At 44.4% G+C, this 61,238-nt stretch overlaps 1 protein-coding gene across 2 annotated transcripts; it reads left to right on the forward strand.

Annotated features, from left to right (window-relative positions):
• The first annotated feature begins 5,714 nt into the window (after nucleotides 1-5,714).
• ECHDC1 (ethylmalonyl-CoA decarboxylase 1) lies at nucleotides 5,715-49,489 on the forward strand. 2 transcript variants are annotated; one of them, XM_034765718.1, is made up of 6 exons: nucleotides 5,715-5,834; nucleotides 26,236-26,457; nucleotides 33,815-33,957; nucleotides 37,602-37,654; nucleotides 41,924-42,004; nucleotides 48,352-49,489. In XM_034765718.1, the coding sequence occupies exons 2-6, from the start codon at nucleotides 26,238-26,240 to the stop codon at nucleotides 48,755-48,757; spliced, it is 903 nt and encodes a 300-aa protein (XP_034621609.1). In that variant the 5' UTR covers nucleotides 5,715-5,834; nucleotides 26,236-26,237; the 3' UTR covers nucleotides 48,758-49,489. The 2 variants fall into 2 exon arrangements, with proteins under 2 accessions (XP_034621609.1, XP_034621610.1); XM_034765719.1 differs by lacking the exon at nucleotides 5,715-5,834 and adding an exon at nucleotides 6,042-6,119.
• The last annotated feature ends 11,749 nt before the right edge of the window (nucleotides 49,490-61,238 follow it).

Here is a 61,238-nt window from a genome sequence, read left to right on the forward strand (position 1 = left end):
AACAGTATGAACCAGGAAATTTGGAGATTATGCAAGCGTCCCAGCAGCCAGCCTCAAAATGCTGCAGAGGAGATCTGTATGTGTAAGTATTATGCGCTGGATTATATTACTACTGCATAGGGGACATTAAACTACTTTTCTGGGTATAAGCTGTCCTCTCCATGTTGGGCAGAGCCAAGGGTCTCTCTCCACCTTTTTCAGCATTTAACAAACCCCCAGTGTGCTCAAAATGGAATCTGTTTTATTTCCCTGTTGTATCAAATCCCACAGTGTGATGGAATACACCCCTGTATTCACACCCTACACACTATTGTAGTAACCTTTGTACAAAATAGGCCTTGAGGTATCATTTGAAAACTAATAACTTGCTGGTCAATAATATCATGGTGAAATGTATGTAAAGTTATGAACATAAGCTGAAATGGTGACTGAAGTGTGTTTATCAGAAAAGTCTGGGAAGTGGGTAAACCTGTTTCTCAAAGACAAAGGACAAGTTGATGCCTCTAGCCAGGTGGCCTATCAACTTTGATGACATCACCTATCAAGTGGCCATTCTTTGGCATGGAAGGGGGGTAAGGCAAGTGACAAGGGAAGTCAGCATTTCTGAATGCACAGGTGAAAAGAAATAGCATGGAACTTCCTCTACCAGATTCCCTGTTTCTTTGCTCTCAGCTGGAGAGAACTTTATCTAGGGGTCACTCTCAGGAAAATGCATTTTAAAGGGGAGCCGGACCATAAAAGTGAGGGGCAAAAACACCCCAAGTTCTCTATCCATCTCTCTTTTTCACATAAGAGGCCAAAAGATGCAGCCACTGGACCTTGGGAACACATCCTGGCCTGAGAGTTTGGTCAGCAATGTCACTTGAACATGTGGCAAGAGACTTCACCTTGAACCAAGTCTAATTGGTTAAGTTTAGAAAGTGTTTTATCTTTATTTTTCCTGTAACTATTTATGATGTTAATGCCTTATACTTGTACTCACTTAAAACCTATCCCTTTACAGTTAAATAAACTTGTTTTATTCTTTAATCAAAACTAATCCAGTGTTGGACTATGTGGGGAACTCCATCTGTGGTGGCAAACTGTTGTACCTTAATCCCCTTAGAGGGGCAATGGACCTAGAAGAGGGCTGGACAGTGCAGAACATATGTATTTTTTGTGTGGGAAAATTGGGACTGGGAGTGTGATGTGGTCACCCTGCATGTGGTAACCAAGTCTGCTGGAAGTCAGAGAGTGACTGGAGTGTTTGCTAACAGGTTGCTGGCGTCAGAATTGCTGGATCAGGGCTGTGGCTATACAGACACTCTTAGGCTTGGTCTACACTGGGGGGGGGAGGGAAATCGATCTAAGATACGCAACTTCAGCTACGAGAATAGCGTAGCTGAAGTCGACGTATCTTAGATCGACTTAGAATCACTTACTTCGCATCCTCACGGTGCGGGATCGATGGCTGCCGCTCCCCCGTCGACTTTGCTTCTGCCTCTCGCTGAGCTGGAGTTCAGCAGTCGACGGGAGAGCGATCGGGGATCGATTTATCGCGTCTACACTACACGTGATAAATGGATCCCCGATAGATAGATAGATCGCTACCTGCCGATCCAGCGGGTAGTGTAGACGTACCCTTAGTGTGACCTGCATGCCGTTTGGTTGTTTGTGAAGGGCCCAGGTTGGGGGCCATAGCAGCAGAGAATTGCGAGGCACCTCAGGTTGCAGGGCAGGTGGTGACAGAGCCCTTCACTGGTCTGGATTGCACCCTGGAATGTCATATACAGTCATTGGATATACTTGCCACCTCCATTCTTCCCGAGCCCAAATTGCTGCCTGCTCACTCTCCCATCCTCAACCCCCTCTTCCTTGGCCTTCCCCCCCTCACTCCAGATGTCAGCACCATGGGGATTAAAAAATCAAATGTGCTGCATGGCAAATGTGTAGCAGCAGATACAGAAAGAGAAAAAGCAATAGGAAACAGAAAAGTTACCTTGTCTAATGGTTTCATTAATGCACTCAGTTTTTAGTACAGTTGAAATTTCATTAGGTAAATGGCCCAAATGAGGCTACAGAGATTTCAAGTGGCATAGAGATCTTAAGCTATTTGAGTTTAGAACAGTTACTGCAGAATTGTATTAATTTTGCAGTGAACTTTACGCTGATCTACAGCATAAAAGAGAACTTAAAGCAAAGATAGTGGTGTCTTTTTGGCACATGCACTAGAAGGCAAAGTGTCTTGGGACTGCCCACATAGCTAGTGATTCCTTTTCACTCCTGCACCAGCTAGGTGGACACCATTCTGGTGAATAGCAGCACTGCATATCTTGCTGGCTTGCCCATTGCCTTTTTAAACAAGACCCTCTGTCTCCTGGGGACTTGCTTTTGCGTAACAACATCCAATGAAAAGGCAGATTGCAGAGGGGCACATGCAATTACTAACCTGCAGACCGCTGCCTCCCACCCACCTAAAACCAAAGACAGCCACCCAAATGTCCATCCACTCAGCCTTCACCCATCTGAAACCAACATAGCTACCCAAACACGCATCCTTTGCTGCAGGGACCCTATGCAAGGGGGAACTAATTTGGAAAACATCTTACCATTGCAAAGGGAGTCCCAGCATGTCACGAGAATATGGGAATGGTACTCCAAAACAGTGGGAAAAGAAGCATTATATCATTGTTGGCATGGAAACTGGTTTTGGGACAATAAGAACTTGTGCTTTTTCTGATTTCCCTTAGCAATTGTAATGCCACACCCCATGAGCAAAGAAGAGTCTGAAAGCTCTCCGATTAAACAATCAAAAGGCAAGTGAGGATATGTTCCAGGAGCTAGTGAACTCAACCCAAAAGACAGTCATTAAGGCAGACTTGTGGAGGGATGGTTTCCTGGAGCAGTCTCAAAGGACTGAAATGGAGTGCCTGGCTCTGGAAAGGAACATGACACAGACGACTCAGAAGGAAACAGTTGTGATAGAGCATGTTGTGTTACATTCTGATGTCCTGCAAATTGTAGAGAATACACCACACTGACTACCGATTCAGTAAGTCTAATGACAAGCCCTTCCCACAACAATCAGCCCTCCAGAAAATGAAGGAGAACCCTTTCAACTGTATCACCTGCAGGAGCTTGTGAGCTCTCCTTAAGATGGGTATACCGTAGTTTCATTGGTTTTATGTTTGCTCCACGTTCTTGTTTAATTGTTTTTGTTTTTATCCAAGAAAAAATGTGTTACCTGAGTTTTTTGTTAACTCAGTACATTCATTTCGGTACAACTCTATGGAAATATGTCATCCAGGGTATGTCTACACTGCAAATAAAAACCTGCGGCTGGCCCATGCCAGCTGACTCGAGTCCGGCTGTGGGGCTGTTTCACTGCAGTGTAGATGTCTGGGCCCAAGCTGCAGCCTGAGCTCTGGGACTCTCCCACCTTGCAGGGTACTAGACCCCAGTATTTGCAGGGTACTCCAGCCAAACCCAGTCCAGTTTTGAATCACTACACTGTCACACCAGTCACTTCTAGTTGATTGAACCCAGAAGCAGTGTTCCACTGAGTAAAGATGTTCCAGATAAATACCCTGCCGAACTAACTGCTCAATTTCCTCCTCCTCTATTAGCCATATCCATAGCATCAACATCCCTACGAAACCACTGAGCCACATCCATCCATCAGTCTGACTGCAAACGCGTGTGCATCATCCTGTTTGTATTAACGACTATCATGATCATAGTGCTCAGCACTGGATCCTCCATGCTGCCTGACAGCAGTTTGAAAATGGTAATGTTAAAATTAACAGCTGCCAGGAGAGGAATCATGGAAGTTTTAGTCTGTTCCCCAGTTGCAGAATTTCTGTAATTCCCAGTAGGCATCCTGAAAATCCACTGCATGAAAAATCACAGAGCATAGAGCGAAGTGACACTGTGAATTCAACCAGTGACCAGGAGAGATAAATGCATAAACTGCTAAAGCTTGAACTAAAGAGTCAAACCTCTATAACAATGCACATTCTTGGCAGATTGGCATAGAGGAGGCCCTGTAACACACAGTCACAAGTGGGTTACGATTGCACCAAGGGATATCTGTCCAGGATGCTGAGTGGTTAATTTTAAAAAGCAGAGCTGTGTAGATGCAATGATTAACAAGAAAAGTGCCTTAAACTGGTATAATACCAGCATAGCCTAGTGGATAGAGTTCTGCAGGGGTTCTATCCTTGGTCTGTCACTGGCATGTTAGAGTGGGTCGACACAGCAATTAAACACTCATGACTGGCCCATGTCAGCTGGCTCCGGCTGTTTAATTGTGGCATAGACATTTGGGCTTTTGCTGAAGCCCAGGCTCTCGGGCCCTCCAGCCTTGCAAGCTCGAGTCAGCTGCCACGTATTTAATTGCTGTGTAGACATACCTTGAGATGGCCTTGGGGAAATCACTTCTCCCGTCTACCTCATGTTCTCTATCTGTAAAATGGGGTTAATTATAGTGATCTCCTTTGTAAAGCACTTTGAGATCTACTGAGGAAAAGTGCTATCAAAGAGCTAGGTATTATTCAGCTTTATAAAGTTAAATTGCACTTTAGAGCTAATCCAATGTAATCTCCTTATGTAGACATGGCCTCTGTGTAAACAAGGACAGTCATGTTTAACATTCTATTCCCACCTTGAACCACAACCATTTGATATAATGGTGAGCACAGGAGTTCCTCTCTATCCTGAGTGATAAATCACGTTTAACATCATGTTAGTTGCTATGACTCCTCAGGGTACTGTCTCACACTGCGAGAAATAATTAAGCAAGGAGATATAAAAATAAAATGATGTGTGAGACTGTAAGTGTCCACTTAAATCACACACAGAAAAATTTCCTTTTTTCCCAGCAAGAAACTGGGAATATAGCAAAATGCCCCTCCTTGCCCCCAAACCTCAATATTAAGCAGGGATGTGAATACATATAGCAAAATCCTGGTGGGGAGAGGGAAAGATGGTAACACAAAGAAAACTGACATCCTTGTCACATATGTGCACAACAAACATGCAAACATATTTAAGCAAAACTACTTACAGACATCTGAAGAAGTGAGGTTCTTACCCACGAAAGCTTATGCTCCCAATACTTCTGTTAGTCTTAAAGGTGCCACAGGACCCTCTGTTGCTTTTTACTTACAGACAGTTATATATTTGAAGGACTAAATAACAGAATGAATGAATAACCAAAATAAGGAGGGAATCATTTCTATTAAGCTATACGTTACCATACATTTTCATACTTTGACAAACTTACCTTTGGTCCTGACAAAATACTGCAAGCATATTGAGTACCCCGCACACAATTCACTAGGCGAGGGTGACATCACTGATGAAGAGTGGGTGTCCCTTATGTCCTAGGCATATTCTCACTAAGCAATTAGGGCTTTGAAAATATGTCTCATTTGGGGCAATCTGGTCTATCCCAAAGGGAAAATTATTGCTCTCCAGAAGTAATGGGATGAGCCCCACAGATAAGCTCTCTCTGGCAGGGATGGTTTAGCAGCATGCAGGATGAGCAAGCGGAGGCAGGGTGATCAGCCCAAGGCTCCCTGTAGCTGGTGGCAGCATTTTAACACCTCTCCACTCCAGATCATGAGTGGGTCACAGTCTCCCGCCCTGCGGCACTGACTCCCTGCCTTCCCCTTAGCCCCAGCCCTTGTCACTGTGCCACACACAACGTCAGCAGAGTCCCAGCTCCTCTCTGCTGACCTGACTGGGCCCTTTTACACACGGTGCTGGTTTCCGGGGGGGCCTCTTTCCCCGCAGCACGTTGTGCTGCTTGTCCTGGAGCTGGAGCAGCAACTTGCTGCAGGGAGTAGAACCAGGTCAGTGACTCGCTGGGTTGGAGCTAATGCACCCTCTGTTAACCCAAGGGTAGGGAATCTCAGCGCCCCTCACCCCTTCCTGTGGGGTGGCTCCTCTCCTTACTTCCCCCAATCTCTCTCCTCTGCCCTATTATTATTATTAATTAACCCTGGGATTGTAGGTTCTCATCTGTCCCACCCTATCCCTGATATTAATCTCTTCCAGGCTGGCGTCTTTTTTCCTTACCCAGTGTGAACCCCGGGAATTTGGGTTCTCCTCTCTGTCTCGCTCCCCCTTGCTCCAAGGTAAAATTAGTACCTGTTTGGTTCTCATCTCCTCCTCCCCAACCCCCCTCGTATCATATTGTCCCCCCAAATTGTAAGTCCTTGATGTTGCTATTTAACTCCCACCCAGATAATACTGGTCAGTTTGCTTTCTCTTTCCCCTCTTTGGCCATATTCATATATATATTTCCCCGTGGAGTTTTAGAAGCTACTTTAGTTTGTTTTTCCTGCCTTTGATAATTAAAAAGGCAATTGTAAACGGTGATACAAAATGTGGGGGTGGGTTGATTGGTTGGTTTGGTGGTGGGTTTTTGTTTGTTTTGCTAAGCTGTTTGAAAGACTGTTGTAAAAGTGTATAGAAATCTGACACGTGATTTGATAGTGAAATGGGAATGTGCAATATTCACAGAAAATTAGGCACTTACAGGCACCATTTAAAAAAAATCAAACCTATTATTTTGCTTCAAATAAATGTGTGATTATTCTAAGTCTTGCCACAAATCTCTTTGTTTGTTTCTCTTCTCCCATCTTTACAAACTGCAGGTTAAAATGGAGCTAGGGTAGTAAATATCTCTTCATTACTTAAGAGAGAAAAATCCTTAAGGAGCAGCTCTAGTTTTCACAGAAAGTGAATATTACCTGAATAAATTCAAAGCTAAGGTTCCACTTCTAATCAAACACTAGAAATATATGCAAATGCAGAGTCAGGGTCACCTGGACAATCTTAAACCTTCCTAGTGTTAGGATGGGGTTTTAATCTTAGTTGCTGGAGTGGATCAAATGATGTGAATTTTGAAATGCTAGTGACCTTTCCTTGGTTCTCCCTGCCCCAGGAGATTCTCTGTTATGAAGCTGTCTGTAGCCTCATGAGGCTGCTTGTTTTCTGTCTGCATGTTACTTAATAGTGTTCAGACCCTGTTCCTTTTTAATGCTAAGCTCTGCTGATTATTAACACCATGTTTAGGAGCTCTTGCCATTGTGGCAAGAGCTGAATTGCTACTTCACATACACATTAAATGCAAAATAGCAATCTTTTGAAGAAGGAGGGTTTGATAAGGATTTTAAGGTGTTTGCAGACTGTAGACATTTCAAATCCACTTAGAAGGTGAGGAGCTGTGGGGTACGATGAAGTGAGTTTTAGCCCATGAAAGCTTATGCTCAAATTTGTCTCTAAGGTGTCACAAATACTCCTGGTTCTTTTTGCTGATACAGACTAACACGGCTACCACTCTGAAACCTGGTATAATACAAGTGTATCTAGGATACCTACGTGTAATCTCACCTCACTGTGCATCTGGCATGTGAGCTATTAAATTTTTGTTAGAGACTTGTAGTTCTAGATATAACAGCCACATGTCTATACTAAGTGTCATAACACTTGAAGAAGAGCTCTGTGTAGCTCAAAAGATTGTCTTTTTCATCAACAGAATTTGGTCCAATGAAATATATGACCTCACCCACCTTGTCTCTCTAATATTCTGGGAACAACACTGCAAATAACAACGCTTTTACATTTGATACTATGTGGGGGAATTGTCCTGAATTATTGTCTGGAATCCAGTAACTTTCGGTGAAGAGTTGTAAAACCTGTCACTTTTTCAGAAATGTGTGTTGTGTTAAAGACAGGAACAGTTTGGTGTGTCTTAAATAGGCAAGTGCATTTAGGATTATAGGGACACTGTTGTCTGGAAAATTACACTTCTGTCTGAAAAGCTGTACCTACTATTGTTACAGAACCTCTGAGATTAGTTGGGGATTGGTCCTGCTTGAGCAGGGGGTTGGACTAGATGACCTCCTGAGGTCCCTTCCAACCCTGAGAACAGAGCATAGAGGAAATACTTATTTTTCTCTGGTTTTTAAATTTGTATGCTTTCTGCAATTTGGTAGCATCATTTTTGCAGATGATCAGTTGCATCACTGTCATGCACTGCCTGACAGCGGCTCAGTGTATACTCTGCAGGAGGATAGCAAAATAGAAATTGAAGAGGCAGTAGACAGGCATGTGAACAGACAGACATGTGGGAAGGAAGGATGGTCCAGTGGTTAGGGCACTAGCCTAGTACTTGGATTCAGTTCTCTGTTGTGCCACAAACTTCCGGTGTGACCTTGAGAACTGCAGCACAGAGAGACTATGTGACTTGCCCATCTGTAAAATAGAGATAATAGTTCTTCCTTACCTCACAAGGAAGGATAAATCCCTTGTGAAGATAAAATGTGAGGCACTCAGGTAACTTGGTGATATAAGTATCTAAGATAGAAAGGGAAGGTGGGATACACATGACTGAATTTGGTGTTACTTTTGAGCCCGCCCCAAAGACTCCTGTAAACATGCCTAAAGATTAAACAGAATGCTCTAACTTTTTTTTTAATTAAATGGTGTTCTGTCACAAGACTGAATCTTTTAAAAAAAATTAGTCAGTTTAAAAAAATCATGTTGACTAAGTCCTTTAAATATAAAATAGTACCCAAGCAGTTCGTCAACAAGACATAAGCTCACTTCTTAATTTTCAGAGTCACTGGTGTGGTTCTGAACATTGTGAAAGCAACCCATCAAATTTTTCCCCAAGATCAGCTAATACTATGTGCTGGGATGGTAAAATATTTTGGATTTTAAGCTTTTGATAATATTATATCTATTTTAAACAGTCAGAAAGAAAGTCTTTCTTTCTCTGTGTCAATATGCCTTGTTTTAACTGTTTCCTTTAGGCCCTGATCCTATATGCTGTTCTATGCAGATGTACTCCTGCATCCATGAGAGTTTGCAAGATCAGCCTTATCTGCTAAAATCAGGGACTTTCTTTATACTTCACTTTGTATAGCATCTTGCTGGACCTTAAGGAATAATAATAATAAACATATGATTCTCTTGCATTCTGTATTTCCATAGCTTCTACTGTTATATTTTACTCTGAATTTTGAAATACCAGGCTAACATTTGTGGATTTGGTGAAACTACAATGTTCTCTTGAGATTTTAAGTTTAATATTTATAACTTTAGCTGCATCAATGATGAAGCCTTTTGTCTAGAAAATTCCTTACATTTTTGAATAATGTCTATGACATTTGACATTGATTTTTGGTTTCTAAAAGATATATTTATTGGTCTGGACATCTCAGCATTATTAACATGAGGCTCATAGAATAAGTTCGTCAATTATCAGTGAAGAGTCATGGACTAAAATGGAGGTATGTTCTATTGAAGCTTTGTTGTCTATGGGTGCAGACAGCCTAAGGTGCAATGTGATGGTAGATCTGACCCAGCTTTACCAGAGTCCATATGAATATTATAATGCCTGCATGGGCTCATGCAAGTATCTTAAGATATTCCATCTCTTTAGTAAGTAGGGGACTGATCCAGTTCCTATTGAAGTCAGTGGGATTTGGATCAGGTCCCAATAACTATTGTCCCTTCCCTCTTCCGCAGCCTCATGCTACTGAAAGATACTCTTCCTTGATTAAGCTACCTCAGCATAACAAATAGAAACAAAACAAATATTTTTTTACTAAAAATATTAAAAGTGACTAGTGATTTTGGGTGACTTGATATTTGGGTATCTGTCTTTGAGACATCTGAAAGAAACTTGGTTTTCAGAAAGTACTCAGTACCCAGCTTCTAAGAATCAGGCCCCTTTAATGTATCTCACACTCAGGCAACCAAAAATTGAGGCATCTTAAATCACAGGTCACTTCTGAAAATCTTGGATCTTGGTACACCTCTACCCCGATATAATGCTGTCCTCGGGAGCCAAAAAATCTTACCGCGTTATAAGTGAACTTGCTTTGATCCACCGGAGTGCGCAGCCCCTCCCCCCCCCCACCCCCGGAGCACTGCTTTACTGCGTTATATCCGAATTCATGTTATATGGGGTTACGTTATATCGGGGTAGAGGTGTATTTCTAAGATCTAACTGTTTCAGAAGAGGGAATGGAAAGTGAGGACCATTAGGAAATTCTTCTAACTTTTGGCAAAGCTTTTTGGGGAATCCTGCTTTCTTGAGAATGTTTTGCCTGATTTTCTCCAAACTCTTCATTCTCATAAGTAAGCTGGAGAAATGCGGGGTCAGTAGAACTACCACTAAGTGGATACATAATTGATTAAACAACTGCAAACAAAGAGTAACTATTAATGGAGTGGTGTCAAATTGGAGAGAGGTCTCAAGTGGGGTTCCACAGGGATCAGTTCTGGATCTGGTGGATGTGGGAATGGAGAGCATACTGATCAAATTTGCAGATGAGACAGAGCTGAGGGAGGGGGTTGCAAACACTTTGGAGGATAGAACTAAAATTCAAAGGGATCTTGATAAATTGGAGAACTGGGCTAGAGATGACAAAATGTAATTCAACAAAGAAGAAAAAGCAAATGCACAAATACAGAATGGGGGATAACTGGCTTGACAGCAACACTGCTGAGAAGGATCTGGGAGTTGTGGTGGATCACAATCTCAACGTGAGTCAACAATGTGATGCTGTTGGGGGAAAAAAGGCAATTGCAATTTTGGATTGCATTAACAGAGGCATAGCAAGTCATGGGGAGGTTATAGTACCGCTCTATTCGGTGCTGGTTAGGCCTCAGATGGAGTATTATGTCCAGTTTTGTATAGAAAATATGTAGAGAAACTGGAAAGGATCCAGAGGTGAGCGACAAAGATGATCAAAGGGACGGAATGCCAGCCATATGAGCAAAGGTCGAAGGAACTGGCTATTTTTAGTTTGGAAATGAGGAGACTAAGGAGACGACATGATAGCAGTCTTCAAATATTTGAAAGGCTACCATAAAAAAGATGGAGAAAAATTGTTCTCTCTTGCTACAGAGAGCAGAACAAGAAGCAGTGGGTTCAAACTACAGCATAGCACAGCAGATTTGCATTAAATCTCAGGAAAAACTTCCTAACTGTAAGAACAGTAGGACAATCAAACGAACTGCCTCAGGCAGTTGTGGAATTTCCTTCACTGGAGGCTTTCAAAAGGAGACTGGACAGCCATGTCTTGGATGGTTTAGACACAACAAATCCTGAATCTTGGCAGGGGATTAGACTAGATGACCCTTGTGGTCCCTTCAGGTAAGGGACCTTGAACGCCTGTCTTCATGAAGGCTGGGTAGATTATTGTAAAGTTGCAAGAGTAGGGAGCAAAATGAGAAGTGCTTTTATGAAAAAAACGCTTACTAGACTGAAAACATATTGAAGACACATCCGCAAAAAATAAGACACCAGTCACTGGTGCAAATAAATTGCGAATCCTCTGCAACTAAACTGATTATCCTGCTGCTCTTACTAGTATAAGATTTATAGGTTTGAAGGCCAGAAAGGACCATTATGATCATCTAACCCAGTGGTTCCCAAACTTTAACAACTTGTGAACCCTTTTCACTAAAATGTCAAGTCTCGCGAACCCCCTCCTAAAAATGAATATTCCCAGGGATTTTCTCCTTTACCTGAGTATAAATTATAAAAGCAGTGATCTTGGAAATATAAAATTTGTTTTTATGACATGTTTATTGCACACTATTTATTATTAATTACTATTTATCATTACAGTATTTTTATTACATTATGAAAATGGCAACACTCTTCCAAGATCTCACTTTCGTAGCTTATATCACTTGAATAAGCCTGTTATAAGACAAGGCTCTTATGTTTCATCAAGGAGTATCAGATGTGAAACAGCATGAAGGTATTTAAGAAGCCAACTCAAAGAGTTCCTCCTACACAAGCATCCAGGTCTTGAGTTGTCCAGGAAAGCACCACACGTTACAACAAAGCTTAAACTTGTTCTTCATAATAATTTTTAAAACAATACTAGCTGCCTATTTAATTTTAAAAACAGCAAAAAATATCCACCTCCCTCTCCATTTCTTATAAGGAGTCTTGAAGTTTAAATCTCCTCAGTGTGGTAGATAGGCTTGCTTTGATCTGCTTAGCTCTTGGAAGTCCAGGGGCTCCAGGCTGCTGGCCCCATGCTGCCCGGGGGCCCTAGCAACAGCTCTGTCTGCCATTAGGGAATTTTTTCCCGACAACCCCCTGTTTGGTTCCCCAGTTTGGGAACCACTGATCTAACCTGACCTCCTCTATAACACAGGCCTAGAACTTCTCCAAAATCATTCCTAGAGCAGATCTTTTAGAAAAATATCTAATCTTGATTTTAAAATGGTCAGTGATGGAGAATCCACCACAACCTTTGGTGAATTGTTTCAATGGTTAATTACTGTCACCATTAAAAATGTACATCTTATTTCCAGTCTGAATTTAAACAGCTTCAACTTCCAGCCGTTGGCTTGTGTTACACCTTTCTCTGCTAGATTGAAGAGCCCCCTATTAAATATTTGTTCCCCATGTAGATACTTATAAACTGTAATCAAGTCATCCCTTAACCTTCTCTTTGTTAAGCTAAATAGATTGAGCTCCTTAAATCCATCACTATAAGGCTGTTTTCTAATCTTTTAATCAATCTCATGGCTCTTCTCTGAACTCGCCAATTTATTAACATCCTTCTTGAATTGTGGGCACCAGAGCTGGACACAGTATTCCAGCAGAGGTTGCACCAATGCCAAATACAAAGGTAAAACAACTTCTTTACTACTACCCAAGATTTTGCGTTTATGTATCCCAGGATTACATTAGCTCTTTTGGCTACAGCGTTACACTGGGAGCTCATGATTATCCACCACAATCCTCAAATGTGTTTGACTTATTGCTTCCCAGGATAGAGTCCCCCCATCATGTAAGTATGGCCTACTTTGTTCCTAGATGTATACATTTACATTTACCCATATTAAAACTCACATTATTTGCTTGTGCCCAGTTTACCAAATGAGCCAGATAGCTCTGAATCAGTGACTGGTCCTTTTCATTATTTAACACTCCACCAATTTTTGTGTCATCTGCAAACTTTATCAGGGATAATTTTATGTTTTCTTCCAGGGCTTTAATAAAAATGTTAAATAGTGTAGAGCTACCCACTGGAAACAAACCCGCTCAATGAATAGTCCCCTCTTACAGTTACATTTTGAGACCTACGATATGATGATAAGAATGTTGCATTTATTCCTCCCTCAGAGCCAGTTTACTTGCAGAGTTGGGGAATTACATTCTCAGATTTAAAAAAAAAAAAAAAAAAAACCCACCTTGGGTGGAGAAAATTACAGGTTCAATTATAGAGGCTACATCTGGCCCATGATATTTATGAATCATACTGTACCAGCTCAGGAACATTAAACCAGGCTTGGGTTGTCTGTCTGTCTCTTTTCCTGAGGACTGGGAATTACAACCATCTCCATAGATAAGCTATATTTGTGGGTGACATTTTAGAGGAATGCTTTTGAAAACTTGGCTTGCTGACTGTAAAGTTACTAAAACTTTGTGGGGCAAATACATCCTTGATGTAACTCTATTATTTCAATGAATCTAGATACCTTTAATAATCTAGGATTTTGTAGAAGGTGGGGAGTTGTAATTTCTAGTACTGTATAGCTATAGTTGGAAGGAGCTCATCTATCTTTTTTTTTTTATTAATGGAGATATCCCATCTCCTAGACCTGGAAGGGACCTTGAAAGGCCATTGAGTCCAGCCCCCTGCCTTCACTAGCAGGACCAAGTACTGATTTTGCCTCAGATTCCTAAGTGGCTCCCTCAAGGATTGAACTCACAAGCCTGGGTTTAGCAGGTCAATGCTCAAACCACTGAGCTATCCCTCCCCTCATTATATATAGATGTCTAAAAAGCACCCATCAGACACTACTTGCTGACCATGTCATTTTTTTTTCACAAGACTTTTCACTTAATAAAGCAAATATATACTTATTACTACCTCCTTAGGCAAATGCTTGAATCTGATGAAGAAATAGCATATCTTCTCCCATCTTGATTTAATGACTTCAGTGTAATGGGCTATCGTGATTATCACTACAAAAGTTTTTTTTCTCCTGCTGATAATAGCCCACCTTAATTGATTACTCTTGTTATAGTTGGTATGGCAACACCCATTTTTTCATGTCTTCTGTGTGTGTATATATATCTTCCTACTGTATTTTCCACTGCATGCATCTGATGAACTGGGTTTTAGCCCACGAAAGCTTATGCTCAATAAATTTGTTAGTCTCTAAGATGCCACAAGTACTTCTTGTTCTTTTTGCTGATACAGCCTAACACGGCTATCACTCTGAAAAGTGTAAAGATAATCCACTAGGTCTCTAGTTAAATTGTTCCAGTGTTTAATTACCTTCATGGTTCTTTTCAGAAATTTGTCCAAGTAAGACATTGTCCCACCAATGACAAAAAAAATAGGGGATACAGTTGGAAAGTAGGGACAGATTTTAAAAGCAAGGGTCATGCTCCAGTTTGGCCCTGTCCTGTAACATCTGTTACTTCCTGATGCCTGAACTGGCATTTCTAAAGGCAAAACTTTTGGTCTTGAGTAACAAGGAGCACAGTCTCTGGTTCAGGATACTGCCCCCCCCCCTTTCTTTCTTCCCTCCATCTCTTGGTTGTCACCCTCCTTTCCTGCCCCTTACCAATGCTGCTCAAAGCTCTCCCTTCCGAGAGTTCCATGTTACTCTTCTTCCAAGTACCACCAGTGCTGGTAGGTTGAACTTCTAATATTTAAAGCTATTTACTAGCATCAGATATCATAAACATAGGTGCAAGTCCACATAAAAAAGGAGGGGTCTGTAAAGAGCCCCATGCCCAGGCCCACCGATGGCGGGGGGCAAAGGGGACAATTGCCCAGGGGCCCAGGTGATTTTAAAGGGCCTGGTGGCCTGCAGCTGCTGCCGTGGTAGTGACGGCGGGGCCGGGAGCCCTGTGCTCTTTTAAATCACCCAGGCGGGCCGCTGGGCTCCTAAGCACGCGCCGGATGGTGACCGCTCCAGGCCCCATGCTTTGGGGGGACCTGCGGGCTGGCGTGATTGGCCGGCGCGGTTGGTCCCGGAACTGACGGATTTGTCACTTCCGCCCCAGGTTCTGCACCCCCCTAGGGACGGCCCTGGGGCCCAGAATTGCTGTTGCCAGGCCTGCCCATGCCACTCACAGCTTAGCATTCCCCTCCAACAATAGTGTGGCTCTCCACCCACCCACCTTCACGTACCAGCTGCGGGTATTCAGTCATAGGCTCCAGGAGTTAGCAGTTTTTTTTTATCAGTCCTCCTGAGGAACAGGAAAGGCTGAAGGGCATTTGTGTTATTGTCCCCCCCGTCCCCCCACCGGTGCCTGTGAAGGTATCGGGAATTATTTTCTCCCTTCCCCACATGCCAGGAACGGAGACCTGAGATGAGGATATGCCCAGGAGGAGGCCATTGGAGATTTTCCTCCCCTCTCCACCTGCAACAAGAGGGAAGCTGGACCAGTGGTCACTGGCAGGCCCATCACCCTTTTGGCAGCATCTAGTAATATTGATAACAGTTCCCAAATAATACAGTGTGCCAGGCTGTTGCAGCTGGGAGAAAGAAATTGGATTAACAGAATGGGATTGCATGCCCAGGACAAATATGGCAGTTATGAATCATAGCTCACAGCCTCCCACCTGGTCTTGGAGCATGGAATTGCCTGGTTTAGAGAAGGAATGCACAGCCCTCCTCTGGCATTGAACTTAAGTGTCAATACTGGGTATGAGGTCAGATGAATCCATGATTTGAAAGTCCAAGGGCAAAACCCTAAATCCCTGACTTCCAGAGACCTCCATGACATTCTCTGCTTCAGCCCAGGGGCTGCAGGACTCTGGAGCTAACAGCCAGTGGGGCCCTGGTAGGGTTCAAGCGACAGGGGGCCCCCTGAAAGATTTCAGCCACGATGACAGACTCCTGAGGGGGCCCTCCTCAGGGTTCCAGCAATGGGCGACAGCCTCGCGTGGGGGAGGGGGATGCCTCGAGCGAGCAGCTGGGGTGTCCCATTTTCTCTTTGGGAAATATGGTCACTCTGCAGCTCCCAGCTGCTGTGGGCTGAGTGGGGAACCCTAAGCTTCCAGCCACCAAGGTGGTGGGGGAAACCATGGAGTCACAGCAGCAAAAGTCTCAGATAGATCACAGCTTCTGTGAATTTTTGTTTATTGCCTGTGACCTGTGACTTTTACTAAAAATAACCATGACAAAATATTAGCCTTATTTATAACCATCACCAGCCATTGGTATAGATATATATTAGTGATCACTTGCAATATGCCAGAGCTCTGGCAAGTTTAAAAACATGCTAAAAATACTAACAGGCCACAATGCTAATTACTCCCGTGTTGACCACCTGTGATTTCTACAGGAAAGTTTGTCATTGAAAAAGTTATTCTATAAACTGATTATGGTACAGATAATAGTGGAGTGTAGCAGACCCTGTAGCATACCCTATACTTCCACTAACCGTCCTAGTAAATCTCATGTACTTATGTGGCCCCCACCATTCTGAGCACCTCACAATCTTTAATGTGGTTTCCCCCATTTTACATATGGGGTGGCTGAGGCACAGCAAGTCTTAGTGACTTTGTTTACAGTCAGTGGAATTGAACCTGGGTCTCTCAAGTCCTATTGGGCCATTTTATCTTCTTGGCCAGTTTGTTCTGTATAGTCATGTTATAATCCGAGAATTTAGCAATTTTACTTGATTGGTTTAACAGAGAATATTTATAATTAAAGAATCCAAACAGCATTTGTTATATTTACTCCACTCTGTTGTACTCTTACCATAAACAACCTGCAAAAATCAATTCCAGCCATTCCATGGGCTACAAGTGCTCCACGCTGACTGAAATTTTGCTTTTTGTTTGTTAGAGATCAACAAAAATCCCTTTGGTATGAAAGAACTAAATGCTTAAATTCCGAGCTTGTCCTACCTGGTCTCTCAAGTCCTATTGTCCTAAGTGGTTATCTTTCTCAGATTGAGCTGTTAAAAAATCTCTTTTTTCATTGAATTAAAGTAATGTTGTACAGTGACCAGTATTATGGAGGATGGTGAAAAATAATTCCATGATAATACCTTGTCTTGTATGAGTCATTAATCATGACTCATGATCAGCAGGCAATGATGTCCAATTTGTTTTCTAATCCTTCACTTGCTGATGCTCTTTATTGCCATAGCAATAATAGTAAAAAAGGCCTGTTAATGCATACACCCACACAGAATTTAAATGGTCAGATTTTTTTCCGGAATAAAATTTCCATAGCTTGAGTCTATTTTGCTCTAAACTTATTATTTTTAACAGGCAAAATTTAAGAAATATCAAACGTGATCATACAGGTATAATTTGGCAGTGAGTTAAACTAATAAAAGGAGGTTTGTGTCTTTTGTGTATGCTTTGGAGCAGTCACTGACTGCACTGACAGTTAAATGTAGTGTATTGTTTTTTGTGGTGACTGCGGAAATTTTGAGTCTGTGAAAGTGGGGGACTAATAGCACTGCAGTAAGTCGAGCATAATAAAGGAAAACACAGCGCAAGCTATCCCACACAGCTCTGCTAACACACCTGGATCATCCCTGCTTCTCTAGTCTGTCCTCTCTTGAGCCGAGACTAGCAACTGTGCAGTAGCTTTTGTTATGTGGTAGCATGTCCAGTATAGACTATAAAGGGTCAGAAGACTGAGATTATCAACCTGTTTTCATCTGTGAACTCAGATTGCCATAATGAAAAACTAGTGAATTAGTCCACTTTGTCATTTGTTATGTATTCTTCTGCTTCTTCTTCTTCTTTGTCTTATGGTAATCCTGAAAGGCCTATTATGCTAGGTGCTGTGAAAACAGAAGATCTATCAAAAAGACCAGACAGAGAAGCAACTTAATTAAAAAAGAAAAACAAAAAAAACAGCTTTGGAAATCTGTTAAGTCTATACTTGGAGCAGAAAAACAACTTAAACAATTCTAAAAGGTGATTGTTGAAATGTCATGGGCAGAAGGAGGTGTGTGATTAAATAGTTTGGAGTTATAAACAGTATAAAAGGTTGATCTCAGAAGAACAAGTACAAATTAATTCATCACCAACTTGGTAGCTTTTTTTAAAAACAATCTCTCTCTCGTATTCTAATGTAAGATGGAAATAGTCTGTCATGGATGAAGATAACACCTTTATACTTAGCAAGTAGTTCTGTCTTTGGAGGTATTTTAGGAGAAGCTTTCCATAGCTATCCCTGTAAAAATGAACCCTTTCCCTGCTGCTGTGAGTGTCATTACAGAATATATATACGTGTGCCCGTGCACACACACAAACCTTTTTTTATTTATTTGGGGTAGAAGGTGCAAACACAAGGGTTATGGCCTCAATAATGGTTAGTAGTCTTACAGCTATTTACAATATACCATGAAAAGTCAGAAATCGACCGAGAGCTCACAGGTGAACAGGTGTTGGCCATTCAGTAAAGGGTGACATTGCTGTCTGCAAAACATAAAATCTTCATTGACATAGTTTGCAGATGACACAAAAAAAAAAAGTGGTAAATAATGAAGAGGACAGCTCGCTAATACAGGGCAATCTGGATTGCTTAGTAAACTGGTCACAAGCAAACAATATGCATTTTAAAATAGTTAAACGTAGATGTACATATCTAGGAACAAAGAATGCAGGCCATATTTACAGGATTGGGGGGCTATATCCTGGGAAGCAGTGACTCTGAAAAAGTTTTGGGAGTCAGGTAGATCATCAGCTGAACATAAGATCGCAATATGACCTTGTCGCTAAAAGAGCTAATGCGATCCTGGGATGCATAAACAGGATATTCTCGAGTAGGTGTAGAGAGGTTATTTTACCTATGCATTTGACGTTGGTGTGACATCTGTAGGAGCAGGATTTTATATTTGTACTATAAGAATTAATGTATGATTTGATCATCCAGCCATCCTCCCTTTTTGAATAACAGAAAGGAATGACCCTCTGGAACATTGGTAGACATGCATCTGACAGACTGCCAGTGTCTATACTGATGTTAAGGCAGGGACAGACCAGAACAATCCTTATGACTGATTATGGTCACTCTTTTGTTTTAGGATAAATTATAATGTCTACTATGGTTTCCTATATATATTATAAATTAGGCACACTAGTTAAATATACATTTCTTTGTTTTAAGGTTTAGTAAGTAAGAGACAAGATCTTGTATTGTGTCTATGTTGAGGAGATTAGAGGAATGTTGAAGGCATGGGCCACAATGTGAACTGTTTTGATTACAAGATTTAGTAAGGTGTAATTTACAGTGCCTTTCTTGCTCAACATAAAAACCGCTGTATACCTTTGAAGGTCTCTGTAAAAGACTGTTTGTGTGAATGAGGAATGCATGCATCAGGAAAAGATAAGGTGTGAAGGCCATTGTTAAAGTCAGATGGTCAAGGAAGTAGGAGTGAAGAAACTTAAGGACACCAGAGAACCATCAACACGCATCCATAAGTGAGGAGGTGGAGGCTGGTACCTCTAAAGACAAGACAATTGATTAAATCAAAACCAGGACAGGATAAAAATTAAAAAAATAAAGCTGGTAGGGTGAGAGGGAATGCCCAAAAAAAAAATGCAATTGAGGTAGAGCCCTGCAGCGGGTATGGTACTGCCACCCTTACTTCTGTGCTACTGTTGGCAATGGTGGTGCTGCTGGGACGTTCATGTTTGTGGCACAGGAAGACTAATTTTTTTAATCCCACTCCTGCAATACCCACCCCCACCCGCTCCCGCATTGTGTGTTGAATTTTTATCCCACTGCCGTAATAACGGGAGCAGGATAAAAATTCAACAATGAAGGAGCAGGTGGGAGTAGGTCTTGCAGGGCGGGAGCAGGATTAAAACAATAGTCCCTTGCAGGGTTCTAGTAGGGGGCGCAAATATGCTTGCTCGCCGTGGGCGCTAAAATGCCTAGTTACAGCTCTGCATGGCAGCTCTCGTGGCTCCTGTCCTACAGGGTGGGCTGGGCTCACCTTCCTACTCCAGGCACTGCAATCTCTGTGGTTCCACTGCTACTCAGGCTTGGCCCAGCCATCATGTTGCCGGTAGTCTGGGTAGGCCAAATTTCAGTGTGGGACAGTGCAACCCATGAGCCAGGTCGCAATTCCACTCTCACAAATTTGGTCCAGTGAGGGGGAGTGGGGCCAAACCTGAGTGGTGCTGCAACCGTGGAGGTTGCAATGCCTAGAATGGAGAGCCGAGCCCAGCCACACCCACAGCATAGGAGCTGCAGAAACCACCACTGTGGGGTGAGTGCTGGGCAGGACCCCCGCACCCCAGGTGCAGGACCTGACTGAAACTGCCCCAGGGTCTGCACCCCCAGACTATTTACTGGGTCACAACAGGTCATAAACATTTACAAATGAGCCCAAAAAGGTTGAGAACCACTGGACTATATGATCACAATGGTCCCTTCTGACACTGGAAGCTTTGAATCTATGAAAGACAAACATGCCAGTAGCAGCATTGTTCACCCTTCACTCTTTTTATTTAGGTTCTAAAAAGTGTGTGTACATATGCATATATAATTATTAATTTGGTCTATTTTTAACAAACACATGTCCATTCACTCCACACATAACTTAAAAGCCAACTGTCAAAAATTCTCTCTATTATGAATAAATCTTGGTTTGGGTTCAGATCAGAGCTGCTTTCCAGAAAAAACCCTTAGGATTGACAAAAAGTTCCTTTGACTTTTTGACCTATTTTGACAACAGAAACATTGCAGCACGTCTCTCAGTGGTCTTTCTTAGGGTATGTCTACGCTACGGATTAATCCGAATGTATATAATTCGAATTTTGGAAACAGATTGTATAAAATCGAATGTATGCGGCCACACTAAGCACATTAATTCGGCGATGTGCGTCCATGTACCGGGGCTAGCGTTGATTTTCAGAGCGTTGCACTGTAGGTAGCTATCCCATAGTTCCCGCAGTCTCCTCCGCCCATTGGAATTCTGGGTTGAGATCCCAATGCCTGATGGGGCCAAAAACATTGTCATGGGTGGTTCTGGGTACATCCTCCCCCCTCTCCAGGGAAGCAACGTCAGACAATCGTTTCGCGCCTTTTTCCTGGGGAAACCGTGCAGACGCCATACCACGGCAAGCATGGAGCCCGCTCAGCTCAAGACAGCAGTCATGAACATTGTAAACACCTCGCGCGTTATTGTGCAGTTTATGCTGAACCAGAACCTGCAAAACCAGGCGGCAAGGAGTAGGCTACGGCAGCGCGGCGGCGAGAGTGATGAGGACATGGAATTCTATCAAACCATGGGCCCCGGTGCTTTGGAGATCATGCTGTTAATGGGGCAGGTTATAGCCATGGAACGCCGATTCTGGGCCCGGGAAACAAGCACAGACTGGTGGGACCGCATAGTGTTGCAGGTGTGGGACGATTCCCAGTGGCTGCAAAACTTTTGCATGCATAAGGGCACTTTCATGGAACTTTGTGACTTGCTTTCCCCTGCCCTGAAGCGCCAGAATACCAAGATGAGAGCAGCCCTCACAGTTGAGAAGCGAGTGGCGATAGCTTGCAACGCCAGACAGCTACCGGTCAGTCAGTAATCAATTTGGAGTGGGCAAATCTACTGTGGGGGCTGCTGTGATGCAAGCAGCCAAAGCAATCACTGAGCTGCTGCTATGAAAGGTAGTGACTCTGGGAAATGTGCAGGTCATAGTGGATGGCTTTGCTGCAGTGGGATTCCCTAACTGTGGTGGGGCAATAGATGGAACCCATATCCCTATCTTGGCACTGGAGCACTAGGGTACCCAGTACATAAACCGCAAGGGGTACTTTTCAATGGTGCTGCAAGCGCTTGTGGATCACAAGGGACGTTTCACCAACATCAATGTGGGCTGGCTGGGAAGGGTTCATGACGCTCGCGTCTTCAGGAACGCTACTCTGTTTAAATGGCTGCAGCAAGGAACTTACTTCCCGGACCAGAAAATAACCGTTGGGGATGTTGAAATGCCAATAGTTATTCTTGGGGACCCAGCCTACCCCTTAATGCCATGGCTCATGAAGCCATACACAGGCAGCCTGGACAGGAGTCAGAAGCTGTTCAACTACAGGCTGAGCAAGTGCAGAAAGGTGGTAGAATGTGCATTTGGCCGTTTAAAAGGTCGCTGGCGATCGTTACTGACTCGGTCAGACCTCCTCCAAACCAATATCCCCATTGTTATTGCTGCTTGCTGTGTGCTCCACAATCTCTGTGAGAGTAAGGGGGAGACCTTTATGGCGGGGTGGGAGGCTGAGGCAAATCGCCTGGCTGCTGATTATGCACGCCCAGACACTAGGGCGATTAGAAGATCACACCAGGAAGCGTTGCGCGTCAGAGAAGCTTTGAAAACCAATTTCATGACTGGCCAGGCTACGGTGTGAAAGTTCTGTTTGTTGAAAACCCGCTCCCTTGATTGACTCATTCCTTGTAAGCAAACCACCCTCCCCCCTTAAATCACAGCTTGCTTTTAAAAGAAATAAAGTCACTATCGTTTAAAAATCATGTATTCTTTATTAAACATAGGGAGAGAACCGACAAGGTAACCCGGATGAGGTTTGGGAGGAGGATAGGAGGGAAGTAAAAGGCCACTGAAAAAATTCAATATAATGACAGCCTTTTGGTTGGGCTGTCCACTGGGGTGGAGTGGGAGGGTGCATGGAGCCTCCCCCCTCTCCCCTCGCGTTCTTACACGTCTGGCTGAGGAGGCTATGGAACATGGTGATGGGGGATGGAGGTTATACAGCGGCTGCAGCGGCACTCTGTTATCCTGCTGCCGTTCCTGAAGCTCCACCAGACGCCGGACCATGTCCGTTTGATCACGCAACAGCCCCAGCATTGCAGCCTGCCACCTCTCATCTCGAGCGTCCCTCATGACCTCACGTTCACAGGCATCTTTCCTGTACTTAGATACCGTGTCCTTCCACTCATTCAAATGAGCTCTTTCATTGCAGGTGCATTCCATTATTTCCGAGAACATCTCGTCTCGCGTCCTCTTTCTCCACCGCCTTATCTGAGATAGCCTTCGGGACAGAGGAGGGAGGCTTGAAAAATTTGCAGCTGCTGGAGGGATGGAAAAAAGGAGAGAAGTTTTTAAAAAGATACATTTTACAGAACAATGCTTATACTCTTTCGCGGTGAAAAACACTATTCATATTACATAGCACATGTGATTTCAGTACAAGGTTGCATTTTCCATCTTAATATTGAGTGCCTGTGGCTTTGGTGTTAGAGATCACAGACGCAGGTCCGGGCAACAGAATTCGGCTTGCATGCGGCCATGGTAAGCCATTGTCTTTCGGCTTCTGCACCCTTTTTTCCCACATACCAAGCAAAACCCATTGACTGCTGCAGTTTTCCTGTTAACCTTCAGCAGCAGAAAACAAACTAACCCCCCGCCCCCCATCCAGTTCTCTGGGATGATCGCTTTATCCCTCACTCCACCGCGTGGCTGGTATCAGGGAAGATCCCTGCTAGCCAAAGGCGAAAAGTTCAGCGCCAATTCCTCCCCTCCCCGCCCCCGCGCATGGCTAACTGCAGGGAAGGATTTCTTTTCAGCCACAGGCAAACAGCTCAGTAGGAACGGCCACCTCTGTCCCCTTAATTAAATTCCCGTATTTCAACCAGGTTACCATGAGCGATATCACTTTCCTGAGGATTACATAGCGAGATAAAGAATGGATGTTGCTTGAATGCCAGCAAACACCGGGACCATACGCTGCCAGGCTGTGTCATGCTATGATACCAGATTACTTGCTACTAACATGGCGTGGTCAAGTGTCCTACCATGGAGGACGGAATAAGGCTGCACTGCCCAGAAACCTTCTGCAAAGGCTTTTGGAGTACCTCCAGGAGAGCTTCATGGAGATGTCCCTGGAGGATTTCCACTCCATCCCCAGACACGTTAACAGACTTTTCCAGTAGCTGTACTGGCCGCGAATGCATCCCAAGTTCTCAGGGCAAATTAATCATTGAAAAACGCTTGCTTTTAAACCATGTTTTATATTTTAAAAGGTAAACTCACCTGAGATCCCTTCCATGGTCTTGGGTACTGGCTTGGGAGGGTACTTCAGTCAGGTTGAGAAAAAGATCCTGGCTGTTGGGGAGAATGGAGTGTTGTGTGCTCTCCGCAAGCTCGTCGTCGTCCTCGTCCTCCTCCTCCTCTTCCCCGTCCGCAGAATCCTCAGGTGTGGTTGATGAGATTACCCTCGTCTCAGAATCCGCGGTCAGAGGTGGCGGCCCCCCCTAGAATTACATGCAGCTCAGCGTAGAAGCGGCCTGTCTGCGTCTCTGACCCGGAGCGACCGTTTGCCTCTTTGGTTTTTTGATAGGCTTGTCTGAGCTCCTTGACTTTCACGCGACACTGCTCTGAGTCCCTATTGTGGCCTCTCTCCATCATGCCTTTGGAGATTTTTTCAAAAGTTTTGGCATTTCGTCTTTTCGAACGAAGTTCTGCTAGCACTGAATCCTCTCCCCATATAGCGATCAGATCCAGTACCTCCCGTACGGTCCATGCTGGTGCTCTTTTTCGATTATCGGCCTGCATGGTTATCTGTGCTGATGAGCTCTCTGTAGTCACCTGTACTCTCCTGTGCTGGGCAAACAGGAAATGAAATTCATATGTTTGCGGGGCTTTTCCTGTCTACCTGGCCAGTGCATCCGAGTTCAGATTGCTGTCCAGAGCGGTCACAATGGTGCACTGTGGGATAGCTCCCGGAGGCCAATACCATCCAATTGCGGCCACACTAACCCTAATTCGAAATGACAATATCGATTTTGGTACTACTCCGTTCGTCGGGGAGGAGTACAGAAATGGATTTTAAGAGCCCTTTATTTCGAAATAAATGGCTTCGTTGTGTGGACGGGTGCAGGGTTAATTTGATTTAACGCTGCTAAATTTGAATTAAACTCAGTCTTAGGCCTGGTCTACACTATGTCTACACTAGCACTTATGTTGCTCAGGGGTGTGGACAGCGCTATGTCGGCGGGAGAGCTTCTCCCGCCGACATAGCTACTGGTGTTGGGGGTGGATTAATTAAGTCAACAGGAGAGCTCTCTCCTGTCCCCTTAGAGTGGCTACGTGAGAGATTACAGCAGCACAGCTGCATGGGTGCACCTGCTCTGCTGTAAGCTCTCTAGTGTCACCATAGCCGTAGTCTCTTATGGTCCTCTCCTTGTTCCCTTTATACTGGTTCTTGTCTAACAGTCATCTGTGGTTTTAAAGGCACTGGCAGGAAAATGTAATAAACATGTATTATGTCTTCTGTGTGGCAACGGGACATTCCAGAGTTTTCTTGGGCAAAGGCAGGACTGGGCTAGCAAATTATAAAGCAATAATCATACTCAAACCCTTTCCTTAGATCTCCTGGGAACAGTTTTCTTGACCTCATACGATAGCATCCAACAGACTTTTTCCTCAGGTTAGCTGCCTCGAGCTAACACAGATTTTTCGCCCCCCCAAATCCTTGTGAAATCATTTGTGGACAATTATGCCCTGTTAGAACCTTCTCTCCATGGGGAGGAACTTTCTCTAATTTTTAGATTTCAATCTCGGTCAGTTAAAATAGAGGGTTGCTGTAAAGTTACGGTTGTAACTATCTGGTTATTTTTCACATACACGAACACAACAAAGTATAGCTCTGAGGAAGAGACACTCTGTTTACCAAGATTAACTGGAGAAAGCTCTTGCAACCAATAGGAAATTTGTAAAACTAAGGGTTCATCATAGAAAGAGCTGATATAGCCATAACAATACTGATGCTTTTGTATGCCACTATAATTATATCGGCCACTATAATTATGTATATATGGTTATTAGTTGTTCTGGAAGAGAAGTCCTTTTCCTCAGACTGGTGCAGAGTAAGCAGCTAGAAAACATCAGTAATTAATTGTTTCTTGATCAGGTCATTCTGGCCTCATCCTCAAACCCTCTTGGGGTCTCATCTAAGGGCTCTTTAATTACTTTAAGGGTGGAATTTCCAAACGTGCTCAGCATAGGCCTAATTGTTCTCCCATTGAAATCAATGGTAAAACCGATTGGGTCAGTGGGAGCTGAATTAGACCAAACCTGAGTGCTTTTGCAAATCTCATCCTAAGTATCCAGCTTCAGGTCTGCGGCTTTTCTGTGACTGTTACACTTGAAAGGTTACTCTTACAAGATCCCATTTCTCTATTGAAGGACTGGATTGGGTCTGAAAGGGAGAAAATACCTGAGGTGTGATCATTTTCTGCTGTGTGTTTCCTTCCAGAAATGGCAGTCTCTCTTTGGAAAAGTTTACTCCAAACCACAAAGAGTAGACTATTCCTGCAAAGATGTGTGTCACTTTATAACAGTGCCCATGGCTTTGAGGAAGAAGAGATGAAGAAAAAACTTCAGCAGTTTGATGGTGGATCCATCGACCTTTCTAAGGAAGACAATGGCATTGGAGTCCTGACCTTGAACAACCCAAAGCTAATGAATGCATTCACAGGTACTGACAATGTGTAAGGATTATATATAGAGAGATATTGATATATATATAGAGAGGGGGGGGGGGCGGGGGCAGTTGCCCTAGAGTTTTGCGTGTCTAATTTACTTTGATCTCATTTCTGTTGTGTTGGATTTAGTGTGCGGGTGCTGGGGGTACTTGATGGCCTGTGATATACAGTAGGTCAGACTAAATGGTCTAGTGGTCCCTATATGACGCTGAAAAATTATGCCCATAACTATGTCACGGTTAGAAATAAGAAGTCATGACTTTTGATTAGAGATGCATTAAGTGATTACTGTTCTGCACAATAACGCCATAATAATATGTTGTTATAAACATATAAATAAAAATAAAAACACAAGAAACTTTAGACATCGGACAAAGCTGTCTGTCAGAACATGCTTGCCCTTTTTTCAGTCAGCTCAATCGTTCCTCCCTGCTCTTTCTCTTTATACTTTGTTCCTTTCATCCATCCCAGCTATTCTAGAAGCAAATAAAATAATCATGTCTTTCAACTCAAAACACTTTACAAATGTTGGCAGATATCATGATGCCCATTTTGTAGATTGGGAAATTGAGGTGCAAGGAGGGCTTGAACGTAGTTCCTCCAACTTGCTTTCTACTCTCCATCACCCAGCACTTCATAGTTTGGCCTTTTCCAACCACATATACCAACCAGTCCACCCTTTCTTCTTCCATCAGTTTGACACCTTACATATCAACTTATTTACTAAAGGATGAACATTCTCAGCCCAGTTAGAAACATCCTAAGAGTTATTGTCATATATGCTTATACTCTGTTTGCCCCTACTCTATTGTAGAACTCTGGATTCTCCCATGAGGAACTTTCCAGTTGGGCAAATTAATTGTAGATTATACTCTTTATTCTTAGATTAGTTAATAAAGGGAGTTTTCAGACTAAAGTTTACGGTTCTCAATATCTCCAGCCTACATCAGTCAGTACCTACAACATATACGGTATTATACCCATAGTATGTCTGACATCGTATGAACAGATCTGTATCTCTATTTACTTGATCAATTTAAGCATATTTAAAAACAGGACATTCTAGTGATGTTGCTTTAGTGGATAATACAGGGAACTGGGTTAAAGATTGTGGACTTTATTTAATCCCTGTCATTGACTTGCTGTGTGGCCAATGGGCAAGTCATTAACCCTCTGTGTCTGAATTCCCCATTTTTAAAATGGGGATATAAATCCTTACAGACTTACCATATCTCTTCTCTCACTTGTATTCCCCGGGGAAAATTTGGGTACATGCCAAAAAATTAATAATCACATTAACATTCTAAAGGCGGCCCACATCACTGCAGAAGCAGTAGCAAGAGCCATAATCCTGGGAATGCCTGAGAGCTGCTGAAGGATCTCTAGTAGCAGGAATAGGTGATAGAGCAAGAAAATTAGGAGAAGTTAGGAAATGCCAGTTTAAGGTTGTCTGTGCAACCTTAATTCATGTCAGGATCCTGACAAGGGCATTCAGGACTAATGGTCAGAGCAGTGTCAGACCCGAGCCTGAGAGTGGTGAAGGAGTTAGTAGTCAAGTGCCAGGCTGAGGTTGATATCAAGGGTCAGAGTCCAAGTCAGGGTCAGGAAGTGAGGTCCAAATTAAGCCAAGGTCAAAACCAAGAGTTAAGAGCAGAAAGCAGGAATGGTCATCGCAGCTACAGAAGATCCGCCCTGTTGCCTGGACACTTCCTGGAACACCATTTGGGTTTATGTAAGGCAGGGAATCAATCAGGAGACATGAAGCTACTGCCTGTCGAATCCCTTGAGGCAGGACTTCCTGTGGTTTGTGTATATAGCTAGTCATGGATAGTGGAGCGAGCAGTGACTGCTGTTGCTGGGTGGCAGCGTGGAGGTGTTTGCTGCCTGACAGCTCTGTAGCTTTAGCTTTGAGACCTGCTGAGCCTTACGGTTCAGCCTCCTTATGTGTATACATCACGGTACAGACTTTAATTACACAATCATGTGCTATGTTTTCCCCAGGATCCTTGCCTCATTCAGTACATCCAGGATGTACAAGATGGCTGTATTAAGGTTGTACGGGTACCCGTAAATCTGGCATTTCCTAATATTTGGTTCTCTTAATTTGTGTATGTAATATATCATGTAGGCACATTATGTTTATTTTTAGCCAATTTAATATGCATGAAAGGTTCTAGACTGACAGCCTTGGAAATTTGTATTCATCCATGAAACATGCGCAGCTAGAAAGCTTCCCCACCAGTGTGCCTCAAAATCCTCACCTCCAGGAAGACCCTCTAGGAGATGAGATGACAGTTAATTCATTCTCTGTGTTATTTCAGTCCTTCGCCTTCAGCTGAGTGCAATATGTTATTGCAGCACTTTAATTCACTAGCTCTTTGCTGATCGCTACAATGTATTATTATAATAGGCGGGGCTGGTTGTTCTACCTATTATTAAGTTTGCCAAACATTCCCCATTATAAGACTGTTTTTGGTTGCTTGTAATTTTCCTTGACAGCCTCAGGCTGAATTATTATTATTATTAATTTTATTTTTGAAAATTTCAGTCAGAGCAATTAATCCATTTCCGAGAATGAGGCTAGGAAAAAATGTTTTGTCCACATTAAAGTTTTTTTACTTTTTATTTGAAAAGTTCTCATGCCCGCATGCTTTTGAGTAGGGACTTGAAATATAGAGGAGCATGGCTTTTGTGTCAGGATATGCCTTTTGGTGTCCCCGTTAAAATCCACCCAAATTTGGCTAAGTTGTAAGCCTTTTAAAAAAAAAATGCACTTTGCACATGCTCAGTAGGGATTTCTTAGATTTTAGTATTTTAAATTCCCCAAGGATTCTGTCCACCCTGGGCATGCTCCAGCCTTGAGATGAACAGAACTTTCCATGCAATTTCAGCTCTGGGTAGCAGGCCATGCCGGGTCTGGGCATCTGAACTGTAGGCAATGGAGCCTTTCTCTCAGGTGCTCTCGATGAAACCCTGCTCTGCCTAGGCAACCTGGAGGAGCTGCACGATTTGGAATCGGGACAAAGAGCAGGAGCTATGGAGGGAAACTGGAACTGGAGGCTGGGGGTGAGAAAGGGTATGGGAAACTAGGACTTGGAATTGAGTTGGGGGAGGCTGGGACTGGTTGAGCTAAGAGACTGGGACTTGGGAGCCAGGGAGGGAAATAAGGTTTGGAAGCTTATAGGTAGGTGGGGAGACTGAAATCAGATGAGGAACTGGGGGGAGACTGGGATGGGCTGAGCAAGGAGACTAGGGCCTGGTCCACACTAACCCCCCACTTCGGACTAAGGTACGCAAATTCAGCTACGTTAATAACGTAGCTGAATTCGAAGTACCTTAGTCCGAACTTACCGCGGGTCCAGACGCGGCAGGGAGGCTCCCCCGTCGATGCCGCGTACTCCTCTCGCCAAGCTGATGTACCGGCGCCGACAGCGAGCACTTCCGGGATCGATCCCAGAACACTGATTGCCTGCCACCGGACCCGGAGGTAAGTGTAGACGTACCCTAGGACTGAGAACCAATGGGGGAAAGAGTAAAGAGTGGGGAGTGGAGACATATCTGATGAGGCACTGGGATACATAGGTAGAACTGAGACTGCCTGGGCAGAGACTGTAGGGTTACCATACATCTGGATTTCCCCGGACATGTCCGGCTTTTTGGTACTCAAATCCCCGTCCGGGGGGAATTGCCAAAAAGCCGGACATGTCCGGGGAAATAGGGAGGCAGCATAAGCCAGGGTCCGCCCAGCCCCAGCACAACCCGTCGGATCTGCAGCAAAGCCCAGCCGCCCGGCTACATTGTAGCGAGCTCGGGCGGGGGAAGGGGGGGCGCAGCCGCAGAAGGCGGCGAAGGGGCCGCTGCTGCCCCCGGAGGCCGGGCGGACCACACACCCTAGCTGAGCCCGCAGGACCATGGGGAGGCCGGGCCCAGCCAGCGTCTCAGGCTTCCCTCGCGGGCGGGGACTCCCCGGCCACTGGGGGACCCTTCCTCCGGCCCCGTCACCCCGCGTGGCAGGAAGGAGGCTGCGGCGCGGGGCAGGGAGTGCGGCGTGTGCCGGGGCTGCAGGGACCCACAGTGCCCCGGTTGCTGCCGAGCATCCGAAGCCCCCACCAGGCAGAGGCTGCCAGGTGAGCGGGAGAGCAGGGCAGGTGGGGGGGTGCAGAGGCTGCAGGGTGAGGAGGAGCAGGGCAGATGGGGGTGTAGGGGCGGGAGGGTGCAGGGGCTGCAGGGCGAGTGGGGAGCAGGGGGCACAGAGGCTGCAGGGGCAGAGGGGTGCAGAGGCTGCAGGATGAGGAGGAGCAGGGCAGGCAGGGGCATAGAGGCGACAGGGAAGGCGGGGGGCGCAGAGGCTGCAGGGGCAGGGGGTTGCAGGGGCAGGGGGTTGCAGGGGCTGCAGGGCTAGGAGGAGCAGGGCGGGCAGGGGGTGCAGGGGCAGGGCAGGCGGGGGGCACAGAGGCTGCAGGGGTGGGGGAGTGCAGGGGCTGCAGGGTCAGTGGGGAGCAGGGAAGCACTTAGCAACCCCCAACCAAGATCAGAGCGGGAGGGAGGAGGGGGAATGCGGGGTGCTCAGAGGAGGGGGCAGAGTTGGGGCAGGGACTTTGGGGAAGGGGTTGGAATGGGGGCGGGGATGGGGTTGGGCCGGGGGCGGGACTGGGACCCCGTGAAGTGTCCTCTTTTTTAAATGTTTGAATATGGTAACCCTAAGAGACTGGGTCAAGGAGCCCTGGAGGGAGTGGGGGACACTGAGGTTGGACAAGGAGCCTGGGGGAAGAGAGTTAGTCTAGGAGCCAGTGGACATAGAGAGTGTGTATGTGCAGGATCTATAATTAGAGGTCAGGGTGGGCAGGAGAGATCGATCAAATGAGGATCCGAGAGGGAGAAACTGGGACTGGCTGGGAAAGGAAACTGGGGACAAAGATCTAGGAAATGGTGGAGGGAATTGGGAATGGCTGGACAAATGGCCTGGGATGAGAAGCCTGACAAATAGAAACTGGGCCTATCTAGGTGAGCAGAATGGGACCGGAGTGAGGAGTCAGAGATGGGGAAGAGGGAAGGCTCGAACAGGAGCTGCTTAGAGAGGACAGAGAAGAAGGGGTGGGAGGGAAATGGGCAGAAGAATCAATAGCCACTAGAGAACACTCCCCTTCAGAGACTAGAATAAAACCCAAGATTCCAGTGTCGCCATTCCTCTTGTATCAGCAAATACCTGTGAAAGCCACTTTCAAAGTGTCCTGTCCCCCTCTAGTGCCAGTCCACAAAGAGCAGTGATTCTCAAACTTTTGTACTGGTGACCCCTTTCACCACATTGTTTGTCTAACCTGCTCTGAGTGCGACCCCTCTTATAAATTAAAACACTTTTTAATATATTTAACACCATTATAAATGTTGGAGGCAAAGCGGGGTTTGGGGTGGAGGCTGACAGCTCGCGACCCCCCACATAATAACCTCACGACCCCCTGAGGGGTCCCGACCCCCAGTTTGAGAACCCTGGATGTAGAGGATGACAACCTATTACTACTGCTATTGGTTGCTCTGTTAGTGCAAGTGGGTGAAGTTTGTGTCATGGATCTAAAGTTTCCAACCCCACTGATGACTGACATCAGTGGTAATATGATGCCAGCATGATACAATTTCTGGGTTGTTGGTTTTTTTCAGTTTGCCTTTTTAAAACCTTAGGAAATTACACATACAAATCTACATTGTTAAGGTTGCGAAATCAAGCACTAAAAAGTTAGAAAATGCCAGAATTATGCTTGCCTATGCAACTTTAATTTGGCCCCTTCTGCATATGGATTATGATCCAGTCTTTGATTACATGCTCACATATTTTTTCCAAATTTCATTCCATTTTTGTGTGTGTCTGTAATTATTTATATTATGGTAGAGAGTCGTCAAGAAACCAGTGCCCATTGTGCTAAGCAATGTACAAACATAGTAAATTATAGTCCCTGCCCCAAAAAGGTCTTGACAAAAAGAGCCTATCCTTGGATACCTGGCTTCTCTGAATAGTCATACATGTGTGTGTAATATATATAAAATCCACACTTTTGTTAGATAGTTTAAAAATATCACTAACAAACTGTAGCATAAAAACTATTTGCCAAACATTCACTTTATTCAGCAAGTTTTGTCTCTTAGGAACAATGTTTATTCTGTGCTTCTACAACTCATGGAACAGAAAGCTGAGCAAGAATATGTTGGCAAATAGCTGATGGACAAGTCTTGCTATTTTTTTTTCTAGTTAGAATCTGATAGCCTCCTGTTTGAAATGGTCTTTGGAAACAAATGCTCGTAACATCAGCTTAAGCCTACTGAAACCAATTTCAACAGCCCATACATCTTGTTGAATTCTAGTTTGACCAAATTTGAAAGGGAAAGGAGCCAAGCTGTAAGGACTGAGATAGTTTTTAACTGCCTAGACTCCAAAAATGGTATCCTATTTGAATTTTTTTTTTTTTTTTTTGAAAGTTAGCACCTTGATCTACTCTGCTGCAAAATAGGAGTAGGCCAGTGTTCACCAGGTGACTTTTAGTGCACAGTAGCAGGGACCACATGCACAGTTGGTGCGCAACACGCTTGTGCTCTGTAGATTTACACCTCAACTTACTGCACACTAACTGTTTACCTAGGCAAGACCTGAGTTATTAACAATGAATTCTGCTTATAACCTGGCCTCTGGATGTTCATTTACCAGTTAACACATATTTGCTGTGTATATGTGCTAATCTTTTTGTACTCCCATTCTAATTTCCTTAGGGAGGAAGAGAGGGTCCACGTTCACCATCACTAGCTTCTTTCCTGATGATCTCCTTGACTTTGTCTATGTGTTTCTTCTTTCATCTGTTGACTATGGCCCTGGTCCATGAAAGCACTTAAAAGCTTAACTTTAAGCATGAGTAGTTCCACTGAAGTCAAGTTATTCTTTCTGTAAATGCAGCCATGAGCATTGTGGAATGTCTTTCCTTCTCTAAAAATTCCTCAGGATGTCAGAAACTGAATCTTCCACCAAAAATGCTATGCATGTCATTACTTCTCTGGGGAAGTGAGTATTGCTTTGATGTCATTTATAACATATGCTTAATATTAATCTCATAAGACGTGCCTGACAAGTCACCACTCAAAGTTAAGGATGTGCTTGAGTTCTCTGACGGATGGGACCATTATGCCAGACATTGACCCAATATCTCAAGGTGCTGTTTTATTTTAAATGTTTCCAACAATCATTTACTAGTTCCCTGTTGGTATAAGGTATTCTTGGTAATGCACAATTTAAATATCAAGCAGTACAGTAAGATTACACTCTGATTGTGTCCCCATTGACACAGTTGTGCTTTTCTCCCCTAATGACAGGCACTATGATGCTAGAACTCCAGGAGAGGGTAACTGAACTGGAAAATTGGAAGGATGGGAAAGGTCTTATCATCCAAGGTGCAGAAAATACTTTTTGCTCAGGATCTAATTTGAATGCTGTCAGAGCAATGTCCAGCCCACAGGCAAGTTTATTATTATATTATTTATTATTATTATTTCTTTGTGTTACCATAGCACGTGGGAGCCTCTTTCATAGAAGAGCACCTCATTGTGCTAGGCACAGTACAAACACATAACAACAAAATGATCCCTGGCACAAATATCTGATAATCTTAAGTATATGATGAGACAACAGCTGGATACAGACAAATGGGTGAGCAAAGAAACAATGATAAAATATTAGCTTGATCAGCAGTAGTATCAGCACATTAGTGGCCAAGTGATTAATATACATTTCATTTTTGGTAGAAGATGCAATCTTTGATGTTTTGAAGAACTTTTTTTTTTTTTTTCCCCAATCAAGGATGTTCCACGGTGCTTGTGCTATGATTGTACATAGAAATCTCCATTTATGTCACACACAAGTGTTGTTATAGTAAGTAAAAAGTAGCTGAGTCTTTGCAAACCAAATGTATGCCAACTTGTTCTTGTAATTTGCAGATTAAGCTTTCCCTTTGAATTCCATGTTTAATCATTCTCGATGAAGTGTCTGTTTCCATATAAAGTCTCTTTGACATTCAGAATTCTGTTTATACAAACTGGATCCACTGCAACAGGAGGGAAGGCTAATGTAAAATGGTCCTCAGTAGACTTACTGAGAGGAATGGAATGGATAGGTATTGGTACAACCTTGTTCCAAGAAAGTACTTTCTCTCCAAGAATCCAATTCACATACAAGAACTAAAATAAAGCCATGAAAGCCACAAGAACTGGCCTGAGAACACTTCAAATACACTTTTGACTTAATGGCCTTGGCTGTATTCAAACCAATTATTCAGATATGAGAGATTCTTTAAAATTGCCGATCCCTGAAACATCCATCCACTGGGATTTCATATCTCTGACAACACTAAAGCTGTATAGCTTAAGAAATAACATTTGCTTTTAATCCAACCTTGCAGAACTCTACACTCTCACTCGTTGATGGAGGGTGGAACATTTAGGTTTTTGATCATCCTCATGGTAAAGGTGGGGAAATAGCTTTTGTGTCTGGGCTGGTACCTTTTCATTGCATTTTTGCACAGCGGCTTTTCTCCATGGCATTGCTTGTCTTCATGCAATTATTGAAAAATAAATTTTTATTTGACTAATTTGCTGATTTGTTTTCTGTGATTTTTGTAAATCCAGCAGAAAATCTTGCATTTTTCCTCTGGTACAGAGAGGCAGAAAGATGACCCAGAAAACTGAAGGATTTTCATGCCCTCTAGTGGCTCCTCCTCCCCGCCTATTTAATCTCTTCTAATCTGAAAATAAAAAATGACAGCACAGACGTAACGCTGGCTAGGAGACAGCCCCTGTTCTTTCCTGGGACAAAGTGCTTTCTGCATGGGTGTCATTGGTTTGTTGACCAAATCATAGAAAACAAATGAGCAGGAATGGTATGTTTAAAAAAAACCTTGTTTTTCTGTGACTTTGCCTGCAGGAGCAGACCATAGTTTATGAATAGTAATACTCTTACTCTGCAGTAAGCCACAGAGATACAGCTAACTGAAACAGAGGGGAAGCTCTAGAGGGGACAGGTGAGAAGAATGGAGGAGACTCACACCTCTTCTTGATCCCTCTCTAGAAGCTGTAAGGCAGTGGTTCCTCAGTTGCGATTTGTAGACTACCAGAGAGGTCTGCTGAGCACTTGCCAGTGGTCTGTGGAGGGCTTGCTATAGCTGAGAGTATAACCTAGGCTATTTGACTCTTAGAGGAGCAGTGATGTTCTAAGACCATCAATATGGTTTCATATTCTGCTTTCTCTGTGAATGGGGTTTTCTTTCCCCCAACAAACAAACTTGTCTTTGTACCAACAGATAGTTCATTCCTTTTTTTTTTTTTTTACTTTGTGCACTTTGGTTAGTTTTCTTCTTACTCTGAGGATACTATTATAGCTGAAAGTGTGATTGTTCCTGAGTCTCCAAAGAACATGTTTCTTATTCCGATAAAGTACTGTGTCTGGTAACCTACTTTTTCTTTTCTTTCTGTCTTATCAGAAAAGCCTGTAAATATAATTGGTCAGAGCTGAGATAAGGTTTTTGAGAGTTCTTCTCATAGTCTTTCCATTTGAAATAGACAAATTTTTCTACTGCCTGATAGTTATTCTGAAAAGCACCAGTAGGAAGAGATTTGTTTTTGTCTACTGAATCACAGAAGTGGTTATCAAAATGTTCCACCCGATTACTCTTTAGTTTCCATTTTGACTTTCAGCATGAAATTAAAAGTGTACAAAAATGCCAATTTGAATACAAGGACTCCACTGTGGTATGATAAAGTATAAACAAATTCCTCTGGGACAATTTGGCTGCATCCTGATGATTATAGCATATAAAATGCAGCACTCTGGTCTGAGCCTGAACATTGTCATAACATAAATATCTGCAATCATTTTGAATTTTTTATTCTTGCACAGTAATACTAGACATGATCAAAAAGGGGCTTACTCCTGCACTAGCTGGGAATGGGAGAGCTGCCATTGACTTCAATAGGTGTAAGATCAGACTTATAGTAATAGATAAAAATCTGATATTTTTAAATATTGTCATAAATACTGTGAAATGTCATTTCTAAGCAACCTTTGAGTTATTTGAGTTATTATGGGACAGAGCCACATAAATGGACTTAATGAAGCCATGACAGTTTACACTAGCTAAAGATCTGTCCTCAAATATTAAACTGCCAGTTGGCTTCATAGCAGTGGTGTCATGTTCTGCTCTCAGAAGTCCAAAAATAAATGGCAGAGAAGCTGAAATGTTCTTCCACCTAGCAGGTGGATTTATTCTAGTTACTAGTTAAAACATGTTGGCAGGGCAGTATGAAATAAGCTTCATCTGCGTGCACTATACTTGCTGTGAGTAGAAAACGTCAGTCAACACAGCACCTTTAACTAGCACTAAAACCGAGTTTGCAAAAAATACATATGTAAGCAAAATGGAGCTGTTTATTCATCACATTCAAATTTGTTTTACTTGAAAGACTGAAGCAAAAATCTGTTTACTTATCCACAGGTTTGTTCCATCTCATCCACACAGCTACAGGACTAACTAGCGTGCTCACTCTCTCTCGCTTAAGCAGAATTGAAACATTTGTTCTAGAAATACATATGTGCAGTTCAATGAATAGACTTTGCAAGCTGATATAAAAGGGGAGACTAGTAGATGTTGTCAGAATTTTTTAGTTGAAACATTTTTAGAGAAAAATAAAATTTTCAATGGAAAATTTTCATCTCAATCTAAATTTTCTGTTTTTTTGAAAAGCAAAAATTTATACTGAGAACTGAAAACTTACACTCAACATTGAATTGAAAATTGAAATTTTTTTGGGTTTGTTTTTTTCATAAAATAAATAATATCAAAAATGTCCTGTGAAAGATAATTTGGCATTGTTTGACTAACTATAAATATTTTGAGTCTACTAACTTTGACAGTCTCTTATCAATACTGTTCTTAATTCTAAACTCACATCAATATAAATCCATAGCAACTCCAGTGATATCAGTGGAATTACACAAGAATAAACTAGTTTGAGATCAGAATCAGGGCCTTAAGAGAGCAAAAGAATTTTCTATACCTTTGCTGTATCTTAGGGTGAATCTGTTTTTTGTGTTTGTTTTTATTCTTTATAGGATGGAATGAACATCTGCATGTTTATGCAAAACACCTTAACCAGACTTAAGAGGTAATATTTTCTTTCTTCTTCTCCATGAAGAAATCATGCAAGGACTACAATGCATTTCTGGCTACATTTTCAGAAGTGGCCTCTAAATTTACATACACAGCTGTATGTATATATTTGTGCAAGCTTTTGGAACCCAAAATCTCATATTTATGTGTGCAAGTTGGGTAGCGACGTGTGTGTCTCTAAATCTGATTTGTACATACAACTCTGAGTTTTAGGTTAACATTGCAGACCTAGATTTGGAGGGCAGGCTGAAGTCACTTTGAAAATCTAGGCCTTCACATTTTCTATAGTTAACTCAGTGGAGGCTAGTGAGCTTTCAAAAGTGGGAAGGCAAAACTTACACAGCCTACACAAGTGCGTTATTTTATTATTTTGGGTCAACCACTTCATGGAAGGAACATGCAGATGAGGGGTATTAGTTCACTTTTATCATTGATAGGTTTTCATACTTGGTTTTTGTTCTCTATTATTTGTAACATCCCTTTAGAAATTAAGAAATAGCATTTCTAATGAGTCTGTGCTCTGGATTGTTTCTGTCCTTTATTTGTCATTAATATTTTTCAAGATGTCGGTTGGGGGCACTTGGAAGATAAAAAGGTTCTATATTTCCAAACGATATATGAGAGAGCATTGATATGGGTTAACTGCCAAGCTCCACGTCTTTCGGTAATCTTCCCCAGGAGATCATAGACCTGTTGTTTGTATCACACAGTAGTGCCTAGAGGTCTCAGTCAGAACTGGGACTCCATTTGCGTGGATGCTATCTAATACAATCAGAATAGACAGGACAGACAAACGGTGGCATAAAGATATTATTTAACTGAAGCACAGAGAGATTAAGTGATTTACCTAAAATCTCACAGGAAGTTTGTGGTAGACCTAGGAATTGACCCCATATTTTCTGATTCCCATCTGGGGGCATTAACTACAAGACCATCCTTCTTCTCCAATAAGCTCCTTGTGCCTTGTCTCTGTGAATGCGAGACATACAGGCATTAATGCTTCTCTAAGGGATGGCTCTTAGACATTGTTGGGGGCTGAAAATTGTTCCTGCTACTGTGATTTTATTCCCCGTCTACCCACGATGGAGAATTCTGAAGTTTATTTTTTAATCTAGGTTTCTTCTTTAACCTCATAATAAACTGCCCATCAACTCAATAAATTACGTTTAGTCTGGCAATTAGAGACAACCTATTGTGTAGAAATGTAAACTGGTATTGACCAATTGCTTCAATTTCCTGGTAGACCTCAAGTTAGTGTGATTAGGTGGGGGAGAACTCCCTTTTATGGACACCCAGTCAGCTAGTAGCTATAAAATCCCTCTTAGTAGCTGTTCTCTAATTGCTATACCTGTAAAGGGTTAAAAAGTCTCTGTGCAATGCATAGGTAAAAGGAAGTGAGTGGGCACCTGGCCAAAAGAGCCAATGGGAAGGCTAGAACTTTTTAAAATTGAAACAAGACTTCCCCTTTGTCTCTCTGTCTGTTCTCTCAGGGAGAGGCAGACAGAGAGCAGTTATGCTGTGAGAAGCTTGGGCCAGGTATGAAAAATTATCAGTATCATACCTAGAAACTACTCATCTAAAACTCCAGATATGTAAGTAGATCAGGAAATGTCTAGGAAGATGCGATTAGGTTTATCCCTTTTATTTCTTTATGGATTGTGGATTCCTCTGTGCTAACCCCAGGTGCTTTTGTTTTGCTTGTAACCTTTAAGCTGGACCTCAAGAGAGCTATTCTTGATGCTTAATTCTTGTAGGGTTGGTTTTTTGTTTTGTTTTGTTTTGTTTTGTTTTAAATCTAGCAAAAGCCTAAGTCCGGGATGTATTTCTTTTTTTTATTAATAAAGTTTACCTTTTTAAAGAACAGAATTGGATTATTGTGTCCTAAGAGGTTTGGGCACATGTTGTTTAATTAGCTGGTGGCAACCGCTGATTTCCTTTGTTTTTCTTCTCAGCTCTTTCCCGGAGGGGGGCTGAAAGGACTCGAGGGTACCCCAGAGAAAGGAATTCCCAAGTGCACCTTCCTGGGTTCTCAAAGGGGTTTTGCACTTGGGTGGTGGCAGCATCTACCAATCCAAGGTCAGAGAAAAGCTGTAACCTTGGAAGTTTAATACAAGTCTGGAGCAGCAAGTATTAATTTTTAGAGTCCTTACAGGCCCCCACCTTCTGCACTCAAAGTGCCAGAGTGGGGAATCAGCCTTGACAGATGTGCATGTTATTTTCCAAAAAAACCCAAATGACCTTTCTGTTGTAACCCATGTCCTCCGTTTCTCTTACCACCAGTCCCAATGCTTGTAACCATCTGTGAGCACATTAGGTCTCCACATAACCTCATTGAGGTACTGGAATGGACTTTTACTTGTCTCTAGGGCACTATGTGCATTTACGTGGCTAAATAAATAATTAACAATATTTTGTATAATTTGTTAGTAGATACGTTTCACGGTAGAATAGTGGGTTGTTTCACTAATGAAGGTGACTCTTATATACTTTAAAGCCAGAAGGGACCATCGTGAACATCTAGTTTGACCTCCTGCACGTTGTAAGTCACAGAACCTCACCCACCCACTCCTGTAATAGATCCACAACTTATGGCTGAGTTATTGAAGTCCTCAAATCATGATTTAAAGACTTTAGATTACAGAGTATTTAGTTTAAACCAGGATATGACCCATGCCCCAGGCTGCAGAGGAAGGCGAAATCCCCCCCCAAGATCTCTGCCAATCTAACCTGAGGGAAAATTCCTTCCCAACCCCAAATATGGCGATCAGTTGAACCCTGAGCATGTCAGCAAGACCCAGCAACCAGACACCTGGGAAAGTATTTTTTGTAGTAACTCAGAGCTCTCCCTATCTAGTGTCCTATCACCAGCCACTGGGGATATTTGCTACTAGCAGTTGTTGATTGCCTGCAGTGACATGTGGCCTATCTCATCATACCATCCCCTCCATAAACTTATCAAGCTCAGTCTTAAAACAAGTTGGGTTTTTTGTCCCCACTGCTCCCCTTGGAAGGCTGTTCCAGAACTTCACTCCTCTGATGGTTGGAAACCTTCATCTAATTTCAAGCCTAACCTTGTTGATGGCCAATGTATATCCATTTGTTTTTGTTTCAACACTGGTGCTTAACTTAAATAACTTCTCTCCCTCCCTGGTATATTCCTCTGATATATTTATCCCTCTGATATATTTATAGTTCAATCATATCTTCCCTAAGCCTTCTTTTGGTTATGGTAAACAAGCCAAGCTCCTTGAGTCTCCTCTTGTAAGATGGGTTTTTCATTGTTCTGATCACTCTCGTAGCCCTTCTCTGCAGATGTTCCAGTTTGAATTCAACTTTCTTAAACACAGGAGACCAGAATTGCACATTGTACCAGTGCCTTGTATAATGCTACTAACACTTTCCTGTCTCTACTGGAAATACCTCACCTGATGCATCCTAGGATTGCTTTAGCCTTTTTCATGTCCACATTGCATTGCAAGCTCATAGTCATCCTGTGATCAAGAGGTCGTCTCCCTCCTTTATCACTTCCAACTGATACATCCCCAGGTTATAGTAAAAATTCTAGTTGTTAGTTCCTAAATGCATGAAATATTAAATATCATCCCATTTCTTTTACTCCAGTTTACAAGGTCATCGAGATCTTCTTGTATGATATTCCGGTCCTCCTCAGTATTGGCAATACCTCCCAACTTTGTGTCATCCGCAGATTTTATCAGCACACTCCTACTTTTTGCACCAAGGTGATGAATGAAAATGTTAAATAAGATTGGTCCAAAGACCAATCCTGGAGGAACTCCACTAGTAAACTACTCCCTCCAGCTTGACAGTTCACCTTTCAGTATGACCTGTTATTGTCTCCCCTTTAACTAGTTCCTTATCCACCTTTCAATTCTCATATTCATCACCATCTTGTCCAATTTAACTAATAATTTCCCACGTGGAACTATATCAGATGCCTTACTGAGATCAAGGTAGATTAGATCTACTGAAGTTCCTTTGTCTAAAAAATCAGTTATTCCATTAGATGCTTTGTTCTCTTGGTGTTCCAGCATGGTATAAATATTGCAGCATAAATGCAATGATCAGTTTTGTTTTGTCTACATGCACAGATTAAGAGACTGAAGGCATTTGAATTATATGACTTCTGTTTACTGAGCGTTTACTGCAGAAATACAATGCCTGAGTCCTTTCATTATTTGTACATTGGTATTAAAAATATACACTCTGGGTATAAAAACCCTCTCTGTCTTTCTCTCTTGTATAGGCTGCCTCTGATTAGTGTTGCATTAGTTCAAGGAAAAGCTCTGGGAGGTGGAGCAGAATTTACCACCGCATGTGATTTCAGGTAGGATTAAAATCTTGTTGAATAGACTCCAGACAAGTGACAATGACTGAATGGTTGTCTCTGTGGGACATGTCATGTTTAAGGTATTATATTCCACTGCTGATCACTGTCTTACAACCCATAGGGAAATGGCTTTCTACTAAGTCGCTAAAACCACCAGTTATTATAGAAATCTGAGGAATTAATAAATCCATGACATCTGCATATGGATTCCTAGACTGCACCAGGACTCATATCCGTGAACCCCAGGGCATTTGTAATTTTGCCCACTTGATGTGTAAGTGTACTAGGGTTACCATATTTGAACATTCAAAAAAGAGGAAACTCCATCGGGGGGGTGTCGGCCCTGCTCACAGTCTCCCATGCTCTGCCTCTACTGTGCCCCAGGTCCTGCCCCCTCCCTGCTCAGCCTTGCCACCGCCCCCCTCCTCACCCCCTGGCCCGCCGTTGGCTTGCTGTGTCCCTCCTCAGTCCCCCACCCACCCCTTGCCTCCTCCCTCCTGCCACTCACCTCCTCAGTCCCCTGCCAGAAACCCCCATGCCCGCCCCGAGAACCCCCGCCTGCTGCTGGCTCGCCACTTCTTGCCTCCTCACCCCCGCCCACCCACTGCTGGCTCGCTTGCCTCTTCAACCACCGCTATTCGCCGCTGGCCTTTTCACACACCCCCACCCAGGCCTGCCGCTGGATCACCGCTCGCCTCTTCACCCTCCCTGCCTGCCACTTGCCTCCTCACCCACCCGCCAGCCTGCCAGCCACTGGCTTGCTTGCCTCTTCAACCCCCACTGCCCACCGCTGGCCTTTTCACTCCGTCCCCTGCTCACCTACTCAACTCCCGCTGCTCACCGCTTGCCTCTTCACCCCGTTCCTCTTGCCTACTCATCCCTCCTGCCGCAGGTCCCTCTAGCTCCTAGGATCAGGGGCAGCTGAGGGGTCTCCATGTGCTGCGCCTGCCACAAGCACGAGCTCCGTGGCTCCCATTGGCCGGGAAAAGCGCCAATAGGAGCTGCTGGAGCCACGGAGCGCAGCTTGCAGGCGCCGGCAGTGCGCAGAGAGCTCTCCGCCCCCCCCCCCAACCCACCCGACCCTAAGAGCCAGAGGGACCTGCCGGGGGGCAAGGTGGGGAGTCCCAGTGGTGCTTACCTGGCGCGGCTCCTGGGAAGCATCCAGCAGGTCCCTCTGGCTCCTAGGGTTGGGTTGGGGGGGCGGAGGGCTCTCTGCCCGTTGCTGGCTCCTGCAAGCCCCCTCCCCCCCCCCCGCAGCTCTGATTGGGCAGGAGGGAGCTGGTGTAACACACAGAGACCTCCTCCGCCTCTGTGCCTAGGCGCCACCCCGCCCACACTGCAGGCTCCTGCCGGCCGGCGGGCGCCGGGAGCTGCCCAGGAAGCGCCGCCAGCCCCGGGACTTTGTTAGGGTTACCATATGTCTGTATTTTCCTGGACATTTTTAGATATTTAAAAATTCCTCCCAGATGGTGATTAAAGAACTAAAAAGCCGGACGTGTCCGGGAAAATACGGACGTATGGTAACCCTAAAGTATACCATGTGTGGAAGAGAAGTTTGGGTTTCCCAACATTAGAAAGAGGAGACATGCTTTACATAGTAGTTCCAGACTGCAGATCCTGATGGGGCGGGGAGAAAACATAACCACCAGTGAAGCCAAGCCAAACATCCCACACTTGGCAAACAAGGGAGCACCTCTTTATTCACTTGATGGGATCAGATATTTGTGAACAGGATGCTACCTCAGTATTATGCAGACTACAACACATTTTGGGGTAAAAAGAGCTCAGCCTTTAGTGCTTCTTCTGCCACATGACCGCTCTCATCTGCACTCTGTCTGTTACTCAGTGAATACCCTCAGATACGCCGCTGCAGTGACTTTAACCATTGATCCTCTACATTACAGAAGGGTTAGCTCTAACTTCCTGTTCGGGGCTTATTCTTTTACCCGCTCACTTCCCTGGTCCTTCTCGCATGAACAGAGAGCAAGAATACCCGAAGTCCGAAGGTGCAAACAATTGAATGTTTATTGGGGTGAACTTCCAGCAAGCATGATTCCAGTTTCCTTCTTTAGTGTCCCCCTTCCCAGCTCTGACACCACAGAGCCTTGCCTGTGTCCCTGTTCCCATTTCCCGCCCCCTTAGCAAAACATGATTCCAATTCCCCCACCCTCATTCCCTGTTCCCATTCCCCCCTTTACTTCCTGATTGACTGCAGACTATATAGTAAAACTTGAGTTCTGCTTAGCTGTACCTTAACCAATCATTTTACTGAAATTTAACTAACCAATCCTAACATATTGTAACATGATCATCTAACCAATTAACACTTCCCTTCCCGATTTGTAAGTGTGATGAGTGCCACATTGCGTATCACCTTACGTCCCTACCTAGCAGCTGAATTTTTGTACCCTTAAAATGTACCCAAGCTGAGGAATCCAGTTGCCATAAGTAAAAGGAATTTGCTAAGTCCCCATTTCTTTTTAATGTTATATGAAAGGTTACATCCAGGGTTGTTTTTTAAGCACTTGTTTCCTGGACTGTACCACTGGGGAGCTGCATACAGTTTTTGGTGCATCAGTATTGGAAAGATGCCAGTAGCTGGAATTCAGGGGATAGCAAATGAGACTCCAGTCCTGCAAGCTGTGCAGGGGTCTGTCAGCATGGAGCAGTCTGCAGGAGCAGGGCTTTAATTATTAAGAGGCTGAAGGCAGAGTGGGACTGAGAGACTAAAATAACTGTATGTTTGTCATTAAGTTAAATGATGTTTAACAGGAATGCCAAGAGATAACACAGGTGGCTCCCTCTGAAATCAGTGGGAATTATCCATGTGCAGCTAAAGGAAGAAAGACATAAATGCCTAAATGGACGGGCTTAGGACAGTCCAGAGAGGCACTTATAAGCAAAGGTAATGGTATAAAAATGAGCAAAGGAAAATATATGCTGGATATTAGAAAGCACCTCCTGGCAATCAGTTCTATGAGAATTTAGAATAGCCTCCCAGAGGAAAAGGTGGAAGCCATTTCAGTTAAGCCACTTGAAATTAGAATAAACCATGTCTTTATAAGAATCTATACAGCTCTTAAAAAAATGAGACCCCAGTTCTGAATGTTTGACATATAAAACATTAGCAGGAACATACACTTAAGAGGACCTAAGATAAGTTTTTTTTTCCTTATATCAATGGATCTATAAATGTACCTGCTTTAAATATCCTTAACCTTAATTTGGCACTCTGAACAATATGTAATATAAGTCCCATCTGGTAGTACAGAACTCATCTTTTGGCTTTCTAAAAACAATTTAATATTCTCTAGTCTTACTGCAGTGATGCAGTTTTGACACACTGTACAATTATAATCACCATCAAGTAGTTTCTGTTTATATGAAGTGGGCAGCTGGAATTTCTTTCATATTCTGCCATAATTCTCCTAATAGCTGTAGCAGTGGATCCATCTTCCATCACTTTCCAACACCCCAATCCAGTACCAATGCAGGAGCACTAGGGGGGATTTTAATTAATAACAAAGGCAAGATCTTGATTGGGGTAGGAGGAGAGAGAGAAACAGAATCTACTGCGGATACTCCTCTGGAGTTCTCTCATGGGAAGAAAATCTAAGGGAAAAAGTGGTTCAGTAGAGTTGGCAGCTTCTCTAAGAGACAATATTAAAGGCACAACTGCAAACTAGCCCGATGTAAAGGAAAGATGGGAAGAACAATAAAAGGCCAATATGGCTCCATCAAGAGCTCTTTAATTACCTGAAAATCAGAAAGGAATCCTACAGAAAGTGGAACCATGGACAAATTGCTGAGGAGGAGTAAAAGAATAGTATAAACATGTAGGGACAAAATCAGAAAGGCTATGGTACAAAATGAGTTACACCTAGCAGTCAATGAACATAAAAGGCAAAAAGAATTTTTAAAAAAAATACGTTAGGAGCAAAAGAAAGATGAAGGAAAGTGTGTGTCCTCTACTTAGCGGGGAATGAGAGTTAATAACTGATAACATCAAGAAAGCTGAAGATTTTAATGCCTGTTTTGCATCAGTCTTCACTAAAAAGGTTAATACTGATCAGATACTCAACAATTAATATTAACAACAAGGGGAAAGAACGCAAGCCAAAATAGGGAAAGAACAGGTTAAAGAATATTTATATAAGTTAGCTGTATTCAAATTGGTAAGACCTGATGAAATTCATCCTGGGGTACTTAGGAAACTTGTTGAAACAATCTTGGAACCGTTAGCAATTATGTTTGAAAACTCATGGAGGACTGGTAAGATCCTAGAGGACTGGAGAAGGGCAAACATAGTACCTATCTTTAAAAGGGGAAAGAGTCAAGGAATTATAGACCAGTCAGCCTAACTCTGCTTAGAGTGGCTTCACCAGTGCATCTGCGCTGATGCAAATTTGCAGTATAGACCTGCCCTGAGATATTCAGAGGGGCTCACAGATGCACGGGCAGCTTGGGCAGGACAGAGGAATTGAATGGCATGCTTTTGTAGTAGAGGGGTCTTTTTATCTCTGGGGCCAGCAAAGGAGGAAGGAAACAGGTTGCAGAGCAGGGGGTTAGAGAGAGACTCCATGATTCAGAGGAGAAGCTTTGAGCAGGAGTGGGGATCCTGCTCCTTAGAGGACCCTGAACTAAGCCTGAAGAATGTAGGGTTACCATACATCCATATTTCCCCAGACATGTCCCACTTTTTGGTTCTTAAATCGCCATCCAGGAGGAATTTTTAAATATCTATAAACGTCCGGGATTTTGCCACATCGGTCGGGACGCCCTTTGTCCCGATATCGGGGACCGCTCACCTCACCATGTGCACCAAAGTCCCAGGATTGGTGGCGCTTCCTGGGGCAGTTCCCGGCACCCACAGAGGCAGAGAGGGTCTCCGCGTGTGCCACCAGCTCCTCCTGCCCAATCAGAGCTGTGGGGGCAGGGCTTGCAAGCGCCGGCAGCAGGCAGAAAGCCACCCGCCCCCCTCCGACCCGACCCAACCCTAGGAGCCAGAGGGATTTGCTGGATGCTTCCCGGGAGCCGCCCCAGGTAAGCACCGCTGGGACTCCCCACCTCACCCCCCGGCAGGTCCCTCTGGTTCTTACGGGGGAGGAGGAGGGCAGGGCAGAGAGCTCTCTGCGTGCTGCCGGCGCCTGCAAGCCACGCTCCGCGGCTCCAGCAGCTCCCATTGGCGCTTTTCCCAGCCAATGGGAACCACGGAGCTCGCGCTTGTGGCGGGCGCAGCAAGTGGAGACCCTTCGGCTGCCCCTGATCCTAGGAGCCAGAGGGACCTGCAGCAGGAGGGGTGAGTAGGTGAGCCGTGGTGGTGGTGAAGAAGCGAGTGGTGAGGGAGCCAGTGGCTGGCGGGTGGGCGGGGAGGGTGAAGAGACAAGCGGCGACGGAGCCAGCAGCGGGCGGGAGGGTGAGGAGGCCATATCACTTTTTTTTTATATATTCTTAATATAGACATGTAGCACACAGCATATATAACAGGATAATAACACATTAATACAACGCAAGTTGGTAGATACTGGTGCAAATATCCCACCCATGGAATGTCCTCTTTTTTGAATGTTCAGATATGGTAACCCTAGAAGAATGCTGAAGAGTGGTGAGGAAACTGAAGCAGGGAAATGCGTCCAGAAGTTTCATTGGTTTGTCTAGATCAGAATATTCCTTGTGCTAGCTATAGTAAGATTGATTGTTTTTAATTCTTACAGAGCCTGTTTGCTTCAACTATCATGTATCCCTGAAAAGGTGATCTATAAACCCAGAGTGCCCTTGAGGTTGGAGCTCTGGGAAAGGGTGAACTTAAGCTACTGAGGAGTCTCGGGGGTCAGCACTGGCCTTGGGCAATTGGGCCATGTCGTCCCATTTGCACAAAAGGGTAATAGTGAGCATGTAGCCAGGAAGTGTGCCATAGAGGCCAAGAAAAGACAGTGCTGCAGCCTAGTTAGATCGTGGGAAGCATAAGATCAAACAGGCCAAGTATGGTTGGACCCAAACACAGTAGTCTGGTGAGTATCCAGCAAAGGGAGTTTTACCAGGGCTGTGTGACAGCAGCCAAAGGATATAGGGTCTGATTTCCAACTTACAGAGGTGCTGAGCGCTCACAACTCCAGCTGAAGTCAGTGGGAGCTCAAGCCCATGGTGCTTAGATAGGTTTCTATCTGGCATTAGGAGATTCCAGGTACAAGATGCTTAAGTGGCTAGACAATATATGTAATTAGCACGCTATCCAGTTATACTTTACTGTTGGGATAAAAAACAGTAAACATTGCTCAACTCTAATGTTGTTTATATAAATCACATGTAGAGATTAACACTGAATATTTTTTTCTCACTGATAGGTTAATGACTCCAGGAAGCGAGATTAGATTTGTCCACAAGCAAATGGGTTTAGTACCAGGCTGGGGTGGAGCTGCCAGGCTAGTACAAATCGTTGGCAGTGGCGCTGCCCTGAAGCTGCTAAGTGGTGCTCTCAAAGTGGATCCTGAGAGCGCAGTACATCTCGGGCTGGCTGAGGAAACTTTGCCGTCTTCAGATGAAACCAGATCTTTAGAAGAAGCCCAAGCATGGCTAAATCAATATACAAAGGGTCCAGCCGAAGTGATTCAGGCTGTGAAAAAGGTGGTCACAGCAGGAAGAGAGCTACAGTTCGAAGCTGCTTTACGGGCAGAGAAGGACATTTTTGGAACCGTTTGGGGTGGGCCTGCCAATTTGCAGGCCTTAGCTCAAAGCACAAAACACAAATGATTAACTGTCAATGCATAAGAAAAATGTTTTTGATCTTTTGCAAACAAAGCCTCCACTAAAGCAGGCATTTATTTGATCCATTTAAGAATTTGTTCATTTAAACTGGCACTAACATTCCTAGCTTGCATATCATGGAACCATATTTGGTGTGCTACCACAGAGAGAAATCCCCAGTGGATCCTTTGCTGTTCTAATCACAGGTAGAATGGAAATCAGTGAAATTAAAGGTAAATTCTGTGTTGGGAATTGAACTGTTACTGTCTCAGAATGGGGTTGAAGACTATGTTCTTGTTTTGTTTTGAATTATTCGCTTGTGAAGATGCTAGGTTAACTGCACTAGAAATAAAGCCTATTCATCAACCGAACAAGTGCATCCCAAGCAGGAAAGTACACTTCCCCCCAACTTGCTGTCAATGTGCCTCAAGGCAGTTTTGGTGGGACCACCACTAAGGTGACAGGGACGTTTATTTTCCGTCTTCAATCAATTCTTGGCCTCTCTGCTGAGAATGCAAACCAGGACGCTAATTGGTAGTGATGGTTTTTAGAGGTGAAGGACTCCACTAGCACAAGTAACTTCAAATAAGACAGCAATTTTTGCTTTCTGTTGGCATTCTTTGGAATTCCAGCATTTGCTTTTGGGAATTGTTGTTTAACTTGCCCCTGTTCATAAGTTTCTTGTGATTAATTTTTCATTACTTTTCATAAAGAAAAAAAAATAAAAAATACATAATAGTAAATGACTTCCAGCTTATATACGTCACCCAATACTGCACATTTCACGGGATTGCCAATAGAATTATGCAGTTACACAACTTTACAACTTGTCAAAGCTGCAATACAAAATCAGACAATGTTACACAGACATAAGCTGTTAGAGTGGAGGTAATAATAATAATTAATAATAAAAGATGTACACAAATAGGGGAGAAAGGGAGGGAGGAATGGGAGGTGGGAAATGGGAAGGAAACAGTGGAGACGTCAGGTGGAAAGGAAGTCTGATATTATTTGAGCTATCTCAGTATTCTTTAGCCAAATGTATCTAGAAATGGGGGACAAATTTCAAATTCATATCATTGCTCTCTACATCTATAAGCTTTCTTATTCTTATACATATATATTCTTTCTTTCACTACTCAGCCAGGTCAAAATATCACTGCTCTAATCTGGGCATAAACCTATTCCATTATTATAAAACCATTCGTAATCATTGCAGTCCTCAAGAACCAAAGTGTTTGTGATGGAGTTCAACCCAGAATAGCAGGTACATAACCTAGGATATAACTTTCAGCTGAGGTTTGGTTGCTGAAGCCAAGCACTGTTTTCACTCTTCTGTCCACCTCTTTTCCACAGTTGCCTGACTATTGGACAGTCCCACAGCATGTGCACTAGGGTTCCTTTCTCCTTATTTACAGCACCAACAACATCAGAGGACAAGGCCTGCATCTTGCACAACTTTTGTGGCATCCAGTACATGTTGAATAGAATATTTTGCTGTAACAGATGTAACCTGAGTTCCACAGAAACATTTTTAACATTCTGTGATATGCTTTGCCACTAGGATCATTTTAAGGGCTGTGATAACCCCTTTCTCATTCTTTCACAAACAACCCCAGACCAATCAAGTTCCTCTTCATTAGTAAAGCAGACCTAGTGGACAAGGGTGTGGGGAGTTTATGAAGCATTTCCAAGATTTCCAATAGCTCTAGAGCCTCTGACAGTCCTAGGGCATCTGGATCAATTTGATAGTTAGCAAGTGTTTTTGTTGTAAACACTGCCACTCTGCTGAGGGTGTCAGGTTATAGCTTTGCTTTAGTGTTGGAAAAGAGGCAAAGCCCTCATCCTTGACAAAATGGGAAATGATGCCCTTGCTCAGACAGTTCTTCCACATTATATCTTTTTCCCCAAATTGCTAGACAGGGTTACCCCAAATTGGTGCTTTTGCATGATGGTGAGGATGAAAGACCTGAAGACCCAAAGAGCTAGATCCTCAAAGGAATTTAGGCACCACAGTGCTGAGTATTGTAGCATGTAACCTTAGGTGGCCTGCTACCCAGTAGAACTCCCAGCCCCAAGTTAGGAACCCAGGCTCCTCATGCATTGTACTCCGTACCGGATTTACCATGGCGCCAGTGGCACCATGGTGCCGGGTCCACAGTCCAAAGGGGCCCCGGCCCGCTCTTCTCCACCACTACCCTGCTCTCTCCTGTAGGGGCAGAAGCTTGATGCTACCGGCTCCTGCTGCAGCAGGGCAGGCTCTGCCGGCAGCCAAGCTCCTCCCCCGCCTCTTCCCTCAGCGTGCTACGTTCCCTCCCCTCCCCCTCTCCCTGCTGCCGATCAGCTCTTTGCCAGCTGGAGGGAGAGGGAAGAGCGGAGCCTCAGCATGCTCGCTGCTCGGGGGGGGGAGGGGAGAAGGAGAAGAGGTGGGGCCTTGGGGAAGGGGCTGGAATTGGGGCATACCCCCACGACCCTAGCTCACCCCACCAGCCCTCTGCCCACCCTGACCCCTGCACCCTCTCACACCCCCAGCCCCCTGCACCCCATCACACACACCCACCCCCCTGCACCTCCCACACCTCCCCTGCCCTGACCCCTGCACCACCTCACACACCCAGCCCTCTGCCCTGACCCCTGCACCCCCTCACACCTCCCCAGTCCCCTGCCCTGACTTCTGCACCCCCTCACACCTCCAGCCCCCTGCCCTGACCTCTGCACCCTATCACACACCCAGCCCCCTGCACCTCCCACACCTCCCCAGCCCTCTGCCCTGACTTCTGCACACCCCCCACACACACCCCAGCCCCCTGTATTCAGTTTGATTAGACATAGATTTGCGCATTTTATTTTATTTTGCTTGGTGAGTTACTTCGTTCTGTCTGTTACTACTTGGAACCACTTAAATCCTACTTTCTGTATTTAATAAAATCACTTTTTACTTAGTAATTAACTCAGAGTATGTATTAATACCTGGGGGAGCAAACAACTGTGCATATCTCTCTTTCAGTGTTATAGAGGGCGAAAAATTTATGAGTTTATCCTGTATAAGCTTTATACAGGGTAAAACGGATTTATTTGGGTTTAGACCCCATTGGGAGTTGGGCATCTGAGTGTTAAAGACAGGAACACTTCTGTTAGCTACTTTCAGGTAAACCTGCAGTTTTGGGGCAAGTAATTCAGACCCAGGGTCTTTGTTGGAGTAGACAAGTGTGTCTGGTTCAGCGGGACAGGGTGCTGGAGTCCTGAGCTGGCAGAAAAGGCAGGGGTAGAAGTAGTCTTGGCAAATTGGGTGACAGCTCCCAGGGGGTTTCTGTGATCCAACCCATCACAGGGATGTCAGATGATTGGGGTATTTTCAATCTTTTCTGTTTATAGTTGGATGGTTAATTTATTCTTGTTATTGGTGAAGACTGACAACTGGATTTATTTTTGATGTATGGTTTGCATTAGTAAATAAGTGTGAAACTGCCTAGACCTTCAGAAAGGCATTCTTTGATTTAGGTTTACAAAAAGGAAAAGAATTATTTTGACTTTCAGATATCAGGTGGTTGTTGCAGGACCATCAGTTACAGTTCATGTGGAAGTGATGCAAATAAGAAATAGATGCGATTGAAAAACAAACATGAAATCCCAGGATCCTATATTTTATTAGCTTCAACAATGGATCCCTGCAGAAAACTATATCCAAGAAACTCAGAGATCACCACAGAGCCCGTAACCACCCCCAAACAAACCAAGAAATTTGTGGTCTACAGCCAGATACTCAGGTACTACAGAATATGCTCCAAGGAGAAAGTCCGGAACACACACACTTAAAAACCATCTTCACCAAACAAGGACACTTCACCAGAGAAGTAGAACTTGTCATGGAGTGAGCCACCCAAATATTGTAAAAGAACCTGCTTCAATATGAGGAGAAGGAAACCTCTGACCAACTCCCCAAATTGTCATCTGCCACCTCACGCTGGAACCTGCACAGCATATTATTAAAGAATTATGATCCATACGCAATGGGGACCACATCCTGAAAGAAATCTTTCCCAAACTCTTTCTTCTGGCCTTCAAAAAAAAAATCCAACCTCATCAAGCTCCTCAGCTGCAGCAAACTCCCCAGAGACCAGGACACACCAATTCAAAGTGGCACCAGACCCTGCCATAACAGCAGATGCAAAATCTGTAAACATATCACCATTGCTATGACAATCAATACCTCTCAACAAGATCCATGGATCCTAGATACGCTTATTACAACATGTGGTGCACCACACCCACTGCATTTAATGCCCCAATAACTGTGTGGGTGAAACCAGACAATCACTACACTCTCAAATGAACTCACGCAGAAAAATGACAACAGACAAAAACACTCATGGGTGAAAACTTTTCACAGAACGATCACTCCATATCTGACCTCTCAATCCTCGCCCGGAAAGAAAACCTCCACACCTTCAAAAGATGATCCCAGGAACTTAAATTTATAAGTTTGTTAGACACTAAAATCATGGACTCAGTGAAGACACTGGATTTGTGGCTCATTACCACAATCTATAACCCACTAACTCTCCTTTGGCCTCTGACTGCAGAGACGTTTGCCCAGTTCACCTTGAGTTGTCTCTTACAACAAGTAAATTCCTTATGCTAAACAATCTTTCACCTTGTACTTAGCTGTGATACTGTGGGTACCTGTTCCAGACCTGAAGAAGAGCTCTATGTAAGCTTGAAAGCTTGTCTCTTTCACCAACAGAAGTTGGTCCAATAAAAGATATTATCTCACCTAATATTTTACTTAGTCACTTTTTAAACTAGAGCTCTGCTATAATAGTAAGTTGAACATTATTAACCCCCCAAAAACCTCTTTCCATTTGAGAATACAGATAATCAACTTATTCCTCATTTAAGCAGGTACAAAAAGGGGTGTGGTTAGCAAAAAGTATCAGAAGCCACAAGTTTATTCTAAGAGTTGAGTGAATATCTACAACTATATGAGTAATTAGGACACTTTCAACAAAGGTCTACCAGAACCCCAAATTTACTGATCAACAGAGTAGACTGGAAGGCATCTGCCCCACCTTGACTTTAGGCTTTGCCTTACTTAGGATAGGGCAGCATAGGGAGACGAGTTTGTGCAATTCACTGTGAGCAGCTTAATATGATGATGTATTTGATCTATGTTCACACACTGTTGTTGCCAGCCTAAGAGTGAGTGTGAGCCTTCAGTGAGCATTAGGATGCAAAACAGCCTACCATAGTAAATTGCCATAGATATTCATAGATTCCAAGGCCTGAAGGGACAATTGTGATCATTTAGCTTGACCTCCTGTATAACACAGGTCATGGAACATCCCCAAATCATTCCTAGAGCAGATCTTTTAGAAAAACATCCAGTCTTGATTTTCAAATTGTCAGTGATGAAGAATGTCACAGTTAAGGGAAACTGCAGGGCTCAATCCAGCATGAGTGTGCAGAGGCTGCCTACTCGATCAGGCACATTACCATATCATTTTTAGTTCAATGGTTAGAGCCTATGTTGTGAGAGCCCCACGTTCACTACCCCCTTTCTCTCCCCCCTCCCCCTGCCACCTGACATGAAGAAGGGTGACCTTTGGGTGACACTAAGAACCCCCTCAGTGCCAACTGGTGAAATATTCACTGTTCTGTAACAGCAACCCTTATCTGGCCTGCCAAACTCATTACACCTAACATGCTGCTTTCATAGTATTTATAAAGAATATAAGGTATCTTATAAAAGCTTATGTCATACTCCTCTTCCTAATCGTTGTTAGATGTAAGTATGGATGATATTTAAAGAATTGTGTATATATACTGAAATCTGTGTGCAAGGTAGAGCTGACAAACAAGATTTGGGTCAGACAAAGGACATTGATTCACCTGTCTGTTCGCTATAAGCATTGTAAGCCCACACACTGGAAGCTAAATCTGCATACGGAGTGAACAGGAACGGGAATGCACCAGAGACTAAACTACAGGGGGTTGTTCTGTCTTTAGGGTGCAAAGACAATGAACTTTGGGTATATAACTAGAAGGCAAAAAGGACACCATGTTATCCTTCACTGAGGAAGTGTTTTTTTGCATCCATGAAAGTAGGATCCTAGCCACATTGGTTAACGACATGGTGAGAAACTGCTTTAGACAAGCGTTTTGGCCTGTTAAAATTAAGTTAAAATGTGTAACACACTTCTTCACATATAATTTTATATGTAATCATTTCTGTCCCCAACTGCTATCCTTGTATACTATCGCTTACATCAGGGGTGGCCAACCTGAGCCTGAGTAGGAGCCATAATTTACCAATGTACATTGCCAAAGAGCCACAGTAATACGTCAGCAGCCCCACATCTGCTCCCCAGCGCCTCCTGGCAGCCCCGCTGATCAGCGCCTACTCCCCCCTGCCCACTGCAATCAGCTGTTTCACGTGCACAGGAGGCTATGGGGAGGGAGGGGGGAGGGGGGAGGAGGGAGGGCATGCAAGGGGAAGGGGCAGGGGCCTTGGGGGAAGGGGTGGAGTGGGGGCAGAGCAGGGGATTGAGCAGTGAGCACCCCCCAGCAAATTGGAAAGTTAGCATCTATAGCTCCAGCCCCAGAATCAGTGCCTAGGTAAGGAGCCACATATTAACCTCGGAAGAGCCACATGTGGCTCCGGAGCCACAGGTTGGCCACCCCTGGCTTAGATCTTAGTCTTCAGTCGTAAATTTAAGATTGTTGTCACTATAAATATAGCTGAGTGTTGTGTGTGATAGCGGACCTGTTCCTGAGTTATATACACACAAACCCAAACACCTTTGCCCCACCCCCTGCTCTGAGGCCCTGCCCCTTCTCTCAGGCCCCCTTCCCCACTCACTCCATCCCCTCTCCCTCTGTTGCTTGCTCTCCCTGACCCTCCCTCACTTTTACTGGGCTGCGGCAGTGGGTTGAGGTGTGGGAGAGGATGCGGGCTCTGGGCTGGGACCGAGGAGTTTGGGAGGGGGCTAAGCCTGGGACAGGGGTGTAGGAGGGGTTGTGGGGTGGAGGCTCTGGGAGGGGGCTCAGGGCTGGGGCGGGGGGGGGTTGGGATGTGGGGTCTGGAAGGGAGTTTGGGTGCATGAGGGGACTCAGGGCTGGGCCAGCAATTTGGGTGTAGGAGGCAGTTAGGGTGTGGGAGGGGGCTCAGGGCTGGAGCAGGGGATTGGGGGGGTGTGCTGTGGGAGGGAGCTCGGCTGGGGCAGGGGCTGGGGGTGCGGGCTGTGGGAGCTGGCTCAGCTGGGGCAGGAGGTTGGGGTTTGGGAGAGGGTTTGGGTGCAGGAGGCTCAGAGCTGGGGCAGGGGGTTGGGATGCAGGAGGGAGTTTGGAGTGTGGGCTCTGGGAGGGCGTTTGGGTCCAGGAGGGGGTGAGGGGTGCAGGCTCCAGTTCAAATCCTACATTTCAGGAGAGTGACCTACGTAGGGGGCTATGGGACAATCTGATGGGGGAGGGCAGTGTGCTCCCGCAAGGTCTACTGTTGAAGCTGTTACACTTAGGATAAATAAAAGGGTCATTGAGAGAGAGGCCAGAGAAGAGTGAAAATGCCTCTATAACCTTGTGGTTAGGGAGGTGGAAGCCTGAGGGTCCAGTTCCCCTGCTCCAATGACTAATCATTTATCTAAAGTAGAACGGTGTCAAGAGGACATATCGAGAGAAGCTCACCTCAATCAGACTATCCCATAGCTCACTCGTTGGCAGGTTCTTCTGAGAGGCAGGAGATGCCTGTTCAAATCCCTTCTCTCTATCATCCAGATGGGAGTGGTGCTTAGGAAATACCTCTGGCATCATCATCAGTTCTTGGCTAGTTTAGGTAGGAAAGTGACTTTTGTGGATCACATTCTTAGGCACATATCTCTCCCCATTCATTGTCCAAGAAGACTGGGCACCTACTAAGGCTTTGTGGAGTCTAGTGATTTCCCCCCCCCCCCCCCGCACCCAAGTGCCTGTAAGGTTTGACACAGCATTGCAATGCCTAAGTTGCTTTGTGGCTTTGGGCTTCACTCATGGGAAGCTGTATTGCTCTGCTATACGAAAAGAGCCAATAGGCACCTTCATGCTCTTTGAATTTATGGCAGACTGTAAAATTCACTTTGGGCTAGATTCACAAAGCTACATAGATAGATGCCTAAGGCCCAACGTTTAAGGGCCACTGACATTCTCAAAGCCACTATTCAGCTGCTGCCTAACCCAACAGGGGCTTACCTTTCTGCTGGTACACAGGCACAAAGCCACCCAAGGCCTGTTGCTGCCCCACTCCTAACCAGCTACTCCGATCCCTAGCAAGTTTCTCAGGCTAGGTCTTTCCCTGCCTGTCATTGTAGGAGGTCTCACAGCGCACCTATGGGACCTCACACAAAAGGGGCCCTGGGGTCGGTGGCTGTGTCCCATACTACGCATTGGTTTGAGTTCTCCCGTCTGCCTGTTTTGAAACAGAGACTTGAACACAGGTCTCCCCTCTCAGAGGTGAATGCCCTAATCACCAGGTGGGGCTAGGTCCCTTCCATGCTCTCCTGTTGAAATTTTTGCACTATACATACATAAAGCCAGAGAGAGTCTAGTGGTTAGGGTATGCAGGTGCACATCCTTGCTCCAATGAATAGTTATTTATAAACAATGGAATAGCACTAACAGATGAGCTTGAGAAAGCCCAACTAACCTAGCCAATAGCTTGGTGGTGAGGGCACACCCCAGGGATTTGGGAGACCTGTGTTCCCCTCCAGATAGAGCAGTGATTTGACCCCAGGGTGTTCCCCGGCCAGGTGTGTAGTACCCTACTAATAGGCTGTAGGAGGGCTCGCTTTTGCTTTTCCTAAGAAAAGGTATGGGCTACCTAAGGTGCCGACCTGGCTTAAGTGCCTAACTCTAGGAGCAGGTTCTTGCTGAGAATCCCAAGCTGCTGAAGGGCCCTATCTCTGGCCTGTCAGTCTGGGGCCTAAATACCTTGGCAATTCTTGGCCCTAAGATCTCTTTCCTCTGTATTGCACACCTGGCTAGCTTAGGAAGCTCCTCACTCAGCTTCTGAGGAGCCCTTCCTTAGACACCTAACTCTCCTCATGCACAGTACGAGGAGCCTGGATTCCTGAGGATCCACTGGGCAGCAAGGCCCCTAACAATCAGACATTAAAACACCTTGTCACTTTGCACCCCATAATGCTTTATAGAAATATGCTTTGAGTGTAAATATGACATAACTGGAATATGTTTTATGCTAGATATGCCGTGTAACATCGCTGAAAAGGTTATGATCTACTAAATATATCATCCTATTTGTATGCATGTATCATTTTTGTATTCAAAGTTATGAATATTGGCTATGTACTTGTTTGATTTTAAGTAGCCTCAATGAAGTATTTGGTCAGCTTCTTGAGAAAAGACTATTCTCAGTAAGTGCCCAATCAAGAAACACTCAAGCTGACAATGGATTTTGAAAGACGCCAATCCACATCTGAGCTTTCCTGAAAATGTGGCGTCGTCAGTAGCGTAGCTAGGGGGGTGCAGAGGAAGCAGCCGCTTCCCCTCAGCACATTTTCCAAAAGCGGCGCCTTACTTAGGTGTTACGATGGCGCCAGTGGGCGGGGCCCACGCTCTGCTCTGAAGCTTGGCCTGCCGGGCCGGCACTGGGCTCCTGCAGGCAAGGAGAAGCAGCACAGCCAGAGGAGCCATGGGGAGGGGGCGGCACGGCCAGAGGAGCCCTGGGGGGAGGGGGGCGGCACAGCCGGAGGAGCCATCGGGGGGGGGGCCGCCGGGGCAGCACAGCACGGCTGGAGGAGCGAGGGGAGGCGCAGCATGGCAGCGCGGCCGGAGGAGCAAGGGGGGCCTCGGGCGAGGAAGGGGAAGGAGACAAGTGAATGGAGCTGGCAGCTCTCTCGCTGCTCTGGGGTGCGTGAGGGGAAGCGGGCGGGCCCCAGGGAAGAACAGAGGTGTGTGGGGATGTCAGCCTAGGCAGGAGCCTCTGGCTCTTTGGCGCCTGTGGGCAAGCAGGGGATGAGATCAGGGTGGCCGGCACTCAGCCTGGAGTGCAGAGACTCCCCCAAACTGCCTCGCTGCCCAAGGGGCTTGGACCCGGCAGAAGGGGTCAGAACCCCTGAGCAGAGCCAGGCTGTAAGAGTGAGTGAGTGAGTGAGTGTGTGTGTGTGTGTGTGTCACACCCACAAGAAAATGTCTCTTTAAGCCCCTGGAAACCCCTCCATTTTGTCTTCAGCTAGCTCAAGTGATAGCCTCCCCGCAAAAGGATGTCTGAAAGAAACCAGAACAAAGGACAGTAACTACAGGGTGTGTGAGTGATTGCTGGACCCAGACTAGGAGGAGGCTAGTCTTTCAAAGAAGCTTATTGGAACATCTCTGAGGGTGAGATTTACCTGTATTTAGTTTCCTACTGTGGTAGGCTTAGACTTGTGTGTTTTATTTTATTTTGATTGGTAATTTACTTTGTTCTGTTATTACTTGGAACCACTTAAATCCTACTTTTTGTATTTAATAAAATCACTTTCAACTTATTAACCCAGAGCAACTATTAATACCTGAGAGGGAAAATAGCAGTGCATCTCTCTCTCTCAGTGTTATAGAGGGCAGACAATTTATGAGTTTACCCTGTATACGCTTCATACAGGATAAAATGGATTTATTTGGGGTTTGGACCCCATTGGGAGCTGGGTATCTGAGTGCTGGTGACAGGAGCACTTCTTAAGCTGTTTTCAGTTAAGCCTGCAGCTTGTGGAGGATGTGGTTCAGACTTGGATCTGTGTTTGCAGCAGGCAAGTGTGTCTGGCTCAAACAACGCAAGGTACCGAAGTCCCAAGCTGGCAGGGAAAATGGGCTCAGAGGTAGTCTAGGCACATCAGGTGGCAGTCCCAAAGGGATTTCTGTGACCCAACCCGTCACATTCCTAAGGCCCTTTGTCAATGTAGATGTATTTCTCTACCCTCTTCCCTTGGGATGTATCTAAACAGCCAGCAGAGAAGGACAACTAAGTGCTTGATGCTTCACTGGGTAGGCTTGTAAAAGTGGGCAAGAAGGAATACTGCCCTCAGGTGATTCTGAACCTGAGATCGTTATGAATTTGTAACCACGGGGAAACACGGTTGTGGGTTTTGAAGGAGTGACACCTACCAGAGCCTGAGTGTGAAGTTGGGGTGGCCTCTGGTAAGCTTTTTAGCATGCATGTGGGTTCTTTTATGGTTTTTAATATGTTTCTAGAATACTTTCACCTTAAGAATAAATGTGCTTTTTTATAAAGAGCTATGTGATAACTTACAACTGCAGGTCAGTATGCTGTTCGTAGCCTCTGGCGAGAAAGCAAAGTGCAGCTGGTGGTCTCATTAGGCTCTGTGGCTTGCTGGGAATATCACAATATAGACTGAGAACGGTACAGCCTGGAAAATTCCTGGTCAGAAGGAAGAGAAACACAGGTATCTGTACAAAAGAGGTGATGGGAGCCAGGAAGCTAGAGTGGGTGCCCTCAAAGAATCATTGAGAGGAAATACAGGCACAGTTGTCCTGAATTGTAACAGCCACCATCTTAGGTATCACAAGTCTTTCCCATAGCCCAAGCTTCCCTTCTGATTTACTTTCCCACACAAAATTTAAGGTTAGCAATGTCATACAGAAGTTGTAGTCCTTCCCCTCGCTCCCCTTCTAAATTGCCATGTGTGCATCTTTCCAATCTTTTCTTACAAGGTGGAAATCTCTTAATTCACTCAGCCAGAGATAAAAGTGATGCATTGTGGCTGCAGCTTAGCTAAAATTGGCAAGAAAAATAGCCTTCCCCCAAAAGGGTACTTGTTGTGGTAGCCAGGAAATCCACCCCCTCAACTGCAGGGGAGGAACCACTGAGCCCAGGTCACAAATGACTTCTTAGGACAAATAAACAGAAACAGGAGTCACCAGTTAAAAATCAGGGATACAGAAGGGGACACTGACCAGAGAACACTCTGGATAGCGCCCATCGCTCCTCAAAAGTGTCTAAGGAGTCAACGGACACTACCCAGAGAGACTCTTCCAATCCCTTGTCCAGTCATGCCTCCAGGCAATTGGCCCGAGAGTCACAGAGAACCCCCTTCATCAACCTTAATTAAAAATGGATCAGTTGATAGGCCAACGAAAAAATTAAACCTCCTACTGTCTCCTCTGACAAAATTCCAGACCATAACCCTTAAAATAATAGACTCAAGGAACCTTGTTTTGTGCCATGTGGTGCCCAAATTGGGGGATGGGGGGAGAAATACACATCTTCCCCAGCCCACTCCGCCACAGGTGTCCTTTTGCAATTCCTGCCTCTTCTGTCAGTCTCGAAACAACTCACCGGTGTGCTCAGATAATAATTTTAATCACATCCATCAATTTTTGGTATGGAGAAGAATGTAAGGCAAATTAGTTTCTACGGGACGTCAGATTCTCCTTTGTTTCATGTTCTACTTCAGTTTCCTAAACAGAAGCCAGACAATGCAATAGAGACCTGCATGGTGTTTGG

Source organism: Trachemys scripta, chromosome 3 (assembly GCF_013100865.1).
Source record: "Trachemys scripta elegans isolate TJP31775 chromosome 3, CAS_Tse_1.0, whole genome shotgun sequence".
In the NCBI taxonomy this organism is placed as follows: Eukaryota; Metazoa; Chordata; order Testudines; family Emydidae; genus Trachemys; species Trachemys scripta.

What these genes read in the sequence shown, in the direction of transcription:
- ECHDC1 (XM_034765718.1), top strand. Translation starts at nt 26,238, where the DNA reads ATGGCAGTCTCTCTTTGGAAAAGTTTACTCCAAACCACAAAGAGTAGA. An exon ending in GAGCAATGTCCAGCCCACAG is followed by an intron (nt 33,958 to 37,601) that starts GCAAGTTTATTA and finishes TATTCTTTATAG; the next exon opens with GATGGAATGAACATCTGCAT. An exon ending in ACCTTAACCAGACTTAAGAG is followed by an intron (nt 37,655 to 41,923) that starts GTAATATTTTCT and finishes TCTCTTGTATAG; the next exon opens with GCTGCCTCTGATTAGTGTTG.